Here is a 69,527-nt window from a genome sequence, read left to right on the forward strand (position 1 = left end):
GTGGGGGCAAGATCTTTTCATTCCCAACTTCCCAAGCCCCACCAGCAGTTAATTCCCTATTTGAGGCATGTCTGTGAAATTCAGTTTCAAATTCAACAATCGTTGATCGAGCACAGTGGTACAAAGACGGCTGCAAATTCTTGGTCCCTCTCCCCACTGAGAGGAAAGGCTTTATTTCCCAGCTCTGTGAATCTGGGGCCCTGTAGCTGCAGGAAACTAATGGAATGCAGCAGAGGCGACCAAGCCTGAAGGAGCCCTGGTGGCTTCTGCCTCCTCCGTCTTGGAGCGCTTCTCTTGAGAAGGCTTCCTCTTGGAACCCAACCACCATGCTGAGAGACACCTGTGCCGTGGTGTAGACTGCCTGGCAGAGCACCAGCTAAGCTTCCAGCTGGCGCCCAGCTCCACCCGCCCATCATGTGTGAGCCAGATTGGACATCCAGCCCAGGCAAGTCCCCAGCAGGTGACAGCAGCCCCAGCTGGTGTCATGAGCTGCCCAAGAACAGCCTGTCTGAGCCCAGGCAGCCCACAGCAGTGGGAGAAAATACAAAATGGCTGCTATTTTTTTGAAGCCACTGAATTTTGGGATGTTTTGTTACCCAGCAACAGATAGCTGACACAAGCACCTACTATGTGCTAAGGACGGATGAGTTCTGAGTTATCACTTCCTTTAAGCTTTGTTTTAATTTGCTCCAATCAGATTTATGAGCTGTTCCAAATGTCCAGAAAAGCATAGAGTGTGAGAAAATGTGCAGTACATATTCACCAGCCAACTGTAACAAACGAACACTGGCTGTCTTTTTTTCCCTAAGAAATTCGTTGTTACAGATATTCGAAGCTGTGTGTGTACCCCTCCCCAATGCCATTCTCTTCCCTCCCTCCCCATCCTGATGTTGGGCTTGACTCTCCCCAGTGTGTTCGCAGGTCTGCTGTACACCTGGCCCCACAGACCGTCTATAGTCTTGGTTAGTCTCCATAGCGACCTTGCCAGGCGGTAGGCATTGGCATCCCATTTTACAGATGGGGAAACTGGGGCTCAGAGAGGTGAAGTGGCTTAGGCCAAGGATGCCTGGCTGGAAAGGGGCAGGGCTGGCCTCTCTCGCCAGGACCCACTGACACGGAGTGGGTGGCAGGAGTCAGAAGCAGGTGGTTCCTTTCTTCCTGGGGAAATTTTGTGCACATGTGTGTGTGTGCCCACACTCGCACTGCAGGATTTTGGAAGTGTGGGCCACAGGAATGAAGTGGTGTGACGCCTGGGATTTATTCAGTGATGGGAGTGTGGATGAGGCTGGCCCTGCGCTGCTTATTGTTGGAGCTGGGGGATGGGTATGTGGGATTGGTTGTGCTATTTTCTCTCCAAAGATATGTTTGAGAATTGCCTTCATAAAAGTTAAAGAAGAAACAGGTCCTGGGGAGATGGGCCACGGGAGCATGGGAGTGAGGCCGGCCACACAGGCGGGACGCCCCAATCATTGTGGGCCTGTCTGCCCATCACCGAGAGCCACAGACTCGCTCTGTAGCTCCGGTGGCCATCAGAAGGGGCCACAGGGGCTTAACCCCGCCTGAGGGAGGCTGACCCACCCCCTCCTCACACCCCAGGCTGGGTGTGGTCCCGTCCTCAGCTGATGAGGCTCCTGTCTCTGCGTCCCCTGCCTGGCCCGGGGCCTGGCACACGTTGGTCTGGCGAGGGCTGTTGACTGGAGAGTGGGAGACAGCGTCTGCCTGAGCTGGCGGGATCAGTGGAGTGAGTTGCACTCCGCCTTCTGCCAGCATCGGTGGGAGGGAGGCAGCGGGTCCGGAACCCCCAACCCAGCTTGATGCCTCAGCAAGCCCCCTCCAAGGCGGTGAGACCTTAGGCAAGTCACTCAGCCTTTCTGAGTCCCAGTTTTTCACCCTAACGTGGGGTGAGGAGTACAAGCCCAGACAGCTGCAGGCAGGACCGAAATAGAGAGTGCGCATGAATTCCCCGTGACTTCGAGAGAACCAGACAGAGCACAGCCAATGCTCGTTTTCAGCGAAGTACCACACACACCGTTTTAAGTACTGACTTTACATGGCCTTCTGAGGTAGGTGCTGCTATTACCCCCTTGTATAGATGAGGTGACTGAGGCCTGAAGAGGTGCTGTCACTGACCCCGGGTCTTAGCCTGGTGGGTGACAGAGCCTGGGTACTTTGCTGCCTGTCAATGAACGCTGTTGATGGGAGTCAGGTGAGAATGCAGCAATCCCCCCCCATGGCGCGAATCAGGGGCTGCCCAAGTGTGTAGGAGACGGCAGATCTGGAACAGCCCCTCAAAAGCCCAGGCCGTCTCAACAGCAGAAACAGCAACACCCGCCAACGGACGGAAAGTCACGAGAACCAGTGGCCACTTCAGTAAAATTAACAACTTCAAAAGACACCATTAAGAAAATGAAAAGCGAAGCTGCAGACCGAGAGAGCACGTTTGCGAATCATTTATCTGATAGGGGACTGCGCACATCCAGAACTTAGAACTCATTGGCAAGTAGGCACATAACCCAATTAAAAAACTAAATTTAAATTTAAAAAATTAAATTAAAAAAAACTTAGATATTTTACCAAAGAAGATACACAAATGGTCAAGAAGCACATGAAAAGAAGATCCATATCATTAGTCGTGAGGGAAATGCAAATCAAAAGCACACTGAAATGCCACTTCACATCCATTAGGATGGCTGGAATTTTTTTAAAAAAGGAAAATAACAAATGTTGGTGAAGATGTGGAGAAATTCTTATATTACTGCTGGCAATGTAAAAAGGATGCAGCCACTCTGGAAAATAGTTTGGCAGATTCTTAAAAAGTTAAACGTTTAGAGTTCGATCGGTAGCGGGAGCGGAGAGCAGACCCCAGAGAGCCCTGAGCAGCCCCACCCACCAAGCCCGGCACCACGGGCAGTGGCGCAGGGAGCGGCGGCCCGGGCGGCCTCACATCGGCGGCGCCTGCCGGCGGGGACAAGAAGGTCATCTCAACGAAGGTTTTGGGAACAGTAAAATGGTCCAATGTAAGAAACGGATATGGTTTCATCAACAGGAATGACACCAAGGAAGATGTATTTGTACACCAGACTGCCATAAAGAAGAATAACCCCAGGAAGTACCTTCGCAGTGTAGGAGATGGAGAGACTGTGGAGTTTGATGATGTTGAAGGAGAAAAGGGTGCGGAGGCAGCAAATGTTACAGGCCCTGGTGGAGTTCCAGTGCAAGGCAGTAAATATGCAGTAGACCGTAGCCATTATAGACGCTATCCACGTCGCAGGGGTCCTCCACGCAATTACCAGCAGAATTACCAGAATAGTGAGAGTGGGGAAAAGAATGAAGGATCGGAGAGCGCTCCCGAAGGCCAGGCCCAACAGCGCCGGGCCCTACCGCAGGCAACAGTTCCCACCTTACTACATGCGGAGACCCTATGGGCGTCGACCACAGTTTTCCAACCCTCCTGTGCAAGGAGAAGTGATGGAGGGTGCTGACAACCAGGGTGGAGGAGAACAAGGTAGACCAGTGAGGCAGAATATGTATCGGGGTTATAGACCACGATTCTGCAGGGGCCCTCCTGGCCAAAGACAGCCTAGAGAGGATGGCAATGAAGAAGATAAGGAAAATCAAGGAGATGAGACCCAAGGTCAGCAGCCACCTCAACGTCGGTACCGCCGCAACTTCAATTACCGACGCAGACGCCCAGAAAACCCTAAACCACAAGATGGCAAAGAGACAAAAGCAGCCGATCCACCAGCTGAGAATTCGTCCGCTCCCGAGGCTGAGCAGGGCGGGGCTGAGTAAGTGCCGGCTTACTAGCTCTACCATCGTCCGGTTTAGTCATCCAACAAGAAGAAATGAATATGAAATTCCAGCAATAAGAAATGAACAAAAGATTGGAGCTGAAGACCTTAAGTGCTTGCTTTTGGCCTGTTGACCAGATAACGAGAACTATCTGCATTATCTATGCAGCGTGGGGTTTTTAGTATTTTTACCTAAAGATGTCTCTTTTTGGTAATGACAAACGTGTTTTTTTTTTTTTAAAAAAAAAGCCTGGTTTTTCTCAATACACCTTTAAAGGTTTTTAAATTGTTTCATATCTGGTCAAGTTGAGATTTTTAAGAACCTCATTTTTAATTTGTAATAAAAGTTTACAACTTGATTTTTTCAAAAAAGTCAACAAACTGCAAGCACCTGTTAATAAAGGTCTTAAAAAAAAAAAAGTTACACGTTTATTGACCATATAATCCATTAATTCCAGTTCTAGGTACCCGTCCAAGAGAAACGAAAACGTATGTCCCTACAAAGCCTTGTACACGAGTGTTCGCAGAAGCATGATTCACAACAGTGAAAAGGTGGAAACAACCCAGATGTCCATCCTGGTGATGGACAACAAGTTGTGGTCCATCCATACCATGGAATATTACTGAGCCGTAAGAAGGAATGAAGCCCCGACACGCTACGACGTGGATGCACCTCAAAACCGTCATGCAGAACACAAGAAGCCAGACATGAAAGGCCACAGATGGTCTGATTCCATGTAGAGGAAACGTCCGGAACAGGCAAATGTATGGAGAAACAGAAAGCAGATTGGTGGTTGCCAGGGGTCGGGGCTGGGAATAAGGAGAGGCTGCAGATGGGCAGAGGGATCTGTAAATTTGCTAAAAATTCTTGAATTGTGCACTTAAAACAGGTGAATTTTATGGTATGCAAGTTACACCTCATTAAAGCTGTAACACGACCACCACCACCACAGCTGCCACGTTAACACCTCCGAGGGGCAGTCACCTGAGCCGAGGCAGGAAGAGGCAGCTCCCCCAGGGACGCACCCGGCCAGGTGACGAGGTGACCTGCGGAGGAGTCCCAGCAGCAGCCCGAGGGCTGGCTCTGCAGCAGAAAGAGAGGAGGAGCCTGGGGGCCTCAAGGAGGGGCCCGCCCACCTGCAGAGAGGAGCCAGCGGGGGCAGAAGGCAGCCCTCCAACAGGATGTGCAGGAGCCGTGCAGAAAGAGGAAGGAAGACCAAAAGCAGAAGCGGCTGGAGCAGAGAGGAGGTGAAAGTGAGGAGTGGAGGCAGGCGATGATAGAAGGGAAGAAAGAGCGTGGCCCCAGAGCGGCGGAGGGCTGCCCGGAAGATTCGGGTGAGGAGGGGCCCACTCTGACAGCCCAGGGCCCGTGCGTTAGGGGCACGCGTGGGAGCAGGAATCACGTCACGTGTTTCTCGGCCCACACTTGTGATGGGGAGAACTGGAGCAGTCATTCGCTCATCCATTCATTCATTCATGACTTCCTGAGCATCTCTCACGGGCCTGCACTCTGTCAGGTGCTGGCAGTTTGGGGACAGACAAGCACAGCCCTGCCTCATGGAATCCACAGGCCAGTGGGGCAGGGAACCCTGATACGTATGATGGCAAGCACGATGGGGGCTGCAGGAGCAAAGTTCAGGGGCGGAAGGGGAAGATGGCAGGGCTTGGGGACAAGGCAGGAAGGCATCCCTGAGGGACGATGGCAGGAAGAGAGTGACAGCAAGGTGGCCCTGCCTTGAAGGCCCGCTGGAGGCCCTGGGAAGGAGCTGAGGGCATGAGGGCAGCATGAGCGTTGGCCTGGGGTCCGAGGCGGCCAGACCAGCAGGCCCCTGGGGTCGTGTTCAGGAGTCTGGACTCTGTAACCATGGCAGGAGCTGGTCTTCGAGGCGTGTTCAGCAGGGAAGTGGCCAGATCGGAGAGGCAGCTGAAAGATGGCTCCACTCTGCTGAGGGGAGGGGTGGCTTGAGGGGGCGGGCAGGGAAAGCAGTAAGGGGCTGGGGGGGTCTGCACCAGGAGGTGGGAGTGCCTTGTTCTGTGGGGTCTCCGTAAGCCTATAAAATTGTCCCAGAGCTGGAAAAAAAAAACAATAGAAAACCAAAAAAGATCGCTCTGCAGGCAAAGCTCTTTACCTCCTGAATTGGAAAGATCTCCATGTGAAGAAGCCGAGCGCAGAAGAGGGAAGGAAGGTTCACCCCTCTGGTGAAGAAGGGAGAAGGGCCTGGCTCTGCATTGGCTTGTGACTATGCATGAAGAATCTCTGGAGCTTCCATCAGAAAGCAGTTCTGCTGGCCGCCGTGGGGAGGGCCTGGGGTGGGGAGGGCCTGGGGCCGGGCAGGGCCGCGGGAGACAGTGCTCCACCCCTTTGAAACCTGACACGGTTGGTCGAGGAGGGGCCCCCTCTGACAGCCCAGGGCACCCGTGAGAGCAGGACTCAAATCACGTGTTTCCCAGCCCATTGACGCTCCATCCCTTTATCCCTTTGAAACTTGAATGAGGAGAATGGATTCCCCAGTCCAAGAGTTAAGTGAAAAAAAAAAAAAAAAAAAAAATCCATGGGTTCTAAACTATAGAGAAAACTACAAACTAGAAGCTAGTAAGAGTTGACTTAAGACATCGAAATGTTCGTTGTTAAATTGAGTCTTCACAGAAGTTTCAGGAAGTTTGAAACGTCACAAGCGTTCAAGTCTGTGCGACTGCTGAGCGCTCACAGCCAACTTTAAATTACATTAGTTGCGTATAGCCAAATAACGCCAAATGCAAAATTATAAGAACTATTTTAAAAAATATTCCAGAACCAGTGGTGTTTAACGGTGGGTGTGTGGGGGATTTTCCATCTGTCTTCTGGGCTCTGGGGTGGGACCTCCCAGGGCAGGAGATTTGGGGGCCTCACCCGGGGCTGGGGTTGAGGTGGTGGGTGTGGAGAGATGGGGGAGGTCCTGAGAGGTGGGGGGCGGAAGCGGGGACAGGATCTGCGGCCTGTGGGATGTGATGGGGCAGAGGAATTGATGATGGCTCCTTGTCTAGGGCCTCCTTCAGCCCTGGGGTGACATGTTGCTTTGTTGAATTAATTTTGATCTTGCCAAATTCTGGGAAATAGCAGATCATGAGCCATCTTGCTGAGAAGGCGATTGGCACTTTGTCATCTGCCGGGAATTTGTGGCTTTTGATAAGGCATTCCTGTTCATATAGCAACATATTCTTATAAGGACAGTAGTGCCATTGACTTGAGGGCATGTCTGGGGACCTCACCTGTCCACGCCCAAAAGCTCTGTGCCGCTTCCGCCCAGGGGTCAGAGGCGGGACCTGGTCCAAACCCGGGCCCTTACTTTACATACACCTGGATAAGTGTGGCCTTTCCAGCTCAGCTGAGAAGTCATTTCGAAGGGGCTCTAATGGGCCACAGCGAGAGTGAGGTCACGAAAGGGTGCAGAAGGCAGATGCTCTGATACAGCAAGAAGCGCGAGCTGATGACGCCAGGTAGCAGAGAAAAAGAATGAAGACCACGAAAAGCAGACCGAAGACCCAGAAAGTGCGGCTGGCTGTTGGTGGAGGGACAGCCCTCCATGCTCAACAGTGCCTGAGGGTGTTGCTGTTCAACCTTCTACCCTCGTACCTAATGGTCATATTTGTCAGAGAAAAGGATAATTGCCATTGTTAAACATTTCCCACCTAAAACCATTAAAATATGTTTAAGCATTGTGCCTAAAGGAGTAAAACTCATGGGGCCACCCCGGTGGCGTGGCGCAGTGGTTAAGTTTGCACGTTCTGCTTCGGTGGCCCGGGGTTTGCCGGTTTGGATCCCGGGTGCAGCATGGCACTGCTCGGCACGTCATGCTGTGGTAGGCATCCCATGTATAAAGTAGAGGAAGATGGGCACGGATGTTAGCTCAGGGCCAGTCTTCCTCAGCAAAAAGAGGAGGATTGGCAGCAGATGTTAGCTCAAGGCTACTCTTCCTTAAAAAAAAAAAAAAAAAAAAAAAAAAAAAAAAAAAGGAGTAAAATTCAGTTACCCAAAACTTCTACTTAAGTGAAATATTTCTCCCCAAAGATTCCAGATGGGTAAGACTTCTGCATCTCTTTGGGAAGAGAGGGGAATTGCCTGACCGTCAGACCTGGGTCCCCATCTGCTCAGAGGTCACTCGGCAGAGCTGTGAGCTAGAAGCTTAGAGCTCTTTTCTCAAGGCCCGCCTGGCTCGGCCGCTCCACTGGCAGCTTCAAAGTTAACCTTTCTTCACATCAAAGCGGGCGCCGTGGCGTGCAGGGCCTGGGCGCCGCGCCCGGGGGCCGAGCGCAGCTTTGGCATTCTCTTACGTGAGGCCTTGGGCAGGCAGAGAGGCTGGCCCACAGCCCTCTACAGCGTGGTCCTGGTTTCCTGTGGGCTTTGGAGGAACGTACAGGGGACAATGCCAGCAGGGTGGGGGTGTCACATGCATTGGCTGGGAGAGGGCTGAGGGTGCTCACCAGACCCCTGATAAATGAAGGGCAAGCAATAGGACATATTGGAGTCTATGAGGAAGCCATTTGACGTAAACCTAATTCGGCCTGACCTTGTTTTTCCAAAAGGGCCTGACGTGGCTGTGGCCGTTGAGCACGCACTGAGTATCTGCTTTAAGCATTTGCTGTGTCCCAAAGATGAGAACAAATGCCCTTAAGATAAAGATGTAACTTCCCCCACGTTGGCGTTTCCTTAAGGATAAGCATCTCTCCCTAGGCTCGGAACTGATTGCTGCGCCCACCCTGTGACCACCCAGCTCAAGATAGCAGACCTGCCACCCTGCTGTGTCCATCAGTCGCTGTGCCTGCAGGGCAGTCTGGTGACTGTCGTAAAAGGGACATTCCAATCATGTGTCATACATGCTCTTTGGGGTACTAAGCACTCTGTCCACCCCACCTCTCAGGTGTGTTTCCTTCCTTGGGGAAGGAAGGCCCCGCGCTAGTCCTCAGATTTGGCTTGTAGGAAACTCACCCTCATTTTGATTTACAGACTGGTTATGGATTATTTGTGTCGACACTCCAAAGGGGCCTGAGCTTTCCTGCAGGACGTTGTTCCCCTGGTCAATGTGGGGCTTTCCCTGAGGCCTTACTCGGGGCAAGCCTGGCTCGGCAGATAGCGAGTCTGCCCTGCACAGGTGGCCAGCTTCCTCGCCCACTCCCTCGCTCCTTCAGGGGCAGGAGGAGAAAGGAGGAAGGGAGGGTGTCAGGGTTCTCATGAAAGGGCCCAGCCTCCCTGTGCAGTCTGAGAAGACCAGGGGTGGGTCCAGAGGGGACTAGCATACACCATGGTTCTCCCGTTCTCAAGTGTCTGGTCGGTCACTCATTCATTCATCAAACTCCCCACCACAAGGGCATCCGCCACAAGGCATCAGCCTGGCAAAGTCTAGGGCTGTGCCATCCAATATAAATCTGATTCAAGCCACAGGTGCCATTTGTGATTTCCTAGTAGCCTTGTTAAAAAAAGAAAAAGAAATAGGCAAAACTCATTTTAATAGCATATTTCATTTGACCTAATTTATCCAAAAATTATCATTTCAACATGTAATAAATATAAAATTTATTAATCCGATAGTTTACATTCCTTCTTTTCCTGCTAAGTCTTCCAAAGCTGGTGTGTATTTTACACCTAGAGCGCACCTTGAATGGGACCAGACACATTTCAAGTCCTCAGGAGCCGAGCGTGGCTGCTGGCTGCCGGCTGCCGTATCAGACAGCACAGATCTCAAGATGCAAAAAATAGTAACACCAGACCACGTCATGGAGGGGATCACTGCCCAGTGCGGGGACAGACATGTAAATAGCCGATTATGTAAATCAGAGCTTGGTAAGAGCCACAGGATGCAAGAACAGAGATGGCCTGTCTAGAGTCTCCTGAGTGGGCTCAGGAGACTGGGTTTCTGCTCCTTGCATTGTCACTTGGCAGCCACGCACGGCGCCTGGCCAGCTGAAGATGAGGACGAGCATTTACCAATGAACCATGAGGAGATGCCACTCCACGGCCACCGGACTGAAAACCTGAAAGTGCCAGTCCTGGCCAGAGCTGAGAATGCTGTTCCATGCTTGTGGGGTGGAAATGGGTAACTCTTGGAGGGCAACTTGGGGGCACCTGGGGAGGCTTGTGCTCTGCTCCCCAGCCACTCTACTGAAGGGTCTGTGTGCCAGGAAACACGCACACGTGAGCATGAGGAGGCGGGCCTGGGGTGTTCCGTCTAGCACTGCACGTAAACTTGCAAAGTTGGAAATGCTCTGACCGTTGGTCAGAAGAATGACAGACAATCTGGCAGATTATCATGACCTATTCATTCAATGGAGGACCACACAGCAGCCAGTGTGAATGAACTAGATCCAGGAGCACCCTCATGGGAAGTACTCAACAACATCTCGAGTGGGAGAAAAGCAAAATTGTACGGCATGACATCGATCGGAATTTTGAAAAAGACAAAGCAGTGTATAAATATACATGATAACTACAAAGGTGCATAATAACGCCCTAGGACTATCTGGGAGGGATGCCCACCAGCTTCAGAGGGGTCGTTGCTTCTGGGAAGAGGAGAGAAAAGGTAGGATGGGAGAGGAGGACAAAGGTGGTCTTAACTCAACATATCATCTCTTAAAAAATTCAGCCAATACCACAAAAGGTTAATATATGTTAGGTTCATGAGTGTGTGTTCAGGTATTCTCTGTAATTTTCTATACTTGAAATATTTCATAATCAAAAATCAAACCCCTCTGAATTGAAGATATGAATTAATGAATGGCCTAGAGAAAGTCATCTATCCTCTCTGCACTTCCACTTCCACATCTGAGAGACGGGATAATGGTACCTACGTAACTGGGTTGATGTGGAGAAGAAGGGTGGCTGCTTTTTCATGGCCAGCATCTGGAAATAGAAGCCATGAGTCACTAACAGTCATGAATGTTTATGAGGGCTTCTTATGAGCCCAACACGAGTGAACGGACTCAGTGACAATAAGTATGAAAGGTAGGCCTCTTTAGACCCATTTTATAGATGTGGACACTGAGGCAGAGTGGGTAAGGATGTTGCCCAGCTGGTCAGTGGTGGGACCGGGATTTGAGCTCAGCCAGCCAGGTTCAGAACTGGCTTTTTTACCCCCTTCCGTACACTGCCTCTAATCGTGCTGGTGCTCTTTCCTTTTCCAGAGCGGGAAATTGTTTTTCAAGTCTGTAGGTGCCAGCGCTCGGGGCCCCGGCTGGTACCTGGAGAGGCAGGTGGTGCCCACTCTGGCTGTGGATGGCTCCTGGCCGAGCCGTGGTGCCAGCCCCTCTCTCGGCATGGACAAGCCTTTCTGGAAGACCAAAGTGGTGCTCAGTGACCTTGAGGGGCCCCCAGGAACCTCATGTTCAATCAGCTTATTAAATGCTGCTGAGGACATTGCCACCAGTAGTCCCATCTTTATGTCTCCCAGCTATAAAAATATTCCACAGGGTGGGAGTCTGCAATGAAAGGGGGGATTCTGAGTCCTAGATCCACCCACAAGCTGTCCCGGGGCCCCGGAGAGCAGCTCACCTCCCTGGAAGCCCCCGGCTGCCTTAGCTGGGGAGCGAAGGGGGTTGCGGCTCCCTGCAGCCCTAAAGACAAAACCCAAACTCTCAGAAACTCTCTCCTGGGCAGCGGGCTCCACTCTCCCAGCAAACGGATGGTGCCCCAGGTGAACGCCGTCTCCCCCAGGCACTGCCAGCCGACAGGGAAGAAAACGAACTTCCTTTCCACATGCCATTTAATTTCAATATCTCATGTGATTTAAATCGGAACGGCTCACACTGAAGTGTGGTTTGGTGCAGTGTGGGGAGAAGCTCCGGCATTTCTTTCTCTAGTATTAACTTCTATAATCTTTACATTAAAAAAACCCAGGAGTGGATATGACTTCTGCTCTAAGAAGATAAAGATACAGTTTAAAAAATTCAGGGGAAGAGGTAGAGGAAAGGGCTTGGCACAGGGTGGGCACACGGAAGGTGGTGTTAAATACTGAGAGAAGCTGAAGGGGAAGGACCGAGAGAGAGGGCTCCTGAGCAAGCCTTGGACAGGTCTGAAGACAGCAGGGGGACCAGGCTGCCCCCGCTTACCTCTAGGAGAAGAGATCAGTGGCCGCCTTGCGTCTCAGGCTGGGGACAGTTGCTCGCTCTTCTGGGGTGGCCATCTGGGCTGTGCTGCTCCCTGTCCTCTCCTGGCCCGGCTCTCCTCTGACTCTGCCCATTCAGACTAATTGCCTGGTCTTTGCAGAGAAGGGAAATTATCTTTAAGCTCAGGCCTTCCAATTGCCCTCGTGGCTTTTGGAAGCTTACTCTGTGCCATTAATCCCCGGCTCACGTCCCCACTTTCTGGCCTCGAGGTTAGAGGGATGGACCAACCGGAACCCACGCAGAAGACAGAATCCCACGTGGCGAAGGGAATCCAAACCACAATGGGGAGGAGGAAAGAGAGGGAGGACGTGCCCATTTCCAAAAGGCTCTCCTTGGCGGCTGTGAGATTCTTGTCGGGGGGGCCTATGGGATGACACTAAGGTCAGTGGAGGGACTTTCAGGAAATGGTTTATGTATAGCAGAAGGGGAAATTTCTGGCAATCTGAACCAGGGTGAGCTTCCTCTCGACCCAGTGAGTTCTGTGAGTGTGGGTGTGCCAGGCATGGCTGGTCACCCAGCTGGGTTACTGGGATGGAGGTTTCCAGTCTCTGGTGTTCTCTTGTGTGACCCTCCTCGTGAACAGGCCATCTGTGACCTTGGCTCTCTGAGCAGGCGGGATTTCAAGGAGGAACAGCAGAGAGCAGCCCCCAGAGCACAGCAGGATGGGGGCGCCCATCACAATGGTGGGGGGAGGGGTTGTGCTCCAGCGAAGCCCACGTCAGATGCCAGACAGGCAGCCCCGGGGCAAGAAAGCAACCCTGATCCTGGCCTGGGGCTGATAAGAACTGAGTCAGGCACGGCAAGTTTCACTCAGACCCGTGGAACCCACCCAAACCATTCACCGACACCAGTTCTGGGAGGGGAAGATGAGGCTCACCAAGGCAGAGGGCAGACTGCCTCTTCCCAGCATGTCCCCAGGCTGCAACTGAGCTTCCGGGCCTTTTGGGGTCAAATGAAAGCATCGTTAAAAGGCTCAACTCCGATCCCCTCAGGAGTGAGGAATGTTCCTGGAATTAAAGCTGGCGTGGAGCCTGGGAGGCGGAGGAAGTGGAGTCCGGCGCAGGGGTCCCGGCGTGTTCTGGGCTGGCCAGAGCCCAAAACCCCACACCCATGCCGAGAAATGCAGCCGTCCCCCGAGGGGGAGAAGCCCAAGCCTCGGCTTCTGTAGCGGATCAGGCTGAGAGGGAGCAGAACTCTGTGTCCCGCTGCCTCCATGGCCAGCCCGGCCTCTGCCCTTTATCACTGCTCTGACCACCGCGGATGTCCACGCCACTGTGCTATAACAGGGCAGTTCTAAGGGACAGGAGCTGGAGGCTCCTGTCTAAGCGAGGGAGCCCCAGGGTGCAGCTGTGAGCCCGGAGGGAAATGGCCATGGTGGCAGTTTTGCCAGACTTGTCCTGATTTCTACAATTCTGTGGTCACCACATGCATCGGGGCACGCAGGACATTCCCAGCTCCAGCCCAGCCCAGCTGCTCCTCTTGGTCCTCTGCTTAAGTGGGCAGGGTGCAGTGAGGGTGGGCTGTCACCTGCACCAGCTAAGGCCAGAAAGGACCGCCCACCTCTAAGCTCAGCCTCTTCAGTCCTGTGGCGGAGGGCACCCACCCTCAGCCAGGAGTCAAGTCCCTGCCCCGGAGCCCCGGGCCAGCAGCTTGGGGCTAAGCTTGAGCATCACTGTCGGCCTGGCCAACCCACCCAACTTGCTAATTGGTGACTGCCCGCACTCCCTGGCCAGGGGCACGCCTGGAGGAAGGAGGCCCCGCAGTGCCGGGGTTGCCTATCCTGCCAGAGCCTGGGTTGGTAGGTGGTCAGGCCTGTCCATCTGGGTGGGCCATGTCCCTGGGAAAGGCCCTGTGGCCTCACCTCCTCTTCTTTGATTGACTGGGGAGGCTTTGCCTGCCCCAGGGCACTGGAAGCTTCTGGCTGGTGAAATCTAAGTGTGCCACCACGAAACTGAAATTGTGGTTCTCCTGGCCCTGGGAGGGGCGGAGGCTGGGGGAGGTGGATATCGAATCCTAGTTGAGGGAGCCTGGCGAAGCCGTCCCCCTGGGGGTGGAGAGGCGAGCTGTGATGCGGTGGGACCTGGCACCCAGTTGTCAGCCCAGCCCGTGGTGCTCCTTCCCCGGTGACTCAGCAAACTGGACAGTCACGGCTGGACCGTCTGGGGTGGGGGGAGGTCTTGCCCCAGCTGACAGCTCCCTGCAGAGCAGGGACAATAAGGGACAAGATTTATTCAGCTGCAGGCTTAGTCGGACACCTTCAGTCTCCCACCCCAATAAACCAGAGCATGAGACACCAAGCCCGGCTCTGTGAGAGGAGCCCGTCAGAGATGTGCGTTTTCCCTGCAGCATGTTTCCGGCGGTTTGGGGGTCTACTTTTGACAGGTGCCCCCCATGTTGTTCAGCAAGCTGGAACCTTTGCTGGCAGTTTCACAGGAGATATTCGGCCTGGTGGGAGGGAGGGAGGGGTGTGCTCTCAAATCCCGAACTTTCTCTTAATACGGGAAGACTTGGTCACCGGCACAGAGGAGGGACATCTGGCACAAAGGAACACTTCCTTTTCCTTGATTCACTCGGATACTCCTTCCCTTCCTAAACGGTCGCCTGCCCTGTGGAGCCCGTGCAGGCAGCACCCACCACATCCGACACGGGGGCCCTGCCTGGTCTGGACATTCAGGTACGTGAGACATCAGAGGTGGGAACAGAAACGACACATACGTCAGCTGAAACCCTGGCCCAACGCCTGGGGCTGACGGTTCTCGAACCCGCTGCCAGGCTCTTCCACCACCCAACCCCTGCTCCACCGTGGAGCTGCAGGGAACCAGCGGGGCACAGCACAGGCCCACTCGAACTTCCAGGGGCTGGTCATGCCCTGCCACTCGAGTCCTGGCTGTTCCGTCTCCCTGATGCTCAGGAGGGAAGCCCGCCCAGGATGCTTCTCTCTGCTGGGGGCTTCCCTCCTCCCCAGGGAACCCCCGTAGGCATTTCACCTAGAACTCCAGCACCTTCCTGTTTGCGAGCCTGTTCTGGCATTCATTACACTGAAGAGCCAGTTGGCAGGGCCTGTGGGTCATTCTCCTCTGTGCCTTCTACCGCCCCAAACACAGTGTCCAAAGGGCTGAACCATGGAAGGATAGCTGGGTTAGAGGCTGCAAACGAGCAGCGGTGGGGGATGGGGGGAGCTCCCAGCACCCACCCCCGATCTTCCAGCAGGCGCAGGGGAGGGAGGGGTCCACAGAAGAGTGTCTGGGGCGGTGCCCTCATGAGGCTTCTCCCAGCGGTGGGCTGCCTGGGAGACACATTTGGGAAGGGAGCCAACGACCTCTTGATGAAAACAGAACACTATTCAGGTAAGGCCTAACTTGCTTTGGTCCCGGTTTCTCTCCATCTGCTTTACTCCATTGGTCCCCATACCAAAATGCACTCCTTTCTTCTCTGCTTCCTGCCTGCCTCCCTTGCCTAGGCTCAGTCCTGCCTCGGTTTCCCTCTGCCCAGAAGCCAGTGGCCTGTGGCTGCATCTGCAGGTGCACCAGCCCACGTGGATGACTGCACTCCTGTAATTATGGAGAACTCCCTCCCTCCCGGACGAGGCCTGGACGCACAGTGCCCTTCTCCCAGGGCCCCAGCCTTGCAGAGCCTGCTCATAAAGGCCTGCGAGGTCTCTGGGACAGCTGAGGAGCCTTTCGAGAACTGCCTCTTAGCACAGAAGTAATTTAGCAGAGAGCTTAGCTGGCTGCAGGGGGCCACCATTTTATCAGCAGGATCTGCAAATGGCTTTGAGCTCCTCAGAAGGCAGGTGCTGACTAAATTCCAGGTATTATAGGTGATTAGCAGAACAATTCCACTCTGGAGGCTTTAGCTCTGAGCTGCAGGGCCAGGCCAGGTGGGAGGCCAGCATGGTGGAGGCGGCAGGGGACATCGATAGCAGCCCTCCTTAAAGTCTTGCAGATGGAAACAGCCTAAGGCGGCCAGGAGAAGCCCACCGCTGAGGTCCTCAAGCCAAGAGTTGCTGCTCTCTCTTCGCCTCAGCCAGGTATTAAAGCCGAGAGTCTGAGAACGCCCTGTTCCAGCACCAGGGAACTGTGGGGGCTGTGCTTTCTCTGGATGCATCTGACATTGAGCCGCGGTTCGTGAATTGTTCCGGGTAGCCAGGATATTTGAAGTGTGCGCACATCGAGGATTGTGCTTCCTGACATTTTCTTCCCATAACAAGATGGACTCTCATACTTTCAACTTGCTTCTCCTTGATGACATTAGTTGAGCACATTTTCAGATGCTTATTGGCCATTTGGAGACCTTCTTTTGGGAAGTGCCTGATCGACTGGGTTGTCTGCCTTTTAAACAAAATTGGCTGGTCATTTTTAACATATTTGGATAGATGCATTGGACAGAAGTCTTTTGTTGGCTAATTGTATTATAAATATCGTCTCCCACTCTGTGACTTCCCTTTTCACTGTCCTAATTGTGTTTTTTAATGAACAAAAGCTCTTGATTTTAATGTAGTACCATTGATCATTTCTGTGTGTCCTTTTTTTTTTTAAAGATTTTATTTTTCGTTCTTCTCCCAAAGCCCCCTGGTATAAAGTTGTGTATTTTTAGTTGTGGGTCCTTCTAGTTGTGGCATGTGGGATGCCACCTCTGCGTGGCTTGATGAGCGGTGCCATGTCCACGCCCAGGATTCGAACCGGTGAAACCCTCGGCCGCCAAAGCAGAGCGCGTGAACTTAATCACTCAGCCACGGGGCCGGCCCCTCTTTGTGTCCTGTTTAAAAATCTTTGCCAGGCCCAAAGTCATGAGAATATTCTCCTGTTATTTTCTGGAAGCTATATATATATATATATATTTTCTGGAAGCTTCTGATATATGTTTTACTCTTCCTATTCAGACTAATAATCCTCAAGATACCACTACACACCATCAAAATTAAAAAGATTGATGACACAAAGCGTTGGTGAAGAAATGGAGAAACCAGAGCGCTCACACACTGTGGGTGGGATGTTCACCAGCTGGTTTGACTGGCAATACATCATAAAAAGGTGAACATATTCACCCCCAACAGGTTCGCTTCTACATACAACCCTGAAGGAAACGTGTACATATGTGCGCGAAAAGGCACATACAAGAATGTTAACTGCAGCACTATCCGTATCAGCCCCAATCTGGAAAGAACCCAAGTGTCCATCAACATTGAAATGGACAGGCTGGGGTAGCTGACACAATGAAATGACACACAGCAATGACGAGGAATGGAAAATCGCTACACACAACATGCACGAACCTCACACACAATCAGAAGACACATTGTATACCTGCATTTATATAAAGCTTGAAAACCAGGCAGGACCAATCCAGGGCTGGGGGCTGAAGCGGCTCCGGGGTGCCGGTGGTGTTCCCGGATTCTCTATCTTGAACTTGGTGTGGTTATGGGAGCCTGTCCACTTGGTTCACGTTGTGAGAATTCGCTGAGCTACACCCTCGTGATTTGTATTCTTCTCTGCTTACGTGTTATATATCAATAAATAAGTTTTGTTAAAAAAAAAAAAACTTTCCAAATATGGCTGAGATGGGAATACAGAGAATTTAGGACATGAATATAACGGAGAAACTTAATGGTTCTGGAAGTGAAGGGTTTAATCCAGAAAATAGGAATTATAATTTTATAAATAGAGGTGTTTCACAGTACATTTCTTTCTACAAATTTAAATCTAAGACTTCAGAATTCAAAAATAAAGAATTCCAAGCTTTAGGGGAGAGATGATTAGAAGGATATTTGGCAAATGGGGAGAGTTCAGATTATTTTGCTTTTTCCGTTTGCACCTTTTTTTGTTGGACGTGATCAACAGCCTGTCTCTGGGGGCACGTCCTGCGTGCACAGGGATGAGGACGGGGCGGCCCTTGGGACATGAGACGGCTGGATGGGGAGCTCTTGCTACAAAGCTCCTTCCTGGAAGTGGAAGGTACACGACAGATTCAAGATTCAACTTTAAAAACTAAAGATGCTATCTGGTCTTCCTACGAGTAAGGCACGTGGGAGGCAGAACAGGTGGAAAGCATTGTGCATGCTCTGCAGCCCGGGGTCTAGCCCGGGGCCATGAGCCTGTTCAAACGCTGGGAGTCTGGCGTCCACCTGTCTGCTTTGTGTTGCTCACATGTTAAGCAAGAACACCTTCATGCATTCCATGTGCAATATATATATATATATTTTAAAGTATGCTTTTTTTGTGAGGAAGATAGGCCCTGAACTAACACCTGTTGCCAATCTTCCTCTTTTTTTCCTCACCAAAGCCCCAGGACATAGTTGTGTATCCTCGTTGTAAGTCATTCTAGTTCCTCTGTGTGGGATGCTGCCACAGCATGGCTTGGTAAGCGGTGTGTAGGTCCGTGCCCAGGATCCAAACCAGTGAACCTCGGGCTGCTAAAGCAGTGTGCAAACTTAACCACTCAGCCACAGGGCGGCCCCCCAGTACATTTTAAAAAAGAAAAAGGAGGGGCCGGCCCGGTGGTGCAGCGGTTAAGTTCGCACGTTCTGCTTCTCGGCGGCCTGGGGTTCGCCGGTTCGGATCCCGGGTGTGGACATGGTACCGCTTGGCACACCATGCTGTGGTAGGCGTCCCACATATAAAGTAGAGAAAGATGGGCACAATGTTAGCTCAGGGCCAGGCTTCCTCAGCAAAAAGAGGAGGACTGGCAGTAGTTAGCTCCGGGCTAAACTTCCTGGGGGGGGTGGAAATTAAAAAAGAAAAAGGTCAAAGGGCCTCCTGCTGAGACTGAGAGAGAGCTTCTCTGGAGACCTGAATTCTGTTGGGTTGAACCCTACGGAATTGTGGTGTTTGAGTGGTTGACCTACAGAAGTAGCGATTTCACAGGGGTCAGCCTAGGCTGAATGCGTGCCATTGGGCAGATTGCTTCATTCCTGTGCATCTTAAATTCTTCATAGCAAAGCACGAGTTTTGGTCAGAGATCAGAGTTTTTACAAGTGAGGCCTGAATCTACTTGTTAAAATGCCAACTTTTGGGCCCAGAACCTCAGTGAACTTGAATTCTCAGGGCCTCTGAGCCCAGGAATCTGCACACACTCTCTATTCTACTCTGATTGGTAATGATGCCCTTTCCCTCTTCCATCGGGCTGTGAGCTCCTCATATGGAGGCCCATTCTTGCCCGTTCCTTGTTTCACAGCACCCAGGCCACAGAGCCTCGTGGACTTGCCCGCTTCCTATGTTGCCTGTCTGGGGGCCAGGGAACTGGGCAATGGAGCAACTTTTGGTTTCCTTTTGACTTTCTCCCACGAACACACAGACACTGTAGTAAGGAAGAAAATGTATTAAAACTGGGGTGGGGAGCAGCGTGGAGAAAGGAGGAAGGCTTTACTCCTTGTCCTCCAGGAGAGGGGCTGTGCCCGAGGCCCTTGCCTCACCTTCCGTCTGATTTGTGTGGGTCCTCGGGCAGTGACTTCCATAGTCTGGGCCTTGGTTCCCCCATCTGTAAAGTGCAGACGATAACGCCCTGGAATGTCACAGGGTGCTGGGAAGGCGAATGTAAAGGAATGGGTTAAAGAAACGTCCGAATGGTTTTATTCACTCACTCACTCATTCGGTAAACGTTCACTCAACTATGATTGTGCATTGGGTTCTTTCTCAGGAGAGGACTAAGTAGTCCTTTACCTTGGGGGTTAGTCTGGCTGATAGTATGTTCTAGAATTGTTAAAACATTAGCAGTTAAGAACTTTGTTCGGCGTAGTCCTAACACATTCTAAGTGCTGGCCACACATTATTCCCTCCTGTCTTCATGACAGTCCCGCAAGTAGGTGTCATCACCCTCCTTTTTCAGACGAGACAGGAGAGGTATCTTGCCCACGGCAACACACTAACTAGATAGTACCTCCTACCAGGACACAGAACCAGGACGCGGCAAAGCGGGATTCTCACCTGGCACTCTCAATCACCACTACACCTCCTCCTATGGGCTGGCAGCGCTGCAGTGTTTTGGGGTCATCTAAGAGTGGGGATGGGGCGCTGCTGGAGGCGACGGGAAGACTCTGAGAACACCCAGCTCTGAGAGATGATCAGCTCTTCCTTGGTAATACGATACACACGGAGAAGAGGACCTGGAGGGCACCAAGTCCAGTCCACCTTGGGCTCCACTTCATCCTCAGGCCCTCGGAGCACCCAGGGCCCTCGGTGGACCCGACGAGTCCTGCCTTGGGGCAGACTCAACTACCATGGACTGTGCCAGGCCAGGAGCCTTGCCCGCAGAACTTCACAGATCCTCTGAAATGCAATTATTTACAGATTTATTGATGGTCTCTGGCACGTTTTTCAGACAGCACTAAACATAGGATGCTATTCTGCTTTACAAGCCAACGCTAGTTTGAGCCAAAAGTTCCCTCCAGTCAGATTCAAGTGGGTGCTGCACTGGCACTTGTCACACTACTTTGAAAGCAAAAGACCACGGAGAACACAATTCTTGGCAATTTATTTCTAAGAAACGGCAAGTGATCAGATTTTGCATCCCATTCAAGGCCATCTTAAGCATTTTAAGGAGTAACGAATCAACATTATGAGGATAAAAATATTTGGGTATCCCCTGGGTTCTGAAGAGCATGGAAAGGAGGTCAGATGAACACTACCTACCTGCGAGCTGGCAGGGAGCACAAGCTGACATTCAGGCCTGCCTTCTACTACAGCAAAGCGCCACTGCTTAAGAGGCACCGAGCTGATGGAAAGCCTTAAGAAATGTCAATTAGTAAAACGGAAGTCTATTTTTAAATTCGGCTCTCTTCACTAACATTGCTAAGAATGTCCACAGGGTATAAAGATTAATGCCATGCTATTCTTCTTGCTTCCACTTACCATGATGTCATAAACCAGCTACTATGTAAGACAGATATAATGCTACAAAGGGGCAGTTTTGGAAGCAAATATTTTTCTTTCAAAGGCAAAACAAAAAAGGTAGGTCAGAAAAACTGAGAATTACTTTATGCAGGAACAATAGGTTTTCCAAGTACATCAATCAGAAAAATAAGCTATTAAAGCTAATTATATAAGGACTTTTTACACTGAGGCGGCTTAAAAATACCGGACCCCTGGAAAATTGACTTGCAAATGTAAATTACTCAAGATTTCTAAGTTGTTTTCTGTTCTAAATCTAATTTCATTAGAATTAGCAACATCGGTTTTCCTTAGCAAGCACAGTGCTTTTCGTTATTTGTGAAGTTCCTGCCTACTCTTCCACGTTTAGTATCCTCAGGTCTTAAAGGCAACCATGGTTAGAAACGGAAAATGATGTTTTTATATAAATTAATAATTTATTTGTCCTACTCAACTTGTCAAGGTTGGATGCTATGGAAGAGAGAAAAACGTCCAGCAGGGTGATTTTCAGCATGTGGCTGCTCTAAGGGATGGAGATTCCCCCCCACACATACCCTCTCCTCCAATCCCGTCAGATTTAAGAATTTCTTAATGTTTGGATGGACAGAGTTTTCAAAGTACAAACATACTCAGCGCTGCTCCTTTAAGTCTTGTCTGTAAAAAGGCAGTGCGCGCACACATTTCAGGTGGCTGTCTGACAGAATGGTTCTGACTTTTATCCCGGGCGGGGAAAAATGAGGCCTGTCCTCAGGGCCAGGGAGACGGGGCCTGGCACAGGGCCGGGGGCTCAGCTGAGGCTTCTGCTGTTTTTACAAGGATGCAGGAGCAAGCATCTGCACTTTGGAAATCTTTTTTTGTTTTTTCACAAATATACTCTTCCCTTCAAAGTATTTCATAGCCTTTCTTCTGAAAACGTAAGCCTGTGGCAGCCATGAAAAAAAACTTGGTTCTAGGCCGAAACTGGAGGATGGCACACATTCCCAGGAAGCTGGTGGGAGAATCCAGCATGAGAACCCCACAAAGAAGTGAAAATGAGTAAAAACAAGACTCTCTACGTGCTGGAGGTGATTCTTCTCCCTTTTTGAAACAAACACAAACCCGTCTAGAACGAGACTGTGCACTGCACTCCAGCTGTGAGGGGCCGGCACGGAGGTGGGAGAGCGAGCGAGAAGGCGCACTGATGCTCCATCCTTCGTTTGCTTCCTCACGTGAAACTACGTCAGCTTACAACGCGAAGGGGGAGAGGCAGAGGTGTCTGAAGAACAGGGAAGAGAGGATCTGTGGGTCCAGCACAGCACGTCTATTGGAAGCAATGTCTGCAATGTTTTCCTACTTGTTAAGAGAAGATGATGAACGCTGTGTCATAAGCCTTTTCAATGGATCACTCCAATTGTTACAAATTTCCTTCATGTAGTCAAAAACAAGACAGAGGAAAGGTACGGTTCTCTGAACTCTGCTTGAAATAATTCCTATGAAAAAGAAAAATGCAATGCTATCATAAAGCTTCCCCACCAATCTCCTATGATTGGGCTCAAAGCCTGGCCAAACGTTCCAAGCAGAAAAATGATGGCGCTCTCAGTCTGAGAAAGGCAATCCCCAGGTGACTTCACTCATACGTGGAACAGAAACAAGTACCGAGACAAAGAAAACAGTTCTGTGCTTACCGGGGGAAGGGAGTGGGGGGGCAGTGGGGGTGAAGGGGAGCACTCATGTGGTGACACTCAAGAAATAACGTACAACCGAAACCTCACAGTGATGTAAACTATTATGAACTCAATAAAAAAAATTGATAGCGCTCTGCAGGACTCAAGGAGTCTAAGTTTTGTTTTGCTTTTGTTGCTTCAAATACAAAATAAACAATTATTTTGAAGACACAGACAGACTAGAACCATCTGGACCATCATGTAAGTCATCTGGGAGTTAGGACCGACTCTTGCCGCTTTAAGGTCATCTTAGCACAGCTCCATTTCCCCTTTCTGACCCTGCAGGTTACAGGCTTTCTGGCTGACTGGGAAGACTACACTGTGCTCCCATCCAAGCTCCCATCACCGACGACGTTGTTTCTACCCTGAAGGATGACGGGTGCCCAGGCAGCAGTGGTGGTACCCCGCTGTGTTGAGCCGTGGCTGCTCTGTGGGCCTGACATGGTGAGGGCAGTGCAGTTCGCAGCCTCCCGACGGTGGAAGGCCGATGCACAGGCGTTCAGGCAGCGCTGGGCACCAGCACGCCACGCGCCTGCCCAGTCCTAGGACAGGAAGACAGTAACTCAAACAGGATGAAAACTCACAGACACTCTCATTCAGGTATAAGATGTGGGCTTTTTTTTTTTTTTTTAAGATCGTTTATAAGCCTTAAAAAGTATCCTCTGCAGATTATAAAAGGTTAGGTCAAACTGTTTAATAGGAACCATCTTGGACAAGCAGAAACACCTTTGATTTGGAGGCTGACAGCCAACATACAACTGGGAAGCCTCCACAGGGGGTCAGCCTGGACAGTCTGCACCTCTTCTAGACTCTGTGTTAAAAAGACGACTGACGGGACATTCTGCCCTCTTTCAAGCACATGCCACTTCTGAAAACTGTCAGCTTTCCATACAGGCTATGAGATATCTTATTTACATTTAAAAATAGCTATTCTTCTTCAGTGTAGCAGAAATGCCCAGACACCAGTCACTGAGGTCCCTCCCTAACACAGGTGCAAAACAGCTTTATTGATCTCTGGATTCGTCCAGTCATTGCGGATGTCATCCAGGTGGTTATCGAAATCCACGAGGGTCTCGTAGGACCGGCTGTCCAGGAGTGACGCTGAGATCCTCTGGGCCTCAGGCCAGTCTTCACAGTAATCACTATGATGTGAGACAGGAGAAATCAACCTCAGCGACAACAAGTAGCTTTTCAACAGAGTAAACAGAAACCCAGCCACACGCACAGTGGTATAAAGGAGAATAATGAATACCAGCAAACACGTACATTTTAAGGACACAAAGATGTACATAAAGAATGTAAAACATGTTTACGAAATGAAAGAGACACCCTCCAAATGAGATTCTGAAAAAGCTGGGAGACGACTGACTAATGCTTTCTGAGTGATTACAAATAAACTAAACCAAACCAAACCAAACGCCGGGAAGGAGGGTGTGGTTGGGGAGAGGAGCCCTGGGGTGGGGTGGGAAGGCCCTTGAGTAACTCTCAGGTTGTCTCTACTGCTCGGAAGCCCTGCAGGCCTCAGTCCTGAGCAGCTGAGCAATACGCATGATTTCTGTGAGGTTTGTACACTCCTCTGGAGAATATGCTAACTTAGAAACACAGAAGGTTGGGGTCTGCCTTCCTGCGGGAGCTGGGTGACCATGAACAGCCTCACACACACTGCACACAGGTGATTCTGAGAACATGGCACTCACTGGTGTGGGTCCCTGCACCGCCATTTGTTTTCGTGGTGTTCGTACACGTGGATCGTAGGTACCACGCAGTCCATCGTAAACTTAGTGTTGTCCACCTGCGCATGGGACAAAGGACACGCTTGTGAACAGAGCTAACAAAAAGCCAACAGCCAGCACCTTTCTGGAAGTCCTTAGGCACCACCTTGCAGTGTGCTGAAGCTGCAAATCTGACACAGACGAGTGCAGCCTAAGGTAAACCGTGTGTTACGCAGGATAAAAACTAAGTACTTCACTGTTTTCTTACAAAGGTGGAGCTTCCAAACATGACTTCTTCCCTCTCTGTTAGCATTCTGTCTGAACTGGGAGGACCTAACAAGGCTCGTGAGGTCAGCTGCCATCTACCTGACCCTTCCTTCCTCCCTACAGGCTTGCTGGCCATTCTTAGTCCACGGTTCTCACACGTGAGCCTCACCAGAACCACCAGGAAGCTTATTAAAACAGACTACTGAGCCCTGAGCATCTCTAGTTCCAACAGGCTCCCAGGTGATGTTGCTGACATGGGGACCCCACTTTGAGAGCTGCTGAACTCGAACGACTAGCCCTTTTGGAGATCCACGTGCTCTGTGCACACATGGCTGCAGTGGCACGCACACCACGGCCTGTGACTCAGCAATTTTCAGTCTGCAGGTGGGAGAAGACTGCACGACACGCCCACGGTCTGATGAAGTGTCCACAAAAAGGAAGATGGCTTATACAGTACAGTACCCCGCTGGCAAGAGAATGCTCCGTGGCCATCCTGTAAACAGAGAACATGATAGGCAGCCGGGAGGGACTCACCATGATGAGAGCGGTGTCGCTGAAGCCCTCGGCGATCCTGGAGGCCACCTTTTCTGCCACTTGGTTTGGACTGCAAAAGAAGAACCCGGGAGTTTACCACGTTCTGGTTAGTGCCATTCAACGCTGTCTACCTAAGGCATGGTTCACTAGCCACGATAAAGAGATCAACAGCAGCAATAAACTGCGTCTGTTTGTTACACCTGTTTCAAGCAGCTCTTGGTGACTGCCACCCCTGCCACAATGACGTGCTGAGGACACGTGCTGTAAGGGCACAGGGGAGCACAGTGCAAAGCAGGTCCTTGCCTTAGTTTACGAGGAGGCCCTTGCGGAGGGGATCTTGAGAAGCCGTCTTCTAAATGGCAAGGCTCCCTGGAACCCAGGGGAGAGCGCCACCCGCAGCCTGTGGACGGACTGCGCTGCTGAGCGCTCTCGCCCGCGCTGCGCCAAGCTCCCGGCGGGAAGCCTCCTGGACCTGCCTTCTCCATCTGCACACTTGCAAAGTGACTGACGGTCCACTTCTTAGCTGCTGGCAACCGAGTCACTTGCTTTTTCTGTTTTTTCAATTTTTAAAATTCCTAAGCCACTCCAAATTTTCTCTGTGCCTGCCTTCATCACCACCTTGCCAAATGACCACTTTCGACCTTAGGTCAATAAAGTGAGCTAGAGTGGCTCCCACATCACTCCCCCTGCACTACCCCTCCAGTTACTCTTCTATCCAGGCTCAGGAAAAGGCCTCCTCCCGCCCACAGGCCCACCCACTCTGACCTCCTCTTCAGGGCCTAATCTATATTTCCTCTCCTCTCAATGGCCCCAGCTCTGCTATCAAATCTGAGTCTTTTCCTTTGTAGGAAAAAAAATTATTTAACTGGTTCCCTCTACTCAATGTCCGACTTCTCCCCTCCCTTTCAACTCCATTTCTCAAGTTTCTTCAACAAGCTGGCGTCCACCCCGTACCTCCGTGGTCAGCACCCTTGAAGCCCACCAGCCACCCGCTGCCCTTCCGAGGCCTCCCACCGGCTCGCTACACCCAGGCAGGCGGCCTACTGCTCGTCTCTCCGGGGGAGGTCACCCTTCCCACTCTTCCTGTCTCTCAGCAGGTGTTTCGGTCTCTCCTTGCCTTGGCCTCCTTCATTCTCCCTGCCATCGTTGTGTTCATGCTATCTCCGTAGGCATGGGCTTCTAAAACTGCTTCCTAACTGGTCTCAACTTCTAGGCTTGTCTTATCTGATGTATCCTGAAAATTCTCTTTCGATCAATTTCCCTAAAATGAAACTTCCATCTTGTTCCCTGCCACTCACGAATGCCTGTAAGTTAAAAGTCCCGTCCTCAGCCTGGCAGATCCAGGCCCTTCTCTCTGTGGACTCTCAGGAGCAATCCCTTGTGTCTTTAATTTCAGTCTATATACCATCTCCCTCACGCCCCCTTCCCTCCTCACTCACACTGCTCCTTGTTTGGCATGCCTTTCGACACCAATCTCTGCTTAGTGAATTCCCTCCCATCTTTAATGCCCACAAAAACGCCATCCTCTCTGGGAGGCCCAGCAAAACTGCCCCAGATTGAGGTCCATCTGCCCCTTGTCTAAACTGAGTGTTTATTTCTAAAATGCTCTAACACTTAATGCTTAGCAGGCAGTTGTCTCTTTGTGTACCTTATTTTCCCTGTACAATTAGTCTCAGATTTCTGAAGCAGGAACTAAGCCATATATACTGAAATGGCCATAAAAATACACTGATTATTGTGAGTTTATTTAGCGAAACATACTATACAATTATCATCCTTGTGATTGAGCTGAAAAAATCTGATCAATGTTTTATGAAAATTATCTGATTATTCTATTTCACTTTCTAAACTGAGAGTTTATAGTGACGTGCTGATTGGACGTCTAGTATTGTGTTGAGAAGAATGAAACAACAACAAGAAGTCTAAAAGAGAGACGGCCCCAGGGATTCTCGTCCCTCAGGTCACCCCACGGAAAGCTCTCAGCGCAGCACTGGGTTTCCCGGGAGCTGGCTACGCCCAGCGCAAACGGGAGAGCAGGAGAGCTGCAGGAGACCGGCCTGTGCAGCCACCAATGCGGGGCACACGGCCCGCCTGCTCCGGTATCTGCCGGGCCTCACGCTCGCCCGCCTCAGGTGCAAAGGAGGAGCAGCAGCATTTGCTGGGGCGCGATCTTCTAGGGACTCGTGAAGCATGTGCCACGGAGAAACTTAGAGAAGTATCATCCTAATATTTAGGATTATCAGAGTAGTTGAGTGACTTTTATTGGGAAGGGGGTCAAGCAACATTCATTAAAAACAAAAACTACCATTTCCGACACCCAAGAACTCAAATTTGAAATTTATTCTCCTGAAGAAGTTAAAAAAAACCTTGTAGTTACTGAATTGCTGAAACATTTGAAAGAACTGCCGATTTCACTTTTTTGTATCATGTACTTCGTCTCAAATACTGACCCACCCTATTCCTACCCTGAGCATTCCCAATGACACTCCAAATGGAGCGCGGTCATATTATGACGTCAATCAGGACTTCGCTTCCTCCTAGGCTGGGTCGCCCCTTGTTCCTTGCAGTCAGATGCCAAACAAACCTGCAGGCGCCCTGGAGAGGGACAGCATTCTGTCAATCCTGCTGCCCAACCAGCAGGAGCCAGGCATTTGCTTCTGACTGAGGTCTTACACTGCGAAAAGCTTTTCACTGAGCATCTAACCTCAGGCCAGGGCACTGCGCCTGGCGCTGAAATCAACCCACCTGAGAAACTAATTAGGAAGCAAAACACCAGCAACTAGGGAAGGATATAGTAAAACTTGATGTAACAGCCGACGTCTAGGAAATGAATACAACAGTTAACAAATACCTTACATGTCTTTTCATAACATTAAAACACTGATTGATAAGTCAAACCATTATGCTATATACCTTAAACTTAGATAGCGATGTATGTCAACTGGGTCTCAATTAAACTGGGAAAAAAAACACAGACTGATCTTTTTGAGTAAAGTAATCATAGAACTGGTAATAGTACCAGCCCCTACTCTGAACCAAGCACCGAGCTAAATGCACTGGGTATCGCTTCACTCTGTCCTCACAGCCACTCTCCAAGGTATGAGCTCGTAGCTCCACTTCACAGATGGGACCACTGAGGCCAAGGAGTGAACCAGTAAGTCACCTAGGGTTTGAGTCCAAGTCCACTGGGTTCTGAAGCTCATGCTGTGAGACAGGGCTGATCAGCTGATACTTCTAAAAGAAGAGCAGGTGTTAGCCAGGTCTGGCTGCAGAGAGAAGGGAAGGTTTTTAGGTGTAAGCAGATTGTTGAAGGAGGAAGTTAGCGTGATCCTAGCTCCTGAGCTTCCAACTGTGTGGCCCCGGTGCAGGGGCTGTCTATGGCTGGAGTTTCTTCATCTGAGCGTCCTGTGAGGATCAGTGGGACACCACCAGCAAAGCCCAGGCAGGGCACGGGGTTAGTGACGGGAGGTCCACCGCTAACACAGTACCGGCACATTGAGGGGGTGGCTTAAATCCTGAAGTACGGCAGAGACTCCTCAGGAGGGACTATGGGGTTCCTGGGCACACTTCTCTCACTGGCCCCCCTCAGCATTTAATATTCTCTATGGGTCTGACAAATGGCTGGTCAGTAGGTACCTAACCATTGACATCAGTGGAGGAATGCAAAACCTCCTGAGCAGAGAAGGTGAAGGAACTGGGAAATTCAGAAGATATGAACAGCATGAAAATGGTGTCTGAGTAAGATAACTCTAGGCTGGGCTGGAATGAGGTCTGAAGAGATGCAGGAAGATGACGAGGCCATGAGCCAAATGAGGCATACTGACAAGAGCCTGTGCAGGTACATTTGGGCACCACAAATTTGGGCACCTGTGAGGCGTGGTTTTGGGGGGTGCCGAGGGCATAAAGGAAAGGGAGGTGTCTACACTCACTCGACAAGCTGGTGCCATTACCTCTTGCCTAGTCTCCTCTCCCTTCTGCAGGAGTAGCTGTGGGAAAGTACCGGTTGGTTCAGGAAAACCCTCCTTCCAAGGACGGCTCCCACTGCCAACAAAATGAAGCTGGAACCGTCTTGAAGCCCTTGCTGTGCCTCGCTCTACCTCCAGCCTCACTTCCTGGCATTGCGCTCTGTGCGCACCCCATGGTCCTGCCCCATTTCCACCTGGTGTCTTCATCACGCTGTCCCCTTCCAGAACGCTCCTCCCTTCCATCTCCACATCTGCACTTGAGAAGACCCTGCCCACTCTGAGCACCTAGTTCAAAGGAAGCTCTCCCTGAGGGTCCTGTGGTCAGGTCAGTGGACGGAATTCTTCCCTGCTCCTGTTGGCACAGCCACTGTCTCACATGTTGGCAGTATCTTCCATGTTCAATCCGGCAAGCTGAGGGCAAGGGCCAAGAGTCTTTAGCTTTGCTCAGTGCAGAGCTTGGCCTAGGGCAGGCACTGTGTGCCCAGTCAGTCCCTTTGATGGAATAAAGCCCAGGACTGACACAGGCCCCAGCAATAGGCTCTAGCTCAGAGGTGGAAATGCAGACACTGAGTCATCAATACAGGGGAGGCGGATGGACCAAATGGAGAGGAGGTCCTGGAAGGACTGGGGTTAACAAGAGGTGCACCTGAGGAGGAACTAGTGGCGCTCCTGGACTCGGACAGAGCACAGAGAGGCAGTGGGAGAAGCCAGAGAACCAGGGCCCAGACCGCGCCTGTGTGTTCTGTCCAGGGGCTTTCACAGGAGTCGTTGTGAGCCTGGCATTTTGCTGGTTACTCTGCCTCCCTCAGAGCCCCGACGGGACTCACTCAGTCCTCCAAGGGTAAAAGGGGTTTACGTCCTTGAGGTGCACTTGGCCCTCATCAGTGGTACCAATACTTGGTCACCAGTCTATTATATTTTTTCCAAAGATGCTACCGAGCTCAACCTCTTGCCTATGCTGAGCAAGTGGACATAACGCTAGGAGGCGCTCTGGTCCAGGGTCCTTCACTGCCTCCCCTAACTGCCCGGACACTGGCGTCAGTCGGCTCCATCTGACAAGGGAAAGTGTGTCAGGGCATCTCCGCGTGTCCTCCCGTTACATACCACGCAGCAGATGTCTCAGCTGCCCCTGCTTTTGGCTAGAGGAAATCAGAAGGAGGTCAGGGTACCGATTCCTCTGGGGCTCTCCCTGGGAGGCCACATCAGTATGGCTGCAGGGGGTGTCTCTTGATCAAAGGGCACTGTTCTTCTTGAGGTGGACTTTACCAAACTCTTTCCTCCCCATCCCTTCAGGCCCAGGGGAGTTACCAGTTTTTGTCACCAGCGGTGGGCTCCCGCACTACCCTCTGGTGAGTTCTCTTACACACCGCCCACACCTTTGGAAACAAGTCGCTTATTAAGCCCTTCTCCAATTATCCTAACTTCAGCGTGTCATCTGTTTTTCTGTTGGGACCGAGACTGACGCAGAAATGAGGCAAAGCTCTGAGCTTCGCGCATCAGCGAGAACCAAAGTGGGGGTTAATATCTGGATCAAAGGAGCCAGGGGCCAGCACGAAGGGAGCAGCAAACATGACATTTTCATCACAGTATCAGACCCTGAGAGCACCAAACCTAAAAGCTGTTTTATTTACCCAAACACAGCGTGGGTTCTCCCCTAGGCCCTGCCCTCCACCATTTCTAGTTTGGGAATGGGAAGCAACGCAGAGCTGAGAAATCAGAGGCCCCTGACTGTTGCTTTTAGTGTATGAATTCCTTTCAAGAAAAATAAAGAAGATAGAAGAGAGAATCTCGAAGTTAATCTAAAAGTTCAGCATCTGTTGTTTGGAATTGCCCACAGCACAGCTCCCCTCAAGTACTACGAGCGAGCACCGAGGGCGGGGCATTCTGTTCTCGGACTCCGCATCTTGAGTCTACAGAAGGTCCGAAAGCACATCAGAGATCGTCTCTGTCTGTCACATGATCATTTTTCAGACCATAGAGGGTTTCTGCATGGACATACCTGGCATCCTTTACTCGTTCATTAGCTTGATAATAACCAGCAATCACATAGCTATTATCTTTGCACCATGAATCAATCTGAAAGAGGAACAAAAATTGGAAAGAAAAGATGAATGATTTTCCCTTAAATATTAAGTCTCAATAAACACAGGAGACTCCTCCCCCCAAATGCTGGGACAAGACACGACATAATCCCTATATCCTTCTCCCCAGAAGAAAGGCTACAAGAATGAAACGGGTGTTCATGGAAAAAACGTCATCCCAGCTTGCTTTCCACGGTCCACGGGAGGCCAGAGAAAGCACAGATGAGCACGGGCCCCTTGCTCTCAGTGAGGGGGCATCTTCCCACAGATGAGGACCCTGTGATGGCCAGGAGGGGGTGGGGCTGGACATGAGGAATGACCTCCTCCCGCCGTCCAAGCAGAAGGCCCTAGTGTCGACAATTATTAACCAGGTGCAGAGCTGTGGGGAGGTGCGGGAGGGGAGACCATCCTTACCCACCTTCTCTTACAGTGTAAAGAAGCGAGGCATTCTGGGCCTTGAAAAATCCTTAAGACCAATTAAATCAATCCTTCACAGATAAACAAACCAAAGCTCAGAGGTTCTAAGTTTGCACAGCCAGGTAGCAGAGCCAGACTGCGAATCTAAGTCTCTTTGAAGACCAAGTCTTTTTATACTATATTTTCAGTATTCCTAGAAACATACCACGAAAAACCCTTCACAAAGGGATGTGGGGTAAACAGGCTCACACACACAAGTAGGCAGATGCAGGCAAGGATGAGTGAGTGAGTGAGACACAGACACACACACTCTTCACTCAATCCCCTGTGGCATGCTTTTAACTGAGAGTGTGGTGGCAGACTTTGAGAGTTTTTTGTCTGTTCTATAATGCCACTCTTTTCTCATCAGATTTAGCTTCCTGCAGGTCTAATGCCATTATTAAAAACAACAAAAGGTCACCCTAACTGTTCTACCATAACGGAATTTTAATAATACACTGCAATAAATTCTATTCTCAGTCTGCAGAAGAGGAAATAAAATTGATCCTTGCTTTTTTCACAGTGAATTAACTAGTTAAAATGTTTTTCCCTCTTTCTTTTTGTTAAAAACATATCCCCTTTGCTCTTTGTCTTAAATTCTAGTTTGGGCCTCCGACAGTCTCCTTTACAACTAAAAGCAGACATTCTAAGATGGTTACAGTCCAAGGTTCCCTGGCTCACATGAGGATTAGAATAATAATTCTGGCCTCTCAAGAGCTCACAAATTACCATACTGGGTCAAAATCAAGGCTCACTGAACCAATTAGATATTTTCGTCATCTACCCAAAAGATTAGGTCTACGTTTCAAAAATATTTACAATGGCTCTTTCACTGTAACTTTGCTGAAAATTATTCCCAAATTACTTACATCTGTTTTTTTTTTTAAAGATTGGCACCTGGGCTAACAACTGTTGCCAATCTTTTTTTTTTTTTTCTGCTTCATCTCCCCAAATCCCCCCTGTACACAGTTGTATATCTTAGTTGCAGGTCCTTCTAGTTGCGGGATGTGGTACGCCGCCTCAACGTGGCCTGACGAGCGGTCCCATGTCCGCGCCCAGGATCCGAACCCTGGGCCACCGCAGTGGAGGGCGTGAACTTAACCACTCGGCCACAGAGCTGGTCCCTACATTTTGTTTTTATCACCTCTTAAAGGCATGGCTTCTAAAAACTTTCTATTGTTTCTTATAGTAGCAATTTCTCTCATTTTTTCCTAAATGTATCTCCACGTAGCATCAAAGGGCATAACCTAGCTTTAAAATTTGGCATCTGGCCCCACTCCCTGAACTGAGACCCATACGGTTACCTCCCCTTTAGTGCGGCCCTCTCAGCCTTTGTTTCCAATCTAAGACCAGCATCTAGAGCATGTCCTCTCCTCTCTCAAGGTGACTCTCATCTCTGCCCACTTGGGAATCCCTCTCCTGGCTTTCCAGTGTGGGTTGTCCTTATATCCAGAGTCAGAACTAGAGATGGTATCCAAAGTTTGGCCATCGTCTTAGTTTCCTATTTCCCTTGTAACAAAGCACAAACTTGGTGGCTGAACACCGCAGAGTCTATTACCTTACAGGCCAGCAGTCTAAGATGGGTCTGCAGGGCCGACTCATTCAGGAGGCTCTAGGGGAGGGCCTGTTCCTCGTCTTTTCCAGCATCTAGAGGTCACCCACATTCCTTGGCTGGTGGTGCGTCCTCTGACCTCTGCTTCTGTCATCACTTCTCCTTCTCTGAGGATTACACTGGGTCCATCAGATAACCCAGGATAATCCCCGCATCTCAAGATCCATAACTTAATCTCATCTGCAAAGTCCCTTCTGCCATGTACGTTCTGAGGATTAGGATGTGGACATCCTGGGGGCTATTATTTAGCTGACTACAGCTACATTTAACATAGGGACAAGATAATTATTCGCTACTGACGATGTCCTGACCATCCCCAGCGGCAGTCTTTAGTGAGCAGTCTAAGCTGCTCCCAGATCCCTTTCCTGGGCTGAAGCAAGGGGGCAGGACTCATCTCCCAGCAAACATACATGTTGTCACCTTGTAGCTGCCCTAAGGGAGTACAGAAAACACGTGACGTGCAAGATGATTCTTGTGACAAACACTATACACAGCTCGACTTACACTTTACCTGAGGTGGGGCAAATTCCTATATGAAAAACCCCAAGGGTCTAATGAAATTCCAGCAGAAAAATAATGTCATGACCTTGAACTTCTGGTAGAACTGTCGTAAAAGTGAACCAGGTCTCAAAAGTTCTGGTTTGATTTTAGAAACTTGTGAATGACTCAAACAAGAATCACCAAGTTAACTGTATGGATGCCTATGATGGGCACACACAGCTTGTCCACAGCTGTCCAGATATACTTGCAACTGGCCACCAATTGAGGAATGGAGACCATGAAGGGGAGGAATGGAGAACCGACCAAGGGCTCCACACCAGCCACCAGAGTCCAGAGGTAGGGTGAACAAATTTTAATAAGGGAAAGAGTTTTCTTTGATAGTCTCAAAAATGGTACCAGACATCATCAGGCGAGAGTGAGTTCGAGTGGAGTAAAAGTCGGTATGTGGAAGGAGATGAGCAGTGTGGACGGAGGTGGGGTGGAGATGGGGCAAGCAGGTCTTAAGGGGCTTCAGAATCCTGCAGTAAGCCCAAACGGCTCACTCATGAGAAGCCCTAGTGGATTTAAGCGGCAGCTTGCACAGTGAAGGCACACAGCTCCCTCCCAAGCTGGGCAGGGCAAAGGCAAAAGAGCCGAGAAGTGAATCCACATCCCTCTTCTCTGCCTTGCTGCTATGACACCCTATTCCTGTCATGCATCTTGTCAACAATCAAAATGAAAATCAAAGTCCAGGACAGCAGTGAAACCTGGTGTCAACTTAGTAAAACTGACCGAATACAGGGCCCAAATTCCGCATGCGCTCATGCAGTTTCCTTCACTTTTCAGAGGGAAGGAAGGACACTCTGACCCTGGCATGAGCCTGCAGCCCTCTCTTCAATGGCATTTTTGGCTCATTCCATTCTAGACACGTAGAGCTACTAAAGGCGCTGGTTCAACCCCTTCACTCCCAGGTGGACTCTGCACACGGAAAGGAGTTCCTCTCAGCAAACTTGTTAACGTTTGCATGTGGGAGGCACTTTACAGTTTTCAAAGCACTGTCACCTATGTCCTGTAACTATACACCAACCATAACGAAGGCAAAGCAGTGAAGTGACAAGAGAGCCACTCTGCAAAGGGCATCACTCCCACGCTTGCCACGCCACGTACAAGTGGCACAAGTTGAGGGTGTCTGTGAGACTCCCTGTCTGAAGCGGCAAGCAGGCCCTGCAGTCAAAGGAGAGGGACTGCCGGCTTCGCTGAAAGAAAGGCTTCCCCAGCGGGCTGCGGATTTCTCTGTGGAACAGAAAGGAGCTGAGGAAAGAAGAGCTTTGGAGGCAAATGGGACAGGGACAGAGGGGGAAGAACCGAGCAACCATATCCTGCTCCCAGGCTAGTGCATGAATGTTCTGGAGATAAACAAGGGGCAGGAGGAGTTGGGGGAGAGCCAGAGGACAGCAGCTCATGCAAATGAGCACAGAGAAGGCACACAGGGAGGCAGCAGAAAGAATTCCGGACTGAAATCGTGGTGATCAGGACAACTGGCAAATAAGAAAGTCATCTGAGCAGAATGTAACCAACAGCTGCTCCACAGAACTAGGAAATCAATGAGAGGGGAAAAGGACAAAAAAGGCTTAGAGAAACAGCAGGTTCATGCCAATTTCCCTACCAACATGTTATGGGTTTTTGCTATTAGAAATAATTCCATCACTACCTACGTCAAAGGGTACAAGGATAACTAAGATAACAGGTATAAGTACTTAAAAAAAAATAAAAAGCACCCAGAAATGCAAGGATTTTTTTAAAATGGAAAATTATAATGAAAAGCCTTTCAAAGGAGTCTAATGTTGCCCTTTGATGGTCAGCATATCAAGTCAGCCTTTCCCACTTATCAAAAATAATTACAATATGAAACTCCCTAAATAGAAAAAAGCCCTGAGAATAAGGCCTCGTTGATACAGTTCATGGATTTAGATGCTTTATTAAAATTAATCTTCCTGGTCTGACATACTGGTAAATTATGGCTCCATACACTGAGATTTTTCATTGCCTTCAGGTTTTTATCATTAAGTTGCTGAGTCAAAACTTGAATGATAGAAACTTAAATACCTTAATTGTAATAAGAAATCTCCGGATGGACTCAAATTGCAAATTTTCCTTTATAACTTTACTCTGAAAGTTATTTAATTTGTACTCAATTGGCATCTTTTTCGTATTTGTCAAATGCTGAGGCTATAATTAAAAATTCTGGTCAATAAAAGAGAAGCCAGCATAAACCACCCCTGCTTGGCAAGGACAGAGCTTCAGCTCTTTGTTTTCTGGTGAAAAGAAGTCACGACAGTCTGGTTTGGACCCAACCAGCTCTCCGGGAGACTCGCTGAGCCCTGACGGGCATGTTTGGGGCATGCTGGAAGCTGAGCCTGGAGTGCAGAGTGTAGCGACTCGGTGGGGGGTGGGGGCAAGAGCACAAAGGGGCCTCATGCAGCACCCCCTCCCTCTTAAGCAGGAGGCAGCGGGCCTGTCTCGGTTCTGGAGGGTCCAGGTCCCCGTGGGGCAGCTCCCGTCCCCAGGTAACTGGTTTGGGAGGCAGTCCAGCTCCTCGGGGAAATTCATGTAAAGGTGAATTTTCCAATGTAGTTGTTTCTAGTTAGTATATTTAATTCTCTCAAGTACTGCGTTCACATCTCATAACAGGAGCATAACTCTTAACTCTACAAAAGTTACTTAAGAACGAGAAGAATTAGTAACATTTGACAATTCCAAGTGAGGTTCCAGTTTGTCTTTAACACGCTCTTAGATACTTCGGATAGGCTTTTATACGAATTTAAAGCAACACACCTTTTCCTCCTACTCTCCTGGCTACTCCTCGGCTGGCCTGCCAACAACTCTTCTTCCATTCACCCTGTCAAACCTAGAGTTCCTCAGGCTCCTGTCCACAGCGCTCTCCTCATTCCACACACTGTCCCAGCCAATATGACCTGCTCTCACAGCTTCAAAGGTCACTGAGAATTCGCTCCCAATCTGTATCTCCAGTCCATCCGTCTTCTGAGCTCCAGACTCATTTTTCAACTTTCAACACTAGGTTGTCTTCATCTGCCCTCAATGAATGGCACCACTGTCCTCCCAATGTGTAAGTCAGAAACCAAAGCACTGGCCATGTTTCCTTTTCCCTATGGCCACATACCATTAGTCACCGAGTCCTGAGGTTCTCCCTCCTGGTTCTCTCTGATCTGTCTCCCTCTCTGCGTCCACACTGCACTCAGTTTGCGCCACCTCTCTGCCTCCAGCCTTGGATGCACTCCTGTGTCCAACATCCTCTCTGCTGCAGGCTGGAGCAATCACTCCAAGACACGAATCTGGCCATGCAACTCTCCTCCAGCGGCTACACCCTGTCCTCATGCTGGTGCCCAAACTCCTTTCTACAGTGAAATCTGTCCACTGCTCACCTCTCTGTACCCCCAGTCCCTTTATATTCTAGTTCTTCCTCAAACACCACCCACCCCCCTTTTCTCCTGGCCTTTGCACATGATGATCCCTCTGCTTTGAACACTCTTCCTCTAACTCCCACCCCCCTTTTCTCCTGGCCTTTGCACATGCTGATCCCTCTACTTTGAACACTCTTCCTCTACCTCCCACCCCCGAGGTTACTATGGTTGGCCCACTGGGCCAGTACTCGCATGTCCATTTCTCTGAGCAGTCTGTCTTCCCTAACTCTGCAAGCCTGGGTTAGCTGACTTTTCCCTCAGACCCCTCACACTTTCTCAACCCCACATACGGCACTTACTCATCGGTATTGTGCTTGTCTGCTTGGTGCAAGTTCAACTGCTGTTTTGACTGTGTTTGATCCACAGTCATATCCCTCCCCCAGCACAGGCCTGGCACGACTGGAGAACTGAATAATCCTGCATTAATGCTACTGGCAAATCCGGGTCCCTGCAAGTGAATGCACTTCATGCCCAATCACCCTGCAATTCCCTTGGTAACAGAATAATTAAGACAGTTGGTTGAAAAGACTTGCATTAAAACATATGCATGCACACCCCAGTGCTGTTTTGGTACCAACAGCAAATTTCTTCAGGAGCTAACACGGTTGATTTTATAAATATCATCTACTTCTTACCTATCTCCTGCCCAGAGCCGACATGAAGAAATTCACACAATGAGTCAGTTTCACAGGCTCTCAAAGCTGTGCCCAGTAACCTTAGGCCAGGAGCCTTTGCCCAAAGGCACTTCCTGCTCACCAAGAATTTACATAGATGTCACAATCAGGTAAGTTATGAAATGGATTCATTTTACTTGGTGGGAGGTATAGAGAATTTCCACCTCCACCTTCTCACACGTGGCTGCTTTTCGCAAGAATTAACTCATGTTTTTTCAGCATCATAGTTTATACTTAAGTGAAAAACAGGACCTGAGCTCAGGTACTGAGGCAGGTCTGAGGCTACAGCCTACTTCTCCCTAAGGTGGCGACAACTCCTTGGAGTTCATAGGTGGTCTTTTTCCCTTCACTGACCACCAAACCTCACAAACCACCGCCTAGAATTCCATTCCCGGCCAGCTCACCTGCACGCTAACCTCTCCCCGCGCCGGACTTGGTAAAGCAGTCACTGCCAGCAGACACAGAAGAGCGTGGTGGACAGAAGGCACGTGTGCTTCCCCTTTTTAGTTTGACAGAAAGTCTTTAGCTTCCACAACCATAGGAGCCCTCTTACAAGTCACTAACCACTAACAGGCACAGACAAATCTCCTAGCACAGCCCTCGTGCACCTCCAAGCAGAGAGCGCCCGTGATGTCAACGCTACTCCCTAACCGCGTCTCCCCTCTGGGGTCCCGGCGTCCCGACACCGAAGAACCGCAGCCTGACCCCCCGGCGGAGAAGGAACCTGCGCGAGCACCAAACTCCGGCGCTGAGGTCCCGGCACAGCAGCACTTCCCGCGGCTCCACACCCCAGATACAAACGCTGTTGAATCATCACCCGGCTAGCGATCGTGGCTTCGGGCTTGTTGCTATAAAGGCTACCGGTTTGAGAAAAATCAGTGCGTTATTCGTCGCCTAAATCGCCTCTAAAAACATCCCCGGCGGTGCAGGTCGCTCGGTCGGCCGCTGCGGCTAGAGCTGCCGTCCGCGGAAGCTCACCGGGGGCCAGGTACGGCTCCGCGCGCCCCCGGGGGTCCCCCCGTCCACCGTCACGGCGACCTCGGGGGTGGGCTCTGAGCTCTTGCCAGCTGGGACTGCGTGGAAGCCACTGTCCTCTCCCGCGCTTACCAGGGTAAGGGCCACCTCCAGCATGGGGGCGAGGGCCAGGGTGCCGTGGAAGAGGGGGATACAGTCCACGAAGAGGGTGTGGTGGGCGCCCGGGCCGCCCAGGGGGACGTGCTCCTTGCGCGGCTTCTGCTTCTCGGCCACCAGCAGTCCGTTGACGGCGCAGTGCGGGTATTTGGCGCCGTGCAGCACCATCTTGCAGTAGGCCTGGGTGGTCAGCTTCACCCCGGGCATGCTGAGCCCGGGATGGCCCCGGAGGCCCCGGGCGCCGGCGGAGGCCCGGCCGCGCTGCCCGGCCGCGCGGAGCCTCCGCGGAGAAGGGAGACGAGTTGGCGGTTGTGTGGCGCGGCCCAGCGGCGGGCGGAGGCCCCGACCGGCCCGGCTCGGCCCCTCGGACGCCCGCTCCGGCCCAGAAGAAGCCGACGCGGCCGCCTCACACTCCACTCGCGGTCCTCGCCAGGCGCCGCCGGAAAGCGGTGCCTCAGCGCCCGCCGGAAAGCAGCCCGACCCGGCCTTTTACGACGTTCGCGACGCTCCCTCACTTCCGCTCGGTGACCTCCGGCGCGGCCGGGCGCGGGGTGGAGTCCGCCTGGATCCCGTGGTGCTCCGCGGCGGGCCTCGCTCTCTTCCGGTCGCGGGCAGCCGGGGCGTAGAGGGCGGTCGCGGCGGGAGAGGTGGGCAGCGGCGGTGCGGCGGCAGGTGAGGCAGGCTGTGGACGGTCAGCGCCGCGAGGCCGGGCAGGGTCGGGGGCCGGGAGCCATCGGGTCTGCGTGCCTGCAGCCCTGCGACCCGGAGCCAGCGGGAAGCGGCAGTTGGGCCTCGGCGCCCGGTGACATTGGGGCCGGCCCCCGGGGGCTCGGGGCTCGGGGACCGCCGTGTCGCGGCCCATGTGCCGCCCAGAAGCCCCTGGCACGGTTCCTTCTGCTGTGCCGCGGCCGCAGGCTGGCCTCGGGCTGTGACCTTGGAGCGCCCGCTGGCCGAGGGCGCGGGCCCGCGGGGCAGGTCACCCCTGGGCGCGGCGTGTGCGCCACCGGCTTGGGGTAACGGGCTCCCGGAGGGGCGCTCGGGGTCAGACCCCGCAGGGCCGGGCCGGGCTGGGCCGGTGAGTTGAGAAGCGAGAGGGCCGGGTACCGCACTGATGTCATGCTTCTGTTGCTTCTGCCCCTAGTCGGGGATGTTTTGCGAATGCGTTCGGGGTCATGTTCATCATCAGCAGTGCCTGGGAGGATGCAGTTTTAAAGGAAGGGTAGGGAGGTCTGAGCAGGAAGGGCCCAGGTGAGAATAGGTCATCCAGGTCGTCCGTTCCCGCAGGGATTGGAGGTGGACCAGGGCCGTATTTGCAGGCTTTCTGCCTGATTTCCCCTTCCTATCCTATGCGCATATTAGCTTTATAACCGGGTACTCAGTTGAATGCGGTGCATGCCGCAGTCCCTGTGAGCTGTTAACCTTTCCCCTCCAAACAGTGGGGCTCATCATCACAGCACAGTGCTTTACCGTTTCTAGTTTTTTCAGAGTCTGTTTACTAATTTTTTTTCTCCTTGTTTTTTAAGAAAGCCTATTTTCTGCTAATTGCCTGGAGTGTATACATCGTGGCACTTGGTTTATAAGGAAGCTCTGTAAAAACGTGCTGAGTGCTAAGAAAAACCTCATCGTAGGTGGTTTTGTGAGTTCAGAGTCAGTAATGAAGAACGGATCATTTATGTTGGGGAGTAGACAACAAAAGAATTGCATTGACTTCCAGAATGCACTGGGGCAAAAAGAAGAATCATGCCCAGTAGGTGTTTGCTCTCATTCATGGAGAAGGTGTACGTTTTTGTCTTTCAGAATGTTGGCTACCAGAGTATTTAGCCTAATTGGCAAGCGAGCAATTTCCACCTCGGTGTGTGTACGAGCACACGGTAAGTGTCACTTTTCTTTAAGGCTGAGCTAATTTTGTTTTGCTGCTTCTGTATGTGAGGCCCTGTGCTGGAGTTTCAAAGCAGATGGCTAAGATGCTGATTCTGCTGTTGCGCTGTGAGGGGAGGTGTAGGTGTGTTAACCCAGCATAGTTCTAGAGTTAAGCATATTTATGAGTCATTGACTATGAGTCTAGATCTTTGCTTGTACTGACATTTTCCCCCTTTTCCTTCCCTTCCCATTTTTTTAGGTTCAAGTTCTACCCCTTTCAAGAGCTCTTCTACACCATTACCTGCCTTTAAAGATCTCCCCTCCCTCTAAAAAAAACCTCCCAGTCACTTACCTTCAATACCGTTTCCATTACTGGGGCAATTGGAGGGAAGGAGCTTGGACTTCCGAGCCTGAGCTGGGTTCAATCGCATTTCTCTCTTGGACTAGCTACTTAAGTGTAAGAATCTGTTTTCTCACCTGAAATATATGGAAAGAACTTAGTTCACTATGGCAAGTTTAGTTTTGCATTTATCAAACATCATCTTGGTACCAGACGCTGTTAGGCATTGAGAATAAAAAGAGTATAAGGTGTGGAGTCTTTCCACAAGGATGTTTGCAATCTAGAGAGGGACCGATACATGAAGACAGTGTGTCAGTAAGAGAAGGCCCCTGAGGAGAAGCATTGAGCCTGGCCTGGGGCTCAGGGGGGCTTCTGGAGGACAGACTTTGCTATACTGAAGGACTTACAGGCTGAACCTCCCATTTGCGAGGGGAACGGCACTGCAGAGGGAGGGAAAGCAAGAGGACACAACAGGAATCAGCATCGCAGGTCGTTCCTGAGGGGTCGAGTGCAAGGCTTGATGGCGATGAAGATGGAGACCAAGGTTTATGTATCTAGGGGCTCAGTAACCAGGAACTAGGGTTACCTGAACTGCTTGATGTGTGAATTTCCCTTGAAATTGTGTCTTTGATTGGCGATACTGTTGTCTTACATTTCTTTGTATTCGTTCTGTTGCCCAGGACAACACCATGGACACAGACTCTAAAACAGATCATTCTAGTTAGAGTATTGTTGAAATATATGTTAGTTTAAGTGAGTAAGCGATAAAGATTTGTTGTTTAGTTAAAACATATGTGAAGAAACCCTCCTTCATTAAAAGCCTAGGCTTTGCTGGCTTATTTTCTTAGCTTTTTATTTACTTTGTTTGAGGTATAATTTACAGAAAGTAAAACTTATCTTTTCTGGGTGTAGTGTTCTGTGGATTTTGGTAAGCTCACACAGTGTGTAACAATGACCCCAGTCACGACATACTAATCTCCATCACCCCCGAAACTTCCTTCTTGTCCCTTTGGTCATTCTGATCTTTCTGAGAAGCCAGCTTCTGTCTCTTTGTAGTGGCTGTGACTTATTGTTAGGTATTGTTTTTGGCTGAGAATTAAGATCAAGTCAGTCCTTTCTTGAAACCTAGTGGCTTCTCCTGCCTAGAGTAAGGTCTGCATCTGGCCTTTCTGATGTCTTCACATCATACTCAGAAAAGCCAACAACCACCCACACCAGCCCCCGGCGCGCGCACTTCCCAGCCCCCGGGGTATGTTGTTCCTCAGATGCGTAGGGCTGCTGCCTCCTGCTTCAGAGCTCCGGAGTTGTGGCTGGCTGCTGCTTTCTGGTCATCGCCCTCAGTGCAGACATTACTTAGAACAGCCTTTCCTGACCCCCTGTCCTAAAGATGCCCCTGCCCTGCATCATCCCACGCCATGTTTCCTTAGAGTGGTGGCGTACCGTGGGTTTCCTGACCCCCTGTCCTAAAGATGCCCCTGCCCTGCGTCATCCCACGCCATGTTTCCTTAGAGTGGTGACGTACCGTGGGTTTGCACACATGTTTGAGTCTTGTCTGTCTGCCTCTAGAGTACAAGCTTTTTGAGGCCACGGGCCTTGCCCCTCGTATTCAGCGCTGTCTCCAGCACACAGTTGGCAGATGGAGAGAACTGTCGTCCGCTAGACAAGTCTGATGGAGTGCTGTTGGTGGCCACTGTTGTCGGTTTGGATATTTGTGCAGTGACACATCTGATTGAGGGGAAGCTCAGATTCACCAGATTTCCTCAGCAGAGGCTCAGCCAGAAATCCGTCCAGGTTGTGGAGAGAAATGACAAAACATTCACTAGGATGCAAAGTCTTTGCTTCTCTCTGTTTTTAAAAGGAATGTTTGGTATTTGCCAAGGGTCCAGGCCCAAAGTACTGAGCAACCCCTGGCAGCCCTGAAACCATGAATTGGCCATTCTTGTTCTCGAAAATGCAGTTTTGTGCTCCAAAGTTGTAAACCTTTACCTCTTCGTAACAGCTTTATTGACAGGTAATTCACATGACATACCTTCACCCATTTAAAGTGTACATTTCAATGGTTTTTTAGTATATTCACTGAGTTGTGCCGTTATCACCACAATCAACTTTAGAACATTGTCATCATTCCAATTTACATCTATTTTTAATAATTCATGTGTAAGCTGAGTGCTGGTATACACCATTCTTTTTAGTCCACTCATCATTTTAATCTGAAAATTTTAAAATATGGAAGTAATTCTAGCCACTTTCCCCTCAAATCCTTTTGGGATAAGGGTCAAGTATAAATAAATAAGGGTGCTAGTCATTTGCGTGGCAAAGATAAGCATCTAGAGAAGTTATACTACTTTCCTTAAGGCTTGATGTTTTCTGTCACTATTGTTAACATGATTTGGGAGATTTTAATCCTCGGGACTAAACTAGTGGAGGTGAAGCGTTTCTGCAGGTAGCCTGTGTTCGCCAGTTTGGAACACAAAGACTTGCAGACGTAGGATAGAGTTGAACAAACAGCTTTTAGCAGTGGGAAAACCCAAAATAAAAATTAAGATATTGTCTTCTGCTGTCTGAACTTTTTTCCTCTTTACTTGAGTAATACATGAGTACATGCTCATTTTAAGGCACTAAAATTTCTATGTCTGAGCAGAAATGCCCATTTTGTCCTTCGGCTTCCCACTGATAGCGTCGTGTGTTTACTTTGCCGGGAGTTTTGTGTGTGAGTTACATATACGTGTGAGTAAGTAGACATGATTTATGTTTTTAAGCAGAAAAACCAGAAACCCTGATATTGTTCCTGCCTTGTCGAGTCCACGGTTGTCCTTCCGTTTTGAGCCTGTGGCTCTGCCTCTTCTTTATGTTGTGACTTGCCTCCTGCGTCTGCCACACACATTCCTCCTCATCCCCTTCCTCTGCTCTCCTTTTGCCTTTTCTCCAGAGCGCCCATTTCCTAGCATGCTCTGTAATCTGTGCGTCTGGATGTCTGTTGTTTGTTTCCCACTCCTGGCGTGCGAGCACTAGCGGGCAGGAGTCTGCTTGTGTCCCTGCTGATCCCAGGTGTCTGGAGCACGCTCAGCATGTACTGGGCGCTCGGGAAACCCTTGTTGAACAGATGAGCGCCTGCTCCGTGACGCACCTTTCTCAGGAGCTGGCTCAGTCTCTGAGGCCGCCCTCTCTTGGACACAGGTGGTCTGGGTTTTTGCTGTAGTAAACAGTGCCGCAGTAACCATCTTTCTGAACTTGGAACACTTTTTTCTTTTTTTTTTTTAAAAGATTTTATTTTTTTCCTTTTTCTCCCCAGAGCCCCCCAGTACATAGTTGTATATTCTTAGTTGTGGGTCCTTCTAGTTGTGGCATGTGGGATGCTGCCTCAGCGTGGTTTGATGAGCAGTGCCATGTCCCCGCCCAGGATTAAGAACTGATGAAACCCTGGGCTGCCTGCAGCGGAGCGCACGAACTTAACCACTTGGCTACGGGGCCAGCCCCTGGAACACTTTTTTCTTTTGCAAGTGTTATATTGTTTTTCTTCTTCCTCACTAGTTCGAGTCCCTCGCAGAAGGGCCTTGTTTAGTCTAGTCCCCAGGCCGGGGCAGGGAACGCCGAGAGGCCTTGGGTGGCCTCTGTGTGAGTACTGTCGGTTGTGGGAAGTGCTGCCTCTGTCAGCTGTTGGCCCCGGCAGGTTTTTGTTTTGCTCTGAAGAGGAGTGCTGCTGTTAGCCATCTACCCCTCATCCTCACCCTGCTGTCTGGGCCATGCAGGACAAGCCTGCTCCCTGTTCACACGACTGTCCTTCCGCTGGTTGGAACAGTGGCCGCAGCCCCTGCGATGACTGAGGTTTTCAGGGTGTACATACCTGTACTTATTTCGGTTTTTAGAAGTACCAGCTTGTTTGTAATGGAGCTTCTGTGAACTTGCAAATGTTTGTCCACTGTGTTTTAGGAAGCGTTGTGAAGAGTGAGGACTTTGCTCTCCCGAGTTACGTCGACCGGCGGGACTACCCCTTGCCCGATGTGGCCCACGTTAAGAGCCTTTCCGCCAGCCAGAAGGCCTTGAAAGAAAAGGAGAAGGCCCCCTGGAGCAGCCTCTCCATTGAGGAGAAAGTTGAACGTGGGTATCGCGGGGAAGCGGGCCCACAGTGAGGGAGTTTCTGCTGTAGCTCGGGAGTGCTGCCAGAGACCAGCACGCTTGGGAGGGTCTGTGTGTTGTGTTTCTGTACTCTGCCAGCTGACTGGACCTCTGCCCGGGCCCCTTTGTCTCTGCTTCTGGGGCTGCAGCCCCCGGGGAGGAGCGTGGACGTGGACGCAGAGCAGCCGTGTGTGGGTCAGGAGAGTGCGGAGTGTGTGGGTGCAGCTTCTCAGTGCCTGCTGGGTAGGACGGGTTTACTGTGGATTATTCACGGAAGAGCAGCAAACACTGTCAGGTAGGAGAGGGTATGCAAGCAAGGAGATTAAGTGAGACCCACACCGTAATCTCAAGAAGAAGGGATTTCACTGGGTTTTTGCACCCAAAGCAAACTCCATGCATTTTCTTCCCTCCCTCACCCCTTACATGCATGTGTGAGAGAGCACGTGCACGAGCCTGTCACGGCCTTAGGCCTGCGTCGTATGCCTCACTCCGTGTTTTATCCCTTAGCTGAGTTGTTGTGGGACAAAGGGTGGAGTGCTGTGGAGGAGGGAGCTTTTTGTCCCTATAGGTCTTTCTGCCTGCAAACGACTGTCCTTTCTGTTCTTAGTATATCGCATTAAGTTCAACGAGAGCTTTGCTGAAATGAATAGGGGCACGAACGAGTGGAAGACAGTTGTGGGCGCTGCCATGTTCTTCATCGGCTTCACTGCTCTCCTTCTGATCTGGGAGAAGCACTATGGTAAGTAGAGAGGAGAGGGGACTGCGGCCTGCAGTGGGTCTCAGGTCTCAGCCGCACCAGAGCTGGATGGAGCCAGCGCAGCTCCATCTCTCAGTGGCTGGGAGTGGGCTGCAGGGTGGTCTTCACACGAGATGGGCACCTCCCTCCTGGGCTCCATCCCAGAACTGTTTCCCAGGTTTGGGAAACTGGCTCGCATTAGCCGAGTGGCGTGAGCCGGAATCTGATTTACTCACAGTGCGCCGTGCTTGGTGGGGAACGACTTCCCTGCTTTGTACAGCACCCTGCGTTTCCAGTGGTGGTTTGTCTGGTCACTAGTCTTTTATCAAGAGATAGTATAGTGAAGGTTAGGTCAAGGAAAAGGGAACTCTGACTTGTCAGAGGGCTGTTTGAACTGTATGGGGACTGCATCTCGATAACCAGGATTCTGGGTCTCCAGACCCAGAAGTTTTCTGCTTTCACAGTGTTAGCGTTGTCTGCTCATTCTAGCATGGCCTCTCCTGGGTTCTTCCTGTCCAGGCAGAGTAGGTATCTTCCCATTCTGGGTAGGTGTCATCCTGTCCTGTGGATTGATTGTGGACACGGGTTAGTAATGTCTGCCTATTAGATCTTTTCCCAAGTCCCCTTTGGCTCTGTCTGTCTTCCACACTGGCCTCTAGACCTCATTATTTACATCCTATAGAGAAGGCCTTCTGCTTTTAGCTCTGGTATTATATTGCTAATTATGAACAAAGGAGTAATTTGTAAATGTCAAGGTTGTCTGCCCAGAATTCAAAACCAGTGTGTCTGTGGGTGTTGGTGTTGAGTGGCAGGTGGCTGCGCTGACCTGGTTGCCAGTGTGTTGGGGATGACCTGCCCCACGTAACACATTGGCTTAGCAACGACTTGTCGAGATAGTGGCCTCACGAGACTGTTTGGACTGCAGTGTACGGCCCGGTCCCACACACCTTTGAAGAGGAGTGGGTGGCCAAGCAGACCAAGAGGATGCTCGACATGAAGGTCAGCCCGATCCAGGGCTTCTCTGCCAAGTGGGACTACGACAAGAACGAGTGGAAGAAATAAGCACCCGCCGTTCCATATCTGAGCCTCACCTCGCTCTGTCACCTCCATGCAGCTCAGCATATATTTACTGGAAACCGTCACGTCGTGTACCAGTGCTAATAAATGAGCAGTTTACGTGAAATCCTTTGTGGCTGATTCTTTGATAACTAAATGGAGGTGTCTGTTATTTGAAATACAGTAGGTTTCTCCCAAGCATTTGAAGTAGACATGTTTTAGGCACAAATGAAATAGCAAAAATAAATTGTATAAGAGTACGTGATATAAAAACTGGGAATACAGAGTCTTATCATGTACAATGTTTTAGGGTTTTGATGAGACTTTTATGAGAGTAAAATCCCATTATGTTAGCCAGACCAACAAATGTCACCATGGCCACTTCCTGCTGGGACTGACCCTCCCCCCTTGAAATGGTCAGTGTTGGTTGGAGTGGGGACTGTGGGCCTGGGAGGGGCAGCCTGGGTCCTCTGCTCCCGACTGAGGCCTGAGTGACGGGCTCGCTTCCCTTGGTCTGCTTCGGGCCAGCTCGGTTCCCTGGCGACTAGCCTTTCCAGCTAAGCAGCAGCCACGAAGCCAGGTGGTGGTTTAAGGGGCAGCATTCTGGCCCCTGGCAGGCTCCCTGGGGGGCTCTCATCCCGCGGTCCTGTTCTTCCCCACCCTGCTCTACACATGGGTTCCCTCCCTGCTCCCTGAGATGCTGCGTGGAGGAGTAGGACAAGTCCAGCCCGGGAGGTGAGGGCCACAGAGATGGCCGTGCAAAGGGCTCTCCTGGTGGCCTTGGTGCAGGGATGATGCGGGGGCAGGAGGTGGCCTGGAGAAGCGCAGCTGTACTTCCCGGGGCTTGACCAGAGCAGTGTCACAGGAAGAGGGCCTTAAGTAGTTGGAAGGCTTGAACTAACTAATTTAAATTAACAGGTTAATTATAGCCCCTTATGGTGGTGTTTTCCCGCTGCTTTAGAAATGTCCTTGATGCCTTGTTCTCAAGGGCCAGCTGACTTCCCTGGGAGGCCCTCCCTGCCTTGTGGGAGAGAGGAAATGCTAGTGCTGCGGGCCAGGGGAGTGTGGCTGTGAACCAGTGTGGCCTCTGGGTGGCTTCAGCTGCAAAGCTTGGGCCTCCTGCTGGGTGATGCCGTTTTCAGCTGCTTCCCAGGATGGGCTCTTGTGCAGGGGCTGAGGTGCCTGACCTGGCCCAAGGTCACCCCTGGCCCCTCACCTGGCTCTTCTGACCCTTAAATGACCCTTACTGTAGGACCTGCCCTAGCCAGGCACTCCGAAGCCACTGTCTCCCTCCTCGGAATGACCCGAGAGGAAGGGGCCCTCACCCGGGTTAGATGACAGGACTGAACTGGGGTAGAGCAGAAGGTGCTGCCTGAGTGGGAGCAAGCTGGTGGGGGAGACAGTGTCTGAAGGTGCTTTTGGCCCTCAAACTGCTTCTACCCTGGAATAGCTCCAGATGGAGTCTGTCTGAGCCTGGGACTCTCCGTGGAGCAGTCAGCTTCTCCCTGGCCTCCCGATTCCCACGTGGTAACCTGCGCTCCAACTTTCTAAGAGGATTACCACTTGTACGTCAGTGTCAAATTCCAAAATGGGACTATCGAGTCCTCTTCTGTTCTCTTTGTCCTTGTGGATTTAGGCCTTAAGAAATTCCCTGGGGCTGGCCTGGTGGCACAAAAGTTAAGTTCTTGCGCTCTACTTCGGCAGCCCAGGGTTCCCCAGTCTGGATCCCAGGCACGGACCTGGCACCACTTGTCAAGCCATGCTGTGGCAGGTGTCCCACATGTAAAGTAGAGGAAGATGGGCATGGATGTTAGCTCAGGGCCAGTCTTCCTCAGCAAAAAGAGGAGGATTGGCAGCAGATGTTAGCTCAGGGCTAATCTTCCTCAAAAAAAAAAAAAAAAAGTGCTGGCCCCGTGGCCGAGTGGTTAAGTTCGCATGCTCCACTGCAGGCAGCCCAGTGTTTCGTTGGTTCGAATCCTGGGCGTGGACATGGCACTGCTCATCAAACCACGCTGAGGCGGCATCCCACATGCCACAACTAGAGGGACCCGCAACGAATAATATACAACTATGTACTGGGGGGCTTTGGGGAGGAAAAGGAAAAAAATAAAAGCTTTTAAAAAAAAATTCCCTTTATTGCCATTTTAGTGGGAATTTGAGAGGGAGTAGTGTTAATGCTGGATTCAACCCAGCCTCTTAAGCGGAGGTTTACTTGACCATCTGTTGATTGTCGGAACCCTCACCCTCACAAGGCTCATGGGAACACCAAGGGCGAGTCAAACAATGTAGGAAAGAATGAGAAGGTTCAGCAGTGCTCCTGGGGGCGGCGAGGCTGATGGAGATGGTGTTTTGGTAGGGCTGGGAACAGTTTGAGTTTGGTTGGGTTAGGCCTCACGGGGGAGGTAACGTGTGAACCGAGACCTGAAGAACGAGAAGGAGCCACTCATGCCAGAACTTGAGTGAGTGGCGGCGGGGGTGGCCGGTGGAGACAGTTCCAAACTGGAGGTTCGGCAAACCAAGGCCGTGAGGAGGATGGAGGTGGCCGGGTTCAGGAACAGATGACCAGTGGGGCTGCAAGTGAGGGAGAGGAAGGAAGTGGGGCACTAAGGAGGCGGTTGGAGCAGCCCCCAGCTTGGCTCCGTGGAGGCCTGTGGGGGATTCAGGAGTGGGCCTCGCGGGGGGCTTCCTCAGCGGGGGGGCATGAGATCACTTGCAGAGCCCCTGCCTGGCTGCTCCTCATGCCTGAGGCTTGGAGAACTCGTCGCCATCTAAAATGTGCTTCGTCCCTTGTTACTATTGTTATTTTTGCCTCTCACTTGCTCTCAGTGCTCACCATTCCACCCTGTAGAATTTAAAAATCATTCCCTACAAAGGGACAGACAGGAGCAGACTTAACCAAAGGCGACCCTAGAAGCCAGCGGCAGTGGAACAATGTTTCCTCTAGAATGATAGAATCAGCTAAACTGTTAACCAAGAGCAGGGGAAAACGTAGTTACAGGCGAAGATTAAGAGCATTTATTACTGACAGGTCTTTGCTGAGAGAAGTCCTGAAAGACACAGTCCAGGGAGACGAGACTTGAACTCGGAAGGAAGGAGTGAGATCTAAGTAGGAGGCGTGAGCACAGGAATCGGACACGCACGAGGAAGGCAAACCCACTGGACGCTGGTGGAATACTGGCCAAATGATGATGACCCAAGGGCCAAGGGGTGAAGGCAGGGGGCGTGGCCTCTGGGAGGATGAAGGCTGCGAGGGGACACTTGTTGAGTTTCTGTGAATCCCCACATAAAAACAGGGTAACTAGATAGCAAACCAAAAGCCCTGTTGACAATATCTCTCAGAAAATTAGGTGAGATATTCCTAAGACCCTCCACCCCCCACCATGATGCCCAAAGTACAAACGGGCAGGGACAAATCATTGGGGCCACAAGCCCTGCACAGGGTCTGCTTTGGTGCCAGAGGAAGCAGAAGGAGCAGACGGAGGCAGGGGGCAGCTGATGGACCTGAGAACTGAGACTCCCTGGTAGCCCAGCTTCTCAGTGGGATGGCAGCGGTGTGGGACCATCCGATGGTGCCCGGAGGGGTTGCCCAATCCAACAGCAGGCGAATGGCGGGGGCCCTGGGTCAGGTCCAAAGGGGCTGGAGCACTCTCAGGCTTGACACTGACCCTCCCGGCCTGACCTCTGAGACAGGGACCCACATGGCAGAGAAACTGCTAAGAGTGGAGTTGGATTGACCAGGACAAGGACAGCAGGGCTGAAGGAACAGTAAGATCCAGACACGTGTCGGGGAAGTGAAGGCAGCCTGGAAATCTCAGAAGGCCAGCTGCCATGTTTTTCAACCTCAAATGAAACCAACCTAAGAGGGGGGCTCTTGTGAATTAGAAACATTTTATCCTGAACCACACCTCCTTCTAGAAGGTCAGGAAAGTGAATTTGAGCTTCAAGAGGATACTTACTGTAGTGGATTAACATCCATCCAACATACTGAGATCTCTGGGTGATGAGACATACAAAGCAAACAGGAAAGCGTGAGCAGTACTCAGCAACACACCAGTCAACAGAAACTGGGGTTTTGGCGGGGTCCCTCCCCGTGGCACCTCATGTTGGATCAGTGTGTCTGTGGACCAGGCCGCCATGTTGGCAGGGATGGAGGCTATGCATGGGCTGCACAATGTGGACTTCCTTTCCCAGAGGCTGCCCTGGGAGCAGAGCCTTCCTTTCCCTGGTCTGCCAACAGCGGAGACCAACGCCGAGCCCCAACCTGGCACTGCGTAGACTCATTCACGTGGCAGGGGGCTCATGCCCGTGGACTTCACTGGTCTTACCAGAGACCCCCTCGCCTAGAAGCAGCTGGCCTTCTGAAGTGGCCTTATGAGCGCTCAGTGGTGGGTAGTTGGGCGTACCATTCTCAAGACATGGGATTCTAGGTTACAGGATGTGTTACCTTTTTTTCATGAATTTTTAATTGTGGTAGAATATATAGAACATACAAGTTTCAATTTTAACCATTTTTAAGTGGACAACTCAGTGGCATTAAGCACATTCACATTGTTGTGCAACCATTGTCATTATCCGTCTCCAGAACTTTTTCATCTTCCCAAACTGAGAGTCTGGTGCTCTTAAACACGAACTCCCGTTCCCTCCCCAGCCCCTGGTCGTTACTGTCCTACGCGCCGTGTCTATGGTGTGACTACTCCAGGAACCTCGCGTAAGTGGAGCCCTCCTATAAGTGACTCTTTGTGTGTGACTTATTTCACTCAGCATAATGACCTCAAGCTTTGTTCATGTTGTAGCACATGGCAGAGTTTCCTTTCTTCTTTTTAAGGCTGAATAATATTCCATTGTATGTATATAGCCCGTTTTGCTTATCCATCCATCCGCCGATGGACACTTGGGCTGTGTCCACCGTTGGCCGTTGAGAATAATGCTGATAGGAACATGGGTGTACAAATATCTTTTCAAGTCCTAACTTTCAATTCTTTTGAGTCTCTACCCAGAAGTGGAGAAAGCCACAAAGGAGGTGGCAGTGCTTTCACGGTATTCGTGTTCTGAGGCCCGAGGGCCTCCTCCATTCTTGTCAAGGAGAGTGCTTCTTTCCTTTCGTACAAAAATATGCTTCTCATAAGAGACCGATATGCCATTCTCCTTTTTCCTTAGACTGAATCCATGTGTCAGGGATCAAGGGGTGGAAGGGGGAGTGGCCCTTTTCACTATCACATCTAAGAAATCACACACTGGCAGGATTTTTGTTTCCCATTTCTGAACATTCTCTCTGCCGGTTTGGAGGCCTGATTCCCAAGGGAATTAATGATTCCACCAGGAGACACAACAATGGCTCCAGTGAACTGGACACTGAGACTGCCACGCCTGTGCGGGGCCCCTCAGGCCCCTGAACCAACCGGAAGAGAAGGGGGCTGCTGTACCCTGTGGGATGACTCATCCGGATTCCCAAGGGGAAGCAGGTTTGTGCTACACAAGGGGGACAAGGAAGGCTATGTCCAGAGCCCAGGGGATCCTCATGGGTGCCTCTAGGAACTCCCAAGGCCAGTAAGTAAAAGTTGACATAAAACAACAGTTTACAATAACCACAAAAAGGCAGGACCCCCAGGATTCAGACCTTACGTGAAAGAAGATTTGGGTCACCCTGAGAGGTGAAGCACCTCACCAGCTGAGGCCTGGACAAGGCGAGGGGAATCCAGGATGCGCACTGGTGGAAGGAGGTTCAGAATTTCAGCTGTGGCCTCGTGACCAGCGTCAGAAGGGAGGACTGTGGCGTCCAAGCGTGTTTTCTTCCTTGCTTGTTGTGTGCGTGCCCGTATGTGTATTAACTATTTTTCCTCTCTTGCTTTCCTTCCCTTCATTATTTTATCCAAGTTTGTTGGGGGTTCATTTTAGAATTTAGCCGTCGGGTAAGGGATATTGAGATGGCCTGGGACTGAATTTGAGGAGCAATTCACACAGCGCAGGGTATCTACAGTGACTGCTGGGACTTAGTGCTCATTTTGGGGTGAGGGGAAGAACATCTTCCTGTGTGTGAAGGACATTTGCATCTTGGTTTTGGGGGTGTAGAGTTGGTTGATGTTTGATGGAGGCCCATGAGCTTGTAAAGGAATGTGCATGGTGGCTGAGCAGCCTAAGAGATGGACTGTGTCAGCTAAGTTATTGTCTCTCAGCTTCAAACCCACCTTCCGTGCTGGCTGATGGTCGCTGGGGCCCACGTACTGCAAACTGTGCTTCGGCTTGGCCAGCTGGCTTAGCCTCTGCCACAGCAGGCCCTCAGGGAGCCTCGAAGCTGGAAGAGAAAGGAGGGAAGCCTAGAGGAGAAAGGAGCTCTTCCTGTCTGCTTCCTGTTTCCTGTTTCCTGTCTGCTTCCTATTGACTTGCTGTCTGCCTCTTTTTACTTCCTGTGACTGTCACCCCAGCAGGCTTCTTCACCCGGGCAGTGGCAGTTCCTTCCGTAGCAGCCGCTGAGCCGGGTTTTCACTTGTTCCCACGTGTGCAGGGTCAGCCCCGGCACAGGTGGAGAGCGGCCTGCAGCAAGGCTTCTGTGCGACCTCCCGTGCAGCTCAGAGGCCGGCAGGGGCGTGTCCCTGGGTCCCATGCCGCGTCACAGAGTGCTCTCTGAAAGGGAGTGTCACCATGGGAGTCTCCGTTAGTTTTTTTTTTTGGAAAGAACAATTGAACAAGTTGCGCATTTATTTTAAATTTCTCTTTGATATTGGTGTTTGAAGAGGAAAAGCTGTTTTCGGTTGGGAGGAAGTATAGGGCTTTCTTTGGACAGCAACTCTCAGCAACTCTTGAGTTTCTGTGAAGTCTTCTGAGTGCTTTGCAAGGTGTCAGACGTTGATGCCGGTATTCCCTGATTGTGTCTAATTTCACTTCCCTCCTCCGCTTTCCCCCGGGTGAGGCCTTCCCAGGACTCCTCCTGCAGCCTCCAGATGCCTTAGATCCGGGCTCGACCCCCAGCTGGGCCACGCTCACACTGCTCTCAGTCCAGGTGCTCCACGACGTCCTCAATATCCAGAATAAAGTTCCTCTTAAAAATGACTTCTTGGGTTCCTTTTTTTAAATTCTGCTTTCTTTTCTCCCCCCTTATGCATACATCACTGTGTAAGGTGTACAACCTGACGGTTTGCGTTACATATATTGTGAAATGATTACCACAGTAGGTTCCACTAACATCCATCATCTCATATAGATACAGTAAAAAGAAAAGATACAAGAAAAAAGAAAAAATCCCCGCCTTTTTCCTTGCGATGAGAACTCTTAGGATTTGCTCTCCTCACAACCTTCCTGTGTCTCACACCGCAGGGTTAGTGATCGTCGTCACGCTGCACATCACATCCCAGTACTTACTTATCTTTCACCTGGAAGTTGTTACCTGTTGGCCACCTTCCCCCAACTCTCCTTCCTGACACCGTCTGCCTCTGGGAACCACAAGCCTGATGTCTTTTTTTTTGTGAGTTGGTCTTTTTTTTTTTTTTCCAGTTGTTTGTTTCTTAGATTCCATGTGTAAGTGAGATTGTACAATGTCTGTCTTGCCCTGTCTGACATTTCACTCAGCGTAATGCCTTCAAGTTCCATCCATGTTGTTGGAAATGGTAGGATTTCCTCATTTTTTTATGGCTGAATAATACCCCATTGTCTATGTATATACACCACATCCTCTCTGTTCTGTCATCCGTTGATGGACACTTAGCCTGTCTCCGTGTCTCGGCTTTTGTGAATAATGTTGCTGTGAGCATGGGGTGCACACATCTTTTCAAGTTAGTGTTTTTGTTTCCTTTGGATCGATTCCAGAAGTGGAATAGCTGGATCACATGGTAGTTTTATTTTTAATGTTTTGAGGATCCTCCATACCATTCTCCATAGTGGCTGTACCGATTTACAATCCCACCGACAGTGCCCAGGGTTCCCTTTTCCCCACATCCACGCCAACATTTGTTATCTCCTCTTTTTGGCGATGGCTACTCTAAGAGGTGTGAGGGGAAATCTCATTGTGGTTTTAATCTGCATTTCCCTGAGGACTAGTGATGTCGAGCATCTTTCCATGTGCCTGTTGGCCTTTTGTGTATCTTCTTTGGAACAGTCTGTTCAGGTCCTTTGCCCATTTGAGGCATGGTTGATTTGTGCCTGTGTCCTTTGTCGCCCCAGAGCCGCGGTTCCTGCCCCAGGGCAGGGGCTCAGAGGCCTTTTAGAGGGTTGTCAGCAGCTTGCAGGCACCACAAATCATGCGATTGGAGCTGCGTCTTGGAGGGTTAGACTTGGTATTTCAGGGGCCGCATTCTTAGTCTTGGACAGCAGAGGGCGCGCTGAGACCTCAGCCGTCTTGTTTGTAGAGCGGGGCATCCAGACAAGGCCAGGGCAGAACGGACAGGGGCTTCCCCGGAGCCTTCCCAGCCCAGAGGGCGAGGCGCGGGAGGCACGCGGCCCACCCGGCGTCCTCCTCACCATCTCTGCTGGTCGCAGCGCCTCACCCACAGGCGGGGGACTTGCAGGGCGGCTCTGGCCAAACCCAGCGCTCACCAGGCAGTCGCTGCGACTTGCTCTCCTCCAGCCGCCCTTCCTCTGCCCTGCAGGATCCTGTAGCCCACGAGTGGTCCTGCTGCAGGTGCCAGCTCTTCAAACTGCATGTCACCACCAGGGGGTGCTCTGCACGGGCCTTGACTTGGCATGACCGGAAAGCAAAATGTAGTTTACGAAGGTGCGATGTAGGCTTACAGCGCTGGAAAAAGTGTGCCTGAGAGCAGCTGCATGCAGCCTGTATCGGCCCTGCACCCTGAGTCAGGGTGCACAGGGACTTCATCTTTGAAGTAGGTTGGCCAGGGCTTAATGTACCGTCACCAACTCAGGCTGCCTGGGTCCCAGCCCTGGCTTATGCCCTACATGCATTATTTCCTCATTGCAGCCATGAGGTTATTCTCCCCATTTTACAGATTAAGGGAGGGGGGCACAGAGAGGTTAAGTGACTTGTGCAAGGTCACACAGCCAGTAAAGGTAGAGCTGGGATTCGAATCCCACTTGGCTGCACCAGAGGCCAGTCGATGCCTGCTGTGTTGCTGTTTTTGCTTGAGCACCTTGTAACAACTCTTGGCCCATGGTAGGTGCTCGGTAAATGTTTATTGAATAAACAAACATGTCCAAACCCTAGGAACGAGTCAACCTCTAAGGGTCTTTTCAAACAACTTCTTCATCTGTTGGCCTTTGCCCTATAACAGCCACTCCCCCCTCCAAAAAAAAAAAAAAAACCGAACCAGAAGTCAACAACAAGATGAGCTAAACTCAGGCCCCCACTACTCTCCCACTGACCAATTGCCTCCTGAGCCGTCCCTTCCTGCCCCGCCCTGCAGCCAGCACCTCGTCGTGGGAGGGACATCGGAATCCCGCCTCCTCCGTAAAATGCAGCTGCGTGGGGCGAGCGCCGGGTCCAGTCCAGCGCACCACCAGGGCGTGCATTGTGGCCAAGCGCGGAGGGCAGGATTGCCATCCTTGGGGGCTTAAAGACCCCTTTATGAATCCGATGGACGTTCCGGCTGCTCCTCTCAAAGCCGCACGTGTTGAGGCCCAGCCTCCATCGCTGCTCATCTGAGACAGGCAGCGGGTGAGGGTGGCCAGCCTGCTGGGCTCTCCCATGACCGTCCCAGCCTCAGCTAAAGCCCTGCGCCCCCAGGGTTGTCAGTGGCTGCCTAACCTGCCGACCACTGTGGAGAAATAGCTCTAACTGTGGAGTTTTGTAATTTATTGAAAGAAGCTGATACAGGACGTGTAGGGTGTCCTGACAAAGTCGCAACAGGAGCAGGACAAAATTACCAAACACGGGACATGTCCGTGCAGGACACCTGGCAACCTACACACCCCAGAACCCCTCGGTCTCAGGACGACTGGAAAAGTTGGTCTCCCGACTGAGGCGGCATGTCAAGAGCTGGGCGTCCCTCCCAAGGACGCTGAAATTGTGTCAGGAAATTCATGATGCCACAAGGCTTCTTCCCAGTGCTTCTTAGCCCAGACGGCGTGTTAGGATCACCTGGGCAACTCTTTAAAGGCGCTGAGGTGTGGGCCTTACCCTAGTGCGTCTGAGGGGTCGAGAGCCGCCCCAGAGACTCAGGGCACACTCAGCCCCCAGGTGCCTGGGCAATTGGCCGGAAACGCCGACCTCTCTGCCCTAACCCTGGGTGCCTGAGTCGGAATCTCCAGGGCAGTGAATCTGGGGCGAACTGGCCCGCAGGTGCTCTTGAGCCCAGGCCCGTTAATAAAGGGGGGTCCCAGCTGCAGAACCAGACAGGCGGGGGGAGGGCCCGGCGGTCCCAGGGAGATAGGAGCCTCCTCCCCCAGGACGGCCCCCACCTGCTGGCGTTTGAGTCGGACACCTTCTCAAAGGCGGCGTGCCGCTGGCTACCATCTCCCAAGTGAACACGAGGTGGCGTCCAGGCTCCGCGCTTGTCCTGGAGCCCCCAGAGGCTGGATCTGCGTTTTTAATTTCTCTTCTTCCCTTGACAAACTTGCCTGCTGCAAAGTTGGAAGGAGAGTTTGTGCAACCTGGATTATGGGGCAGTGGCCCGAATTGTCCGCTGAGTGCCTGACATTCCTTTAAAAGCCTTGCGTTTGATCCTGAAAATCCATGGGAATTTCGTATTTTGCCCCATGACACTGCTGTATTTGCTTTAATATAGAAATAATTATTTCCACAAATTACGAGTACCATCGACCCCGCAGGAAGACACGCTGGCTTCTGCAGGCCTCTTGGCACCGCACGTCTCGGAGGTAACTGCACCTTTTCCGGCACGAGGAGCTCGGGTCCGTGTGATCGGGCCGCGGACCTGCCTCCTGACCCTGCAGGGGAGGAAATGGGATTGATTGTCTCCCCTTCATTCGTTTCCTCATCAACGCCAAACTTCTGCCACAGAAGGATGGCAGGTCCCCCCATCCTCGGGGACCAACTGAGAGGCATTTATCTACTCAGTAAATTCCAGTTTAGTTCACAACGCCTGTTGTTATCAAATTATCCAGGAACTGATTTCCACTTCCCTGCTTCTGAGGATGAACGTTATGTAACACAGGTGAGCAACATCTGAGAGACCGTGTGAAAGGCTCACTGTAGAAACAGGGAAATAGGAACGCAGGAGACAGGGCGCTGTGGGCGGGGGGCGCCGGCTTCCATCAGGTGCCCTCCTCCTGCCTGTTTCACGGTCCCCAAGGTGGGTCACCGTGGATGGCTGTCACTGGGAGGTGTGAGGATGTCCGACAATCCTAGAGCTTTGGCCAAGATTAGCTCCCTCCAGGCCAGCTGTTGGCATCCTCATGGACCCCAGAACTGAGGCTGCTCCTTCGGAATCCAGGGTCTGTCCAGGTCGACGATGTGGCCCCCACATAGGAAATGCCAGGTTTTAAGGGGAAAACAAAGTTTCCTGAGACCTTTTTTAGGGCCTTCTGATTTTGACATCTTTTGGCTCTCAGCCTGCAGCTGCTGACTCCAGGCTCAGCCCTTGTGCCCTGCAGAGCACAGAGCCACGTTCAGGCCCCATCCTTCCTGCTCCCCACCCCAGCACCACGGGAGAGACAGGCATCTTCTCCAGAGCGTTCCATGGCTTGGGTCCCTGCTTCTGGCCCTGAGCTCTGTGGACCTTCAGATGCATGTCAGGCTGGCCTGAGGGGGCTGGGTGTGTGTGTGTGTGTGTGGGTGTGTTTGTGTGTGGTTAGTGTCTCAAAAGCCACAGGAATAAACAGGGCATGTTTTCTCGGGGCATCATTTTCACTCAAAGTTTTGGAAAAAAGTTCTTGTTGTTTATAAGTAAAACAAACATGGATAGACCATAGACTGGAACGAAAAGCCCAAGTCAGTTTTAAAGATAAAACACACGACTTCAAAAAGATTTGCACGGGAGCCAGTTTGAGCTACCGTGGAGGGGTTCTCCTCTGCTAAAAGCAGCTTCATCCCCATCATCATCATCATCATCTTCCTCCTCCTCATCACCATCATCACCATCACCATCTTCATCTCATAATCATCATCACCACCATCATCTTTATCCTCCTCATTGTCACCACTATCACCATCACCATCATCATCTTCATCCTCATCACCATCATCACCGTCGTCACTTTCTTCATCTTCATAAGCTCCAAAACTCCTATGTTTGTTTTGCTCCCCACTGTAACCCTAGCTTCTAGGATGTTGCCTGGCACATATTAGGTACTCAATAAATGATTACTGAATGAGCGCCTCGTCATCATGTAATCATGCCAACATCTACGTCGTGTATTATCTCAGTTGCTGCTTACTACAATCCCAGGAGGTAGGAAGTATAGTTATCTATTTCAGAGAGTTGACCAGCCTCCAAAGGCTGTACACCAGGTAGATGGTAGAGTCAGGATCTAAACCCCGGTCCGCCCAGCTGCAGAGCCTGGTGGCCTGAGGCTCCTGGCACAGCTGTCAGGTCGGACTTGAGCTCAGAGCATGAGCCCTTGAGGCTGGCTTGGTCAGGGACGGCTTTGAGTTAGTATCTCCTCGGATGCTGACACTATCTAGTGTCCGGGTACTAGAGAGCACAGCCGGAGTTGACCGGGTGTGTCCAGAAGGTGTGACCATCAGAGGATTTAGGTAGCAGTTTCATGTTTGGGGCTTCTTGGCCGGTGGCCACGTTGGCTCCTGGTGCTGCCCTGGTGTTTCCGCAGAGGCTGTGGGATTGCTGGACTGGAGCAGGCTCGTGGAATTTTCCCTTTGATTAGGGGCCTGCTGGGGTGACCTGCAAAGCAGAGCCACAAGACTGCTCCAGAGGACTTTCCCAGCCATTAGGGCCACCACTTCCTCAAACCTCCCTGAGGACCCGTTGGAAAACACCAGATTGGGATCCTCCTGAGTCTGGGAGAGCCACCGTTCTCACTCCACCTGCAAGGGAGACGGGCTGGAGAGATGGAGGACCCACGCTGGGCACCTGGTTGCACTGTTAGGTCACAGCTGAATGTCAGGGACTGGCCATGTATGAGTGTCCTCTGGCCGTTGCAACAAATTACCCCAAACTGGGGGCTTAAAGCAACAGGAATGAATCCTCTCCCAGTCCTGGAGGCCAGAACTCCAAAAGAAATCAAAGTGTGGGCAGGGCCGCACTCCCTCCAGAGGCTCTGCGGGTGGGTCCTTCCTGCCTCTTCCAGCTCCTGGGGGCTCCCGTCATTCCTGGGCTTGTGGCCCCATCCCTCCAGTCTCTGTCTCCTCTTCACAGGGCCTTCCCTGTGTCTGTCTAATCCCCTTTCCCTTTCTCTTAAGGAGTCCCTCTTATCCGAGGCCCCAGTGGATGCCTGAAACAGCAGATCATACTGAATCCGTCTGTACCATGTTTTTACCTCTGCATACGTATTTGAGGTGTGATAGCAAAACTGGCGTGAATTTCTTTTTCCTTCTTCACAGTTTCACGGATGGAAGATTCCTTCTCACTATGGGTCTTAGCAACCTCGGCATATGATGTTTTCTTTCCTTATTAAGTCGAGAACTTTCACCTTCTCACTTAAAGGAAGCAATTTAGAGCTTCTCTTTGGTATATCCGAATTGCCAGCATCACTACTCTTGCGCTTTGGGGCCATTATTTAGTAAAATACGGGTGACTCAAATACAAGCACTACGATACCATGGCAGTTGGTCTGCTGACCGCGACAGCTGACTCACGGGTGGGTAGCAGATACAGCGTGGACACACCAGACAAAGGGATGATTCACCTCCCGGGGGATGGAGTTGGGTGGAGCGAGATTTCATCACGCTACTCAGCATGCAATTGGAAAACTTATGAATTGTTGATTTCTGGGATTTTCCATTTAATATTTTCAGACTGCGGTTGACCGTGGGTAACTGAAGCCGTGGAAAGTGAAACCACAGATACGGGAAGACCACTGTGAAAAGACACCTGCATTAGACTTAGGGCCCACACTACTCCAGTGTGACCTCGTCCTCACTAACCGCATCTGCAAAGATTTCCAAATGAGGTCACATTCACAGGTACTGCAGCTAGGACTTCAGCAACTCCAACCTATCTTTTTGCGGGACACAATTCAATCCAAAACAGATGGATGGCACTGCTGCTCTCAGGCCACCCCTGCAGACAGCACCGGGCTTGCCCGTTCTCGCCCATGACCATCACCCTGTTGAACTTGTCTCAGGGTTAGCCTTTTCTGAGTGCGGAAGACGTTTATTCCCCTGCCCCGCCCCTTCACCCCTTCCTCACAGCACCACTTGGGTTTCTGGTGGAGGCTCATCACCCCTCCCGGCCAGGCTGGTGTGGGACCCGGCCTGAGTGCACTGCAGCATCCCAGTCCTCTGCCAGAAGAGTTTGTTCATGGATGGGCACATGGCCCACGCTGGCCCACTGGATGCCAGGACTTCTGCTGGAGAGACTGGGGAAGTGCCCTTTCTGTCGCACGTGGAGCAGTGAGGGCACGAGTCTGGACCCACTGGCAGATGTGGGTGGAGTGGTCCACCTGACAGCAAAGCCAGCAGAGCAAAGTGGAGCCGGAGATGGAGAGAGACTTGGGCTTTCTGCTGTGACTTGAGCCCCTGGATTCAGCCTTACCTGAGCCCAGCTACTCTTGGGCCTTTTGCTTACATGAGCCAATAAGTTCCTTTTTTCCCCTTTATTTGCTCAAGCCAGTTAAGATAGATTTTTTTTTGGTCATTCATAACAAAAAGAGTCTGACTGAAACACACAGGTTCAAAGACTTTTGGAGTCACCACCCTCTTTGAGATCCGACAGGAGCTGAGGATCCCCTCCCCAGAGATACGCACAAGCACACAGAATTTGGCATGCGATCGACACGTAAGCTCAGTGGGTCTCTTCCGTGGGCCTTCTAGGATCCAAGAATCTCAGGCTGAAAGTGATTTGAAAAAAATGCTAAAAAGTTCTTGGGAGCCTGCACTGGAGTCTTCCCAGGTTCTGAGAACGGACCAGACAGAGCTGTGGAAGGACCCATCAGAGCTGTGGGACATGGAGCATCCGTGCACTTCTCTCCTGCTCCCACCAGGCTCCTTCCTCTTCTCCGCCGTCAGTCACTGTAGCCTTCCCTGCCCCCCTCGTTGGGGCGGTAGAAAATGTCCCCAGACACTACTGGGAGGGGAGTAGATTGGCGTGACCGCCGGGAGCTGCCACACCAGGCAGAGCTGGGCATGTGGATCCCAGCAGGTTCTGAGCATGTGCACTGGCCCTGTTTAAAACAGAAAAAACTGAACAACTTGAGTGTTTATCCAGAGAGGGGTGGAGAAATGAACTGTGGTGCGGCCGCACCATGGAAGCAGCAGATCTGTGTGCATCAGCAGGAAGGTGCTGGACGCACACGGTGGAATGAAGAGAGCTGGGGGCTGCGGGTGAGGACCGCGTGGAACCGTTGAGGCAGCCAAACGCTGTCCTCAGGGACCCCTTCCTCTGTGGGAAAAGGGTGCAGCTGTGGGCATGCGGGGAACGTGCACCTCAGGGATAGGGGCTGCCCCTGGGGAGGGTGGGGGGATCTGGAGGAGAACTGAGGGCCCCACTCTCTGTGGTGTTTTAGTTCTTTACCAGAGTCTGAGGCAGACATGGAAAAACTCCCCTCCAGGGTCTGCTCCAGGCGTCACCACAAATTCCCTGTGAAGCCTGGGCTCAGAGGCCTCAGCGGCTCTCCGGCTTCACATGCACCCATGCACATTGTGTGCACACACGCTCACACAGACATGCATGCAGGCACATACAACACAGTGCATACAGGAGTGTGTACACAGACACGCACACACATGTGCACACACGCACTGAATACTCACAGCTTTATTGAAGTCTCCAGACCCCTTCGTGATGGGTCCACCCCAGGACTTGCTGCTTATGTGGTTCCATAAATCCCTTTTCCCTATGCTTAGTCAGGGTGTGGGGACTTCTGTTACTTGTGGCTGAAGACCTCCCGCCTCAATACACTTTGTGGGGTCGACTTGGGGACCTTCCACATCTGGGGACCCGTTTAACCTCTGATCAAGTCCACCCTCTCCCGTGCCATAGATGAAAAGCTCAGGTTCAGAGAGGTGAGCTGCAGAGGTATAAACAGTAGCCCACTACCGCGTAGAAGTTTCAACTTGAAGCAATCCCGAAAACAGCCTCAGAATCCAGCCCCCACCCCAAGATCATAAGCACAAAGGGACTTGGTGGGTGCGCATTGGGATGTGGACCCACCAGGACTCATGGCTTTGCCCTGTGCTTACTCCTCGCAGAGCCTGTCGCCACCAGACTTCAGCTCATGGAGACTGAGCACCGGTCACTGGCCATGAACCCTCCACGAGTTTTTTGAAATAATATATAACCAGGGTCTGGAACAGCTGAACACTGAGCTGTTTACGTTGTGAATGAATTATGTATTTTTGTCCACTTGCAGAGAACAGAGCTTTCATCTGTTCACATAATAAAGATCCCCGTAGGTCTCAGAATTAGAAAAGCCAGTGCTTGTTTCAAGTGTCTGAGCAGCACAAATCTTTCTTTTCTTGGCCTTGGGAAACACAGCAGTTTCCTCTGAGTTTGAGTTGCTGTCTTAGGGTGGTCAGTCGTCTCCCTTGGGGCTCTTATGAAGGAGGGGGAGGGGGAGATCATTTGTGGGGGCTGGGTCAGGTGGCCCTGGGCTGGGGGGGTGCCCCCCCCAAAGCCACGATTCCAGGGCGGAGGGCCTTGCTTTGCTTGCTTTTTGTCTGCTAGCGCTTGGATCCTGGTCTTGTGTCTTGGCATAAATAGTGGAACCCAGTGTCTTCCATGGGAAGACCACCAGAATATCGGCCCCTTTCTTCAGCGTGTTACTCTGTGTTAGAGAGGGGTCTGTGCAGCTGGGTTTTTCTTTTCTTTAAAATTATGAAATATTTCAGACATACAAAATTGTATACAGGACAATACAGTGAACCCGTGGACCCATCACCTGGTGTAAAAAACAAACATTACCTGGGACCCCTTCTCAATGGCCCCCTCCTGCGCCCAGAACACAGGTGCTTCCCCTGTGGGGGTTTTCTCTGCCCCTGGCAATTTACCAGCTCCCTCCCCGCAGAGGGATTCTTCGCTTTTCCCAAGGACCCCTGAGCCTCCTGAACCTGCAGCCCTGCGGGTGGCCTTGGAGGCGCTTGGGCACCTGGGGCAGTGCAGGGGGGAGGGGGCAGGGGGGAGAGGTCCAACCCTGGTTCTAGTCCACTCCCTCACCTGCCCAACCCGGGTCAGCTGTGTCGCTTCCTGAGCCCACGGCAGCTTCCTCCTGCAGACAGCCGGGGTCGCAGCGGCCCCCTGGGGACGGCTGTTGAGGACAGAGCGGGCCGGCTGTCCGCTCCCGTCCACAGGAAGCCTCGGCAACTACAGCTGTTATTGTCATCGCGGCGCCTTCCACACACATCCGGCCCCCACGTCTCAGGGGGATGGGGGAGGCTCTTGTTCTTGGGGTGCCCAGGGTCGTTGGCCAGACCGTCCCAGCCCCTGCACAGACAGACAGCGCTGGCCTCTTTCCCCAAAATAAAAGAGCCAAAGCAAGGGGTTTCTTCTCGAGCTGTTTAGCAACCGAGGGAGGCAAAGGCAATCAGAGCCGCGGAGACGGCTCGGCGGCCGCGCAGGGACGCGCTGCCTGCGGTGAGCCCGCGGCCGGCCGCGCGGACGGGCCGGGACGGGAAGCGCGCCTTGCGCAACGCCGCGCCCAGATTGGCCGACCGCAGCCCGCCCGCCGCCCCGGGGCCGCGCAGGAAGCCCCTCCGCGGGGGCCGCCGCCGGCCTCCCCCGGGAGCTGCCCGAGCCCTCCGGGAGGGGAGGCCATCGCGCGCCGCGCCCTTCTCAGAGCGCGCTTCCTAGCATCCTCTCTCCTATGATTGCCTTGGGGTGTGGGTAACTTACGTCTGAAAGCTATACAAGTAACGCGATTAGAGAAAGTTTAGAGACGAGCAAATTTACCCATTATCTCACAATCGGAACACTATAGCCGTTGGGATTTGGGTGTGCTTCCTTCCAGACTTTTTTCGCTCGTGCGTGTTTTGCATATGATCTCAACACAGTGTAGACATAATTGGAGAGCCGGCTTTTTGCCCAACATCGTCTCCTGAGCAGGCCTCCCTCCGTGCTGCTGTCATTTTCAAAAATGTCCTCAGCAGCCCTGGGTCTTTGGACTGTCGTTTTATCGGTAAGTTTTCAAGAAAGTGTGTTGGTATGGAAGCATTTCAAACACACACGGGAGGAGAGTGAACGGGAAGAGAAATCCCCGAGTTCTCACCGTCCAGCTTCAACAATCATTAGCGTGTGGCTCACCCGCCCTGGTATTGCTTTTATTGTGGTGGAATACACAGGACATACATCTTAACATTTTCACCATTTTTAAGCGTTCAGTTCAGTGGCATTAAGCACATTCATGTTGTTCTGTAATCACCACCACCATCATCTCCAGAACTTTTTCATCTTCCCAAACTGCCACTCCGCCCACGTTACACACGGACTGTGCCTCCCCCCGCCCCCCGCCCCGCCTCCAGCCCCTGGTAAACTCTAGTCTACTTTCTATGAATTTACTACCTCGGTGCCTCTTAGAAGTGGAATAATATCTGGCCTTTGGTGTCTGTCTTCTTTCACTTAGCATCATGTTTTTGAGATGTGTCCGTGTTGTAGCATGTGTTAGAGTTTCTCTTTTATGGCGGAATAGTATCCCGTTGTACATGGAGACCACATTTTGTTTATCCATTCATCAGTTGATGGGACATTTGGGTTGTCTGATCTTGGTATTTTTTTTTTTTTTTTGGAGGAAGATTAGCCCTCAGCTAACTACTGCCAGTCCTCCTCCTTTTTGCTGAGGAAGCCTGGCTCTGAGCTAACATCCGTGCCCATCTTCCTCTAGTTTATACGTGGGACGCCTGCCACAGCATGGCTGCCAAGCAGTGCCATGTCCGCACCCGGGATCCGAACCAGCGAACCCCGGGCCGCCAAGAAGCGGAACGTGCGAACTTAACCGCTGCGCCACCGGGCCGGCCCCCTGATCTTGGTATTTTTAAGCAAATTTCAGACATCTCATTTCATCCATGAATATGTCCAAATGCTCTTAGAGATGAGAACTTAAAAAAAAAACATGGTGATACAATGATTCCATCCAGACAACTTAACAACAATTCTTTTCTATCATCTCATATTCAGGCAGCGTTCTCATTTCTGTGATTTTCTCGAGAACGTCTTCCTAAAGTTGGTTTGCTTGAATTAGGATCCAAAAAAGGTTGATATGTCTTAAGTCTTGGGGAAGAGGGAAGGTACTTCTTGAGGGAAGCCCTGGCGGCAGCCCTGGGCGCTGGGCCCTTCCCCTGCGCCCCATCTGCTGTATGGTGAAGAACCTGGGTTCAGAAGCCAGAAGGCTCTGGGAGCTCATCTAAGCCAACCGCTCACTGGACAGATGAACAGAACACAGCCCAGTGCTTGTGCAGGCTCCTTCCTCAGGTGGTGCGCTGGTGGATTCTAGCCCCCAGCCGTCCTGGGGGAGCCCTGATTTCTCTCTCTCTCTCTCTTTTTTTTTTTTTTAAAGATTGGCACCTGAGCTAACAACTGTTGCCAATCTTTTTTTTGTTTTTAATGCTTTATCTCCCCAAATCCCTCCTGGTACATAGTTGTATATCTTAGTTGCAGGTCCTTCTAGTTGTGGCATGTGGGACGCTGCCTCAACGTGGCCTGATGAGCGGTGCCATGTCCGTGCCCAGGATCCAAACCAGCGAAACCCTGGGCCGCCGCAGTGGAGCATGCGAACTTAACCACTTGGCCATGGGGCCGGCCCCAGCCCTGATTTCTTAGTATTTGTAAATGCTTCCACTCTGGGAATCTCAAACCACCAACATGGCATCACTGAACATGGAGTTGGAAAGAGACGCGCCCGGCCCCTCACGTCCCTGTTGATCTGGAAACCTTGTCAGCTGGGCTGGAGGTCCCTTACCCTCTCGCTGCATGTGGGAGGAAGTTACCCCCACCCCAGGGAAGCCATGAGCAAAAGGGTCCTTAAGGAAGTTTCAAAAGCGTTTCTTGAAGCCGACAAGTCCTGCTGCGTCCAAGGACATGGCATACGGGAGACCACAGTCAGGGCAGCACATGACCACAGGTCAGCCACGGAGAAACGTGACAGCTCCGGGTCGGTTGTGGCCCCCAGTGACCTGCTACACTCTCAGAGTCTGGTTGCATCGTTGCAGTCTCATTGACTCTAATTTTGAGTCTTTTCAAGTTTTCCAGTGAGCCGTGCAAACTCTGAGTATAAAAAAGTGGGCACAAAGAGTAGAGAATCGTGGCTCTGCGGACTGAGAGGTTTGAAGCCACTACAAAATGGCAGCTGTTGTCAAAACCTGGGGTTTTAGAAACACGGGTGGGCTGTGCGGTGGGCTGGGAAGGGCTGGTGATTCGGCTCAGCCCCTCGACTGCGGCGCCGGTCCAGCTGGGGAGGGTTTAGAAGGCACAGTCCCTGAGCCTCAGCCTGCTCTTCCGTCACTCGGGGATCACAACCCCCACCTTGGAAGTGTTGGGAGAGTCAAATGGGAGATTCGAATGTCGGTGAAACTCTCAACTTTCAAGTTTATTTACAAGGTCACTCTTAAAAGCTGGCTAAAAGGCTGCCAACAGTAACCACAGGAGCTTCTGCAGTAAGTTATTCGCAAAATAGGCTCCCGGCTTTTGACATGAGTTGAGTTTCTATCCAAACTCTCAGGATGAAGTAGGGACAAAGTCAAAAATGCTTCTCTATTCGACTTAGGAGCCCAAACTGCTTTGAAAAGTAGGCGTGGATGTCATTCTGAGAATTCATAGTGAAGTAAAACCTCGAAGAAGGGAATTAAAAAAATTCCATCTTTTGGAGAAAGAGGCAAATTATAGGAAAGCACGTTGACGTTAGGCGTTAGAAACGACCAAAGGAACTTCACCTTCCAGGGCCTGGCCTCGGGTTGGGTGAATTCACCGGCGTCCCCGACACCCTCTCCGGAGGATGGTTCTTGACTCTCAGAAGTGGAAGTGCTCAAGGCCCTCTGCCAGCCCACAGCCTCCGATGAGGAAATGGCCGTGTCTCTTATATAAGTTAGAATCATAAATCTTAGGGCTGGGGGCTCAGAGCATCTTTGGTTCAACCCCTTGCCTGCCCCGGCGCTGGGGCCTCAGTTCCCCTGCTTCCCAGCTCAGTCTCTGAGAGCCACAGGGTGACATCCAGGTGACGACAAATAAATCGCAGGTGGAGGGCAGCGTCCTGGGTCCTCTCTCGGGGGGCGGGCAGGCTTTCCTGACCCTTGACACTCAGAGGCCACAGTAAGCCTTGTTCACATGTGGCTTCCCAGGCAGGGAATTGGGGTGACTCCCTGGAGAGTAGGGGTCAAAGTAAAGTAAACCTGACATCGTGGGGGGAGGGAGGCAGCAGGAGAGCCATCGGCTGTGTTGGAGCTCCAGCATTGCCCCACGATCTCTGTTCTTGACCAGAAGGATCCATTCCCACCCTGTCCTTTCCACTAAGGAATGTCACAACCCAAGTGGGTCCCAAAAGGTGTGGAGAGCATTTGAAGGCAGGTGGCGTGGTGTTGGGTGTACCACTGAGAACCTCGGCGAAGAGGGTTCCTCGAGTATTAAGTGAGGTCGTGGGCATTGATGAAAGTCCCAGAGGAGAGGGGTAAAATGTTATTTAATGGACATCTCAGGTGCTGGGGGCCCACGGCAGGGCAGGGCAGGCAAGGCTGGGCATGTGCATGGGGCAGCACAGGTGGGAGCAGAATCGGGGTCTCCCGAGGTGGGGCCCCTGCACCCAGCACTCAGGGCAGCCCTGTGAGACTCAGAGGGTGCAGGGGCAGGAGGGAGGTCACCGGTCCCGGCTTGTGCACGGTTCCCAGAGAGGCCCGGACGCCCCCTCTGTGCTGCCTCTGCCCTCTTCTGGCAATGGCCCCCCTCACTGGGCTCGGTCTGCCTCTCGGCGCCGACAAACCCCCATTCCAGAGTCAGTCGATAAGGACGAATCCTGTTTGCTGCTGGCCAGGCTCTGTGCGAAGCCCGGGACAGGCAGGTAGGTGCACCCACACTGAGGAAGGCAGATGGTGTTCTAGAAATGATCGACGAACAAAACATAAGCACGAATGTGGTTTCGACCTCATCCCCAGGCCGAGTCCCTGGGAACTGGGCTCCCCGCTCCAGCTGGGTCAGGCTGCTGTTTTTCAGTTCCCCATTGGCGCTCTTTCCCAGGGCTGCTGCCGCCCGACCCAGCTGGAAGCCTGGCCACGGGGCCTGTGGTCCCTCTCCTGCGGCTGGCCCACAGCGGGGGTGGGGCTCTGCGTGCCAGCGCCTGTCCCAACCCAGATGGGGACATGACATGGGCCAGTCTGGCTGTGAGTGTCAGCTCTCTGTGGGCCGTGGGCAGCAGCAGAAGGCAGGGGGCCACAGGCTGCCCACCCGGCCTGGGCCGGGGGCTGTTGTTGTGGGCAAGTCACCAACCCCCTCAACTGCTCTGAACCGATAAGATCTACGGCTGAGGGTCGCTGGGAGGGTCAAACGGGACAAAATGTGTACGCTCCCTCGCACTAGCTGGTGCTCAGACGTGGCCT

At 51.6% G+C, this 69,527-nt stretch overlaps 3 protein-coding genes, 1 non-coding gene and 1 pseudogene across 4 annotated transcripts in view; 2 read left to right on the plus strand and 3 right to left on the minus strand.

Moving 5' to 3' along the window:
- The window catches only part of C13H16orf74 (chromosome 13 C16orf74 homolog), a 37,829-nt gene extending 36,855 nt beyond the window's left edge, over window positions 1-974 (minus strand). Inside the window, exon 1 of the mRNA XM_046682057.1 lies at window positions 949-974. Coding sequence (XP_046538013.1) covers window positions 949-974 — 26 coding nt within the window. The remainder of the gene's footprint in view (window positions 1-948) is intronic.
- A 1,902-nt stretch (window positions 975-2,876) lies between these two features.
- On the plus strand, window positions 2,877-3,799 carry LOC124250887 (Y-box-binding protein 1-like; annotated as a pseudogene).
- A 16,580-nt stretch (window positions 3,800-20,379) lies between these two features.
- Window positions 20,380-39,350, minus strand: EMC8 (ER membrane protein complex subunit 8). Its single transcript, XM_046682226.1, has 5 exons — window positions 38,865-39,350; window positions 30,972-31,048; window positions 25,008-25,077; window positions 24,192-24,286; window positions 20,380-23,636 (listed from the first exon to the last, which is right to left on the minus strand). The coding sequence occupies exons 1-5, from the start codon at window positions 39,093-39,095 to the stop codon at window positions 23,477-23,479; spliced, it is 633 nt and encodes a 210-aa protein (XP_046538182.1). The 5' UTR covers window positions 39,096-39,350; the 3' UTR covers window positions 20,380-23,476.
- Window positions 39,351-39,427: 77 nt separating this feature from the next.
- LOC124250417 (cytochrome c oxidase subunit 4 isoform 1, mitochondrial) lies at window positions 39,428-47,123 on the plus strand. Its single transcript, XM_046682227.1, has 5 exons — window positions 39,428-39,560; window positions 40,686-40,759; window positions 45,019-45,186; window positions 45,812-45,943; window positions 46,866-47,123. The coding sequence occupies exons 2-5, from the start codon at window positions 40,687-40,689 to the stop codon at window positions 47,000-47,002; spliced, it is 510 nt and encodes a 169-aa protein (XP_046538183.1). The 5' UTR covers window positions 39,428-39,560; window position 40,686; the 3' UTR covers window positions 47,003-47,123.
- Window positions 47,124-51,987: 4,864 nt separating this feature from the next.
- Window positions 51,988-52,107, minus strand: LOC124251595 (U6atac minor spliceosomal RNA). Its single transcript, XR_006891789.1, has one exon. It is a non-coding gene; the product is annotated as a U6atac minor spliceosomal RNA (small nuclear RNA).
- Window positions 52,108-69,527: the final 17,420 nt, after the last annotated feature.

This window comes from Equus quagga, chromosome 13 (assembly GCF_021613505.1).
Source record: "Equus quagga isolate Etosha38 chromosome 13, UCLA_HA_Equagga_1.0, whole genome shotgun sequence".
Taxonomy (NCBI): domain Eukaryota; kingdom Metazoa; phylum Chordata; class Mammalia; order Perissodactyla; family Equidae; genus Equus; species Equus quagga.

What these genes read in the sequence shown, in the direction of transcription:
- LOC124250417 (XM_046682227.1), top strand. Translation starts at nt 40,687, where the DNA reads ATGTTGGCTACCAGAGTATTTAGCCTAATTGGCAAGCGAGCAATTTCC. An exon ending in CATTGAGGAGAAAGTTGAAC is followed by an intron (nt 45,187 to 45,811) that starts GTGGGTATCGCG and finishes TTCTGTTCTTAG; the next exon opens with TATATCGCATTAAGTTCAAC. An exon ending in GATCTGGGAGAAGCACTATG is followed by an intron (nt 45,944 to 46,865) that starts GTAAGTAGAGAG and finishes TTTGGACTGCAG; the next exon opens with TGTACGGCCCGGTCCCACAC.
- EMC8 (XM_046682226.1), bottom strand. Translation starts at nt 39,095, where the DNA reads ATGCCCGGGGTGAAGCTGACCACCCAGGCCTACTGCAAGATGGTGCTG. An exon ending in TGGAGGTGGCCCTTACCCTG is followed by an intron (nt 31,049 to 38,864) that starts GTAAGCGCGGGA and finishes TTCCTCTTTCAG; the next exon opens with ATTGATTCATGGTGCAAAGA. An exon ending in GAACGAGTAAAGGATGCCAG is followed by an intron (nt 25,078 to 30,971) that starts GTATGTCCATGC and finishes CTTCTTTTGCAG; the next exon opens with TCCAAACCAAGTGGCAGAAA.